The sequence below is a fragment of the Ranitomeya imitator genome, chromosome 6 (assembly GCF_032444005.1).
Source record: "Ranitomeya imitator isolate aRanImi1 chromosome 6, aRanImi1.pri, whole genome shotgun sequence".
Lineage (NCBI taxonomy): Eukaryota > Metazoa > Chordata > Amphibia > Anura > Dendrobatidae > Ranitomeya > Ranitomeya imitator.
In genome coordinates this window covers 471699422-471767299 of record NC_091287.1, presented here as the reverse complement: position 1 = coordinate 471767299, position 67878 = coordinate 471699422, and the positions used below count along the sequence as shown (strand labels likewise).

Sequence of the window (67878 nt, the reverse complement as noted above, 5' to 3'; positions counted from 1 at the left end):
ATCAGTCGCTTTGTCTGATCCTTGCTGTACAGAATGTACAGAGTACCTTACCCCGGAACTTCTCTCAGATCTCCAGTCATCTGCATCAGCAGCTGAAGTCAGATCTTAGGAGAAGGGCTGTTTCCCCACAGGCTTGTTTGTAGGACCAATTTTGCGCCATTCAGATGGGTGTCCAGTGCCTCCCAGGACTTTGTTTCCTCACCTGGTTGCTATGTCACATGGTATTACTCTTGTCTCAAAAGAAGATGATGGAATTGACAGAGCAGCTAAATACACTCCTAGAGGTACCTAAGTTACAGCTACCAAAAGTCAGCCTTGTTTAACGTGTCTGAAATTAAATGTTGAAAAACTTGTTTAAGATCCTCAGAAACATTTGCCAATAGTTTGCTTATAGGTTGATTTAAAACAATATCAATGTGCATGAGTTTGTATGTTAAAAAATGGACTCAAGTTTGGACCTTGGCACGAATATCTATCGAGCACACACTCCAGAAATCTGTCACCTTTTCAGCCCAGCGCGCATAGTATATTGCACAGCCCGCGTAGTATATTGCCCAGCGCGCATAGTATATTGCACAGCCCGCATAGTATATTGCCCAGCCCGTGTAGTATATTGCACAGCCCACGTATTATATAGCAATGTGGGCATCATATCCCTGTTAAAAAAAGAATTAAAATAAAAAATAGTTATATACTCACCCTCCGTTGGCCCCTGGATCCAGGAAGCGTTTACCGACGCTCCTCGCGCGCTCCGGTCTCAAGAGTGCATTGCGGTCTCGCGAGATGATGACGTAGCTACGTCTTCATCTCGCGAGATCGCAATGCATGGACCGGTCACCGGAGCGTCGCGAGGAGCGGGAAAGGCGCCGTAAGGTGAGTATATGATGATTTTTTATTTTTTTTATTATTTTTAACATTAGATCTTTTTACTATTGATGCTGCATAGACAGCATCAATAATGAAACAGTTGGTCCCACAGGGTTAATAGCAGTGTTACTGGAGTGCGTAACACCGCGGCATAACGCGGTCCATTAGTGCTGCCATTAACCCTGTGTGAGGGCTGACTGGAGGGGAGTACGGAGCGGGCACTGACTGCAGGGAGGAAGGAGCGGCCATGTTGCCGCCGGACTGCGCCCGTCGCTGATTGGTCGTGGCAATGGTCGTGGGCGTTTTGATACAAGCAATCAGCGACTTGGATTCCATGACAGACAGAGGTCGCGACCAATGAATATCCATGACAGAAAGACAGACAGACAGACAGACGGAAGTGACCCTTAAATAATTATATAGTAGATATATACATGTATGTGTGTGTATATATATATATACACTAGATGGTGGCCCGATTCTAACGCATCGGGTATTCTAGAATATGCATGTCCACGTAGTATATAGCACAGCCATGTAGTATATTGCCCAGCCACGTAGTATATTGCCCAGGTACGTAGTATATTGCCCAACTATGTAGTATATTGCCCAGCTATGTAGTATATTGCCCAGCCACGTAGTATATTTCACAGTCACGTACTATATTGCCCAGCCACGTAGTATATTGCCCAGCCACGTAGTATATTGCCCAGCCACGTAGTATATTGCCCAGCCACGTAGTATATTGCCCAGCCACGTAGTATATTGCCCAGCCATGTAGTATATTGCCCAGTCATGTAGTATATTGCCCAGCCACGTAATATATTGCCCAGCCACATAGTATATTGCCCAGTCACGTAGTATATTGCCCAGCCACGTAGTATATTGCACAGCGACGGAGTATACAGCATAGAGCCATGTAGTATACAGACTTAAAATAAAAAATAAACATATACTTACTGTACCCTCCGTTGAAGTCCTGGCCCTGTGTGCGGTGCACGCAGCAGCTTCCGATCCCAGGGTTGGCATGGGCGCAGGACCTGTGATGATGTTGCAGTCACGTTACCGTGACGTCATGGCAGGTCTTTCACGCAGGACCTGTGATGACATCGCGGTCACATGAATGTGACGTCATGGCAGGTCCTTGTCGCATACCATCCTTGCCACCGGAACCTGCCGCTTGCATGGAGCGGTCACCGGAGCGTCACGAGGAGCGGGAAAAGCGTCAGAATGTGAGTATATGATGATTTTTTTTTTTATTATTATTTTTAACATTAGATATATTTACTATTGATACTGCATAGGCAGCCTCAATAGTAAAAAGTTGGTCACACAGGGTTAATAGCAGCGTTAATGGAGTGCGTTACACCGCGGCATAACGCGGTCCATTAGCGCTGCCATTAACCCTGTGTGAGGGCTGACTGGAGGGGAGTACGGAGCGGGCACTGACTGCGGGGAAGAAGGAGCGGCCATGTTGCCGCAGGACTGCGCCCGTCGCTGATTGGTCGTGGCAATGGTCGTGGCAATGGTCGTGGGCGTTTTGCCAAGACCAATCAGCGACTTGGATTTCCATGACAGACAGAGGCCGCGACCAATGAATATCCATGACAGAAAGAAGGAAAGACAGACAGACAGACAGAAAGATGGAAGTGACCCTTAGACAATTATATAGTAGATATATACATAATAGCTTTGTCACCATAAAAGAAGAGGGTCCAGACACATTTCTTGCAAAGGGGCGTTAAGCTGTCAGTGTCCGCCCCTTTTAATGTTAATAGCTATGACCTTGTGTTATTGCATTTCAGGAAGGTAAAAGAGCTCCAAGGGTTTACACCTATAATGGGTAAATGGAACATGCTGGAGATGTGTTCCATAGTCTCGTTCCCCAAGCCAGTTACTGAACTTCTTGCTTTTATCTTAATTTTGCAAACAGTGCACTTCCAGCTTGTAAAAGCAGCTATTAATAATGATTGATTTGTGATTGATAAAATGTTTATGTATAAATAAAAGGAGGGAGCTGATAAATAAAATAATAAATATCGCTTTTCTCTGATCAACTGTGAAAATGTTTTGAAAACAATGATTTATGACAGGTTTTGAGTCTAAATTATGAGAACAAATGTTCATGTGGCTATCAATATAAGAACAGTACAAGAACATTATCTCTTATCTTAATCTATCCCTTTTCATTGAAACATTTAGGCCGGGCTCACACTAGCGTGTTTTACGGACGTAAGAGAGGTGCTGAAAATACGGATTGCATACGGTACAATGCTTCTCTATGCCCCTGCTCCTATCAGCTGTATTTTACTGATCTGTATTATACGGTCTTCTACGGCCGTAGAAAATCGCAGCATGCTGCGTTTGTCACCGTATTGCGCAAAAAATACGCCAATGAAAGTCTATGGGGGCCAGAAAAATACGGATTACACACGGACCAACAGTGTGACTTGCGAGAAATACGCAGCGGTGTTCTATAGAAAAGCCGGCAATTCAGTGCAGTGTACAGTAAAATCACACTGACAGGTTACAATAGAATAGCTAAGATAAATGTCTACACATAGTATAGGGGTGTATATATATATATATATATATATAAGTGAGACACATATATGTATATATATTAATATTTCATACAGCGCTAGATAGCTTAAAAGTCGGTAATTCAATTGCCGGCTTTTGCTATCTCCTTCCTAAACTAATGTTAGTAGTGTGTATGTGCAAAATTTGGGCGCTCTAGCTATTAATTTAAAGGGTTAAATCACGGAAAAAATTGGGATGGGCTCCCGCGCAATTTTCTCCGCCAGAATGGTAAAGCCAGTGACTGAGGGCAGATATTAATAGCCTGGAGAGGGTCCATGGTTATTGGCCCCCCCTGGCTAAAAACATCTGCCCCCAGCCACCCCAGAAAAGGCACATCTGTAAGATGCGCCTATTCTGGCACTTGGCCACTCTCTTCCCATTCCCTTGTAGCGGTGGGATATGGGGTAATGAAGGGTTAATGTCATCTTGCTATTGTAAGGTGACATTAAGCCAGATTAATAATGGTGAGGCGTCAATTATGACACCTATCCATTATTAATCCAATAGTATGAAATGGTTAAAAAACACACACACACATTATTACAAAGTCTTTTAATGAAATAAATACACAGGTTGTTGGAATAGTTTATTATATTGGTAATCCACCTGAAGACCCTCGCTCTGTTAAAAAGGTAAAATAAAAAAAAACAACAATATCCCATACCTTCCGATGATCAGTCTCGTCCCACGCTGTAAATCCATCTGAAGGGGTTAACTAATTTTACAAACAGGAGCTCTGCTAATGCAGCTGTGCTCATGCCAGTAAAACCCCAGCGAATGAATGGAATGTAGGTCAATGACCTATAGTTACCTTCAGTTGCGGTGATGCGCCCTCTGCTGGATGTCCTCATATGAACTCGAGCGTGGGAAAATATTCTGAAAAGTTCCCAGGCCATGTGCAAAATACGCTGACACACCCTGCCTACGGATGAGATACGGACCACTATTTTGGGGACTTTTCTGCATATTATGGCCATAAATTACGGACCGTATTGATCCCGGCAGCAGATGAGTGACGTGTCTACAGGCAGAAGAAGCCGGTCACATTAAAGGGGTTTTCCCATGAACGAAAGTTCATTTTAAAAATTTACTGTGTCTGACCGATCTTTGAACAAATTATTAAACAACATGTATGCAAGTACCTAAATAAGAATGAAGGGATTAACCAAAGTCAGCATGGGTTTGTAACTAATAAGTCATGTCAGACTAACTTAATTTCCTTCTATGACAGAATCACTGACTGGGTTGATCAGGAAAATGCTGTAGATATAGTATATCTTGACTTCAGCAAAGAATTTGACAAAGTATCTCACACCATTATTGTTGAAAAAAATGACTAAGTATGGAATGGACAAGGCAACTGTTAGGTGGATTCACAACTGGCTTAGTGATCGGACTCAAAGAGTGGTCGTAAATGGCTGCACATCCAGTTGGAAGAATGTCTCTAGTGGGGTACCACAGTGTTCTGTCCTGGGCCCTGTATTGATCAACATCTTTATCAATGAATTAATTAAGGGTACACTGATTAAATTTGCTAATGACACAAAGCTAGGAGGGATAGCTAATACTAGAGAAGAGAGAGAGAGGATTCAAAAAGGTATAAATAAACTGGGGCAATGGGCAGCAACTAACAGAATGGTTTTTAACAAGGAAAAAGGCAAAGTGCTACATCTGGGCAATAAAAATGAAAAAAGCATAAACAGAATGGGAGGAATAGGGCTAAGCAACAGCACATGTGAAAAAGACTTGGGTATACTGATAGATCATAAACTGAACATGAGTCAACATTGTGATGCAGCAGCAAAAAAGGCAAATGCAATTCTGGGATGTATTAACAGAAGCATACAGTCTAGATCATGGAAAGACATTATTGTCCTCTACTCCTCTTTGGTCAGACCTCATCTGGAATACTGTGCCCAGCTTTGGGCACCACATTTTAAAAAAGACATCAACAAACTGGAGCAAGTTCAGATAAGAGCGACCAGAATAGTGACTGGTCTGCAAACCATGCTCAATGAGGAACGGTTACAGGATTTTGTAATGTTTCGCTTGCAAAAAAGAAGATTGAGAGGAGACTTAATAGCTGTCTACAAATTTCTCATGGGCTGTCACATTGTAAAAGGATCATCTTTATTCTTTTTTGCACAAGGAAAGTCTACAAGCAATGGGATGAAACTGAATGGGAAGAGACACAGATTAGATATTAGAAAAAAACTTTTTGACAGTTAGGGTGATCAATGAGTGGAACAGGCTGCCATGAGAGGTGGTGAGTTCTCCTTCAAAGGAAGTATTCAAACAGAGGCTGGACACACATCTGTCTGGGATGATTTAGTGAATCCTGCTTTGAGCAGGGGGTTGGACCAGATGGCCCAGGAAGTTCCTTCCAACTCTACCATTTTATGATGCTATGACCATGTATGGAGCACACCACATCTCTTGGGCAGGGGAGGAAGCAAAAGATAATACTGACATTAAAGCAGAGGATCACAGTGGATTCATTTTGTGAGGTAAAATATTTTACTGACTGTTTTTAAAAAATATTTTACCTCACAAGATGTATCCTCTGCGAACTCCTGCTGTAATGTCAGTATTGTCTTTTGCTTCCTCTCTTGCCCAGGAGCTGTTGTATGTTCGGTACACGGTCAGACACAGACAATTTTTAAAATGAACTTTTGTTCGTGGGAAAACCCCTTTAAAAAGCAAATATCAATGCCAACATGGCTCCTCCTAAAAAGTACGCCAATGACAATGAAAGGAAAGCAGCAAAGGCACAACGTCGAAGACAACAAAGGGCAAATGAGACTCTTGAAGTGCAACAGCACCGCTGGGACAAAAACAATGCATATAAGCGTAGGTGCCAAGCACATGAGTCCCCTGATGAAAAAGTTATTAGATTATCACAGGATGCCATTAAGCAACAACAGCGCCACATGCCTGCCCCATCGTGACATTACCGCCCTCCTGATGCGTTAGCATTGGGCCTCCATCTAGTTTCACATAGGAATATATCTATCTGACTAAATGTGGAGTATGGAGATGCCGTTGGCGACAAGCCTTGTACTAGACACACAGTACCCGGCTGGCTTTCAAAATATGTTTTCTTTGAAACTCAGCAACATTTAATAGTGTAATACTGCAGCCAATGTCTGATTTATGCTGTGTGGTTTGACCATGGTGGTCACATGGTTGGAGAATGTATGGACTTGAGTGGTCTGTGTGCCAGGTCCTGGAAGGCCTCTGTCTTGGGAGGTCCTGGGAGTAGGACTGGATCCCTGAAGAGCACATGGGGAGGCCTTGGACCTGGGGGCCTGTGTGTTAGACGGTCCCAGGTGGGGACGGACGTCCTGAATAGCCCACATAGAGGCCGTGTGTGCAGAGTCTGTGATGGCACTGCGTTTGGGGGAGCTACAGCCTGTCTGAGGATCTGGACTGTCAGGTTGCCTGGTGAGCAAGGCACTGCCCGGGATGGTGATCCCAGTTCGGCAGCTTCCCTGAGAGAGAGAGTACTGACAGGAGTCAGCATGCGGTCTCCCATGGTAACTTGACGGAGTAAGGTCCATCATGTTTAAAGACTGCAACCTAATGTCGTGTGTTGGTACCTGTTGTGTTCCATGGACATTAATGAACTGTTCAGCGTGTGGTCACCCACGATAACTGGACAAGAGGTCTGACGTGTTTAGTGACAGCATTTCAAAGCCGCATATGATGAAGTGCTAAGGACTATGTGAGGTCTGTGATATGTAACATGGCCTACAGTGGTTTATGCTGAGAATATAATAAACCACATAGACTGTTATGTGAAAAACGGTGCCTGTCAAAGTTTAACCTGTTGCCAAGCAAGTATTCTCCAACCCGCTAGTGAGCGCTATCTCACAGCTGCTCGATGTTTGGGTCAAATCAATCAGATGACAAGATACTTTTAAGGGACAAGGTTAGATGATTAATCAATCAACTAACCTTGTATAATTAGGAAGATTCAAATCCGGTATGGCATGAGTGTTCTCGGCCTGCTAATTTCTACTCTGGGTGTAGTAGTCCCTTAGACCAAGACCAACTTAAGGTCACTGCAACAATCTGAGTTGAGGAACTAACCTAGGACAGTCTTCTTTCAGTGAAAATGGATGCCAGTGTGTGACAGTGGTGGGTATCGACCCACTGTATCATTGGAGGGGCGTGACTAGCTTTCACTAGAGCCTCTGATGATGAAGATAGGTTTGGCAGTTAGGGTAGCCCCAGGTGCCACTCCAGGGCAGTCTCTCGACCTGCAGCAGTTGATCGAATGAGTCAGAGGCAGAACACGATGTATAGAGGGCCAAAACAGAAATGTGGTCAGACAGTCTGGGGTAAGGGCAGGCAGTACAGGGTCAGAGTACAAAGCCCAGGTCAGAAGTGGATAGATCAGACAGGACGATTAAACAAACTGAGTCAGTAACAGGAGAGAGTAAACAGGAAAACACCTTGACAGGAAAATTAGAAGCAGACTGCAAACTAGAACCGAAGCTCAGGCAAGGAGTGGAGGGATTAGCTACCTAATATATGCCCTGCTGGCACGGGATAGGCAAGGGACATAGAACTCTGCCGGACACAACAGGATTTAATTCCTTCAGTCTGGCCAAGCATCGCTACGCTATATCCAGGTGCACACAACAGGTAGATGCAGCAGTGCCTTACGTGCTGCAAGAGGCAACTCAGTGAGATGACCTGACATGAGGAGAAGCAGAGAGATGACCACAGTGAGTAGAACGGCGCTGAGAAGGTGTGTGGGTTACCGGAGTGACGCAGGGAAAGCCCGAAAGTCTTCTAATTAGAGAAACTACATAGCGATATCCTTGGCACTTCTTCAGTTTACTTCTATATTACAAGGACACAAAGTATTCTATCAGATAATCTTCCTACTGTCTTTTATCTCAATAAGCAAGAGGGGGGAAGGGGGGCAAAGATTTGCCATTTTATGACTCAGTGCAAAGAAATTATGAAATGATCAGAAAAGAATCTTCTACAGCTTTTGGTGACTTGAAGAGCAATGAAGTGCCATGGCAGATTGGCTCAACAGAGATTTTATTTTTTAATCCAGAAGAATGAAGCCTGAATATGAACGCCTTTCATCAGATTGAAGGTAAGTATTACCCTCCATTTTACAGCTTGAAAACTGAGATGAGGATCTTGAATGAAAAAGGCTTATCAGACAGAGTGGAGGATATGCTTCCTTTTGCCTTTTAACCCTCATCCAAAAGCATGTGTAACTGGCTGGCTGGTGGAACCACTGTGCTATGGATTGAGGAAAGCCTAGAGGCACTGTACTAAGCAAACACTGACACTTTGCTAGAATCCCTGACAATGGGGTTAGACTTGGCTCCAGTGGAATGCCAGGTGATACTCCAGGACGTACCTCGAACTCATGGCAGCTGACCCTCAAAGGGCAGGAAGCTGTAACAGCAATTGCAGGCAGGTATGGCAGATACTGGCAGACACAGCTGGTATACAGGCAGGTACTGGTAGACACGGCTAATATGCAGACAGGCAGGTACTGGTAGGCACGGCTGATATGTGAAATGTTGCAGCATTGCAGTATAGCACAACCTCTACCAGGGGATGCTGGTGAGGGAAGAGAGGTTGCACACACAGCAAAACACCACTGAGAAGCGGCACAAGTGCCACCAAGTGGCAAAAAAGTGGTCAGACGAGCCAAGTCAGAAACCATCAGGACAAGAAGTACCAGAGGTTGCAGCAATACACGTGGTCAAATACAAGCCAAAAGTCAGAGCCAGACAGGAGCAGATAGAATCGAGATGAGAGACAGTAAAACAGGTCAGAAGACAAGCCGGGTCACATACCAAAAGGTCCAAGAACAGGGTGCGAACACTAAGACAAAGCGTGGTGGCAGGAAAGGGAAGTACACGGGCAGAGGACAAAACATGACATCAGGGGTCAGCTGCTCTAGCCTGGAACCATGGACTATCACTGACATTGGTCTGCAGGCCACAACAGACTGAAATAGCCACATAGAACCAAAAACAAGGCAGAGAAGGTTAACCCCTGCATGACCAGACCAGGGAAAAAATAATAAGAAACAAACACCGGCCTGGATCATGACAATATGCAGGAAGGCAGCTGATGTTGGGGACGACTAATATGCAGGCAGGCAGGTGCAGGTGCGCACTTCTGATGTACAGACAGGCAGGTGTTGGCAGACTACAGCTGATATGTAGGCAGGTGCTGGCGGGCACAGTTGATATGCAAACAGGCAGGTGCTGGCAGGCTATCTGGAATACAGGAAAACACGGCAAGAATAAGCAGGCAGGTACAGGACACGTAAACTGACTGGCAGGCACTGGGGACCTGAGAACTACCAAACGTGCTGACTATTGACATAACACATTGCTAATGCACCTCCCAAAAGGTGGAGGTACCTGAAATAATAAGTGTCTGCCAGTCATTGGCTGGGAACACTTTAGGACATCGCTTGCTGTTCCTTTAAGAAACTGGGAGCGCACGCCCTAAGCACAGTGCCCAGTGATCTGAGAGCATTGCGCAGACCCCATGCAGCAGACGAAAGAGGAGGAGCGGGACGGGCGTTGCAGAAGTGAGTGAGCCTACTTCCCTGCCGGGGGAGGGAGGAAGCATGTAGGGACTCTGACGCTACAGCGTCTATGGGACAATCTAGAATATTTCCATTGGCTGGTGTTCTCTATAATAATTCTCTAATCAGAAAGTTCTTCAGAGTTATTAAGATTGTGAGACCAATGATCCTACTTCTTTATGGGGCCTGTTTTTGGTCCTCAAACAGCTATGTGAACATTTTATTCAACCTTTGCCTGAATTCAATCTTACATTTCTCACATGGAAAGTTTTGATCCTGGTTGCTCTCTCCACTACAAACCATATTAGTGAGTCCAAGTCCTAGCATATAAATATCTAAGGATTAGATCAGGCTGCCTATTATGACTTTGGAATCAGATACAGAGAATCCAGAAGGCTATCCCTTACATTTTAAAAGGGCAGTTCACATGCAAATTTAATTATGTCAACATTTTAGAATTTTCACACGAAGTAGAAAAAGCTTCAAAATCCTAATTAAAGTTAATATGTCACCCCTGAAATGCAAAGTGAACTAATTAAACAATTAAATATGGGAAATAGTTTTATATAAATTATATTAGCAGTATGCATTTCATTTTAGTAATTAGTTTGAAAACTCTTTATACTTCATATGGAAATGATGGGACTTTGATGCACCCTTGTTGTGGCCAAGATCTTGGCACATCGCTATAACATCAATTTCATGCTCCTACTGCCTTCAGTGGATCACAGAGTAGGTGTGCACTGAAGACAGGAGGACCACGAAACTGATCTCCCCTTTGAAGCTGCTCACTACACTTCTGGATGTGAAAGCGGTGTTGCCATGATAGGAGTAAATGAAGAAAGGGGACCCGTATTGTGTGCATGCTGCTGACTCCTTCATCGTCAGTGTGCAGTGCACCAGGGTTAGGGTTCAGGCAGTGCAAGCTCCAGCTAATTGAGCGCTGTCAATCAGAGTCAGGTAACTGCCCAGTATGCCAACTGAGGGAGCCGTAAGGTTGCACCAAGCTCTTGGCCACTCCAATAGTGCACCAAAGCCCCCTTTATTTGTTAAATAAAGAGTATAATGTTATACAAAGAGTTTTCAAACTAATTACAAAAGTGAAATGTATACCATTAATAGGATTTTTATAGGGATAAAGTCACCTACATAATTGTCTAATTACTTCAGTTTGCATTTTGGGGAGTGACAGACTTTCTTTAAGGTACTGAAATAGGAATAGTAATTTCAAATTTTCTTACTTAATTTTCTTTTTTACCAGAGTTCAAAGTCAGCAAAGATTTGCCTCCCATTAAAATTTTATATTATTGCTGCATACTTCGCCCCTCATATTGTGTCATTATTGTATATTTATGAATGAGAGTGTGGCTAATTAGTTAATTTGTTTAAATGAGAGCTGACACTCTGCTGTTTTCCTATATACTAACTGGAAGGACAATGAACATGTTTTATGCACCCAAATTGTGTGTCTGTATCTTCATGGCATGGGGTGTCCATGGACAAGCCTTATATCACCAAGCACAATGACAATGCTTTGATGGATTGGTGTAAAGTACATCACCACTGGACTCTGGAGCAGTGTAAATGAGTTCTGTGCAGTGATGAATAACACTTATGTGGCAGTCTAAAGAATAAAACTGAGTTTGGCCAATGTCAGGAGAAAATTCCCTGTCTGACCGCATTGTGCTAACTGTAAAGTTTGTTGGAGAAGACCCATAATGCCGTGGTTGGGGAAGTTTGGTGTGGAAGAATTTGACTGGCTGCACAGTGCCCTGACCTCAATCCCAGAAAACCCATTGGGATGAACTAGAATAGATCGCAAGCTAGGCTTCTTATGTCCAACATCAATGTCTGACTTTCTGAATAATCCACTGGATCAATGGGTAAAAATTCCAATAAGCACTCTCCAAAATCTTGTCGAAAGCCCTCCCAAAGTAATGGAAGATGTTATATTAATGCCTGTGGATTTAGAATGGGATAACATACAAGCTCCTACATGTAATATGTATGTGTCCCAAAACGTTTTTCCACATAGTGAATGTAGTAATGTCAGGCTCACTAGGTTAGGTGGATCCTCGAAGCCCATGTCCGAGTGGGCATACGGACGTAGATGCAGCAGGCAGTTGAGGCACACATGAAAAAGGGAGCAGAGGTCAGGAGACAGCAGAGAGACAGGAGTCCCAAAACAGGCAGCAGAGGTTCAGGAAAACACTCCAGAGGAACTAGAAAGTCTTAATACCAAGACACGGTGTGTGTCTTGTAGGCCTTATATAGGTCCAGGCAGATGATCACATGGGATCACGCTGGGCCCTCTGCAAAGTCCAACAAGGAGCACAACAGAGTTCAGAGGAACGGAGTGAGAGGAGCAAAGCCAAGATAAATAATGTATCCTCTGATGGAAGATATTAAAATATTGGAAGTCATCAAGAAGTTCCTGACCTTATAAAAGCCTAATGCTCTAGAGGCCACAAAAATGAGGTAATAGATGACTAATATTATTTTATAATTTTTAATACGGGAAACATAATTCCTTATCATACATGTCTCAACAGATACAGAACCTGCTATTAGAAGATTCCTCTCCAACACTGAAAGGTTTTTTTTTTTTTTTTAAAAGATCATACATTGCATCATCTGCAATATTATACAATACTGTGTATTTATGAGATATTGGAAGATCATTTAAAGGTACAAACATTTCAAAAAATTTGTGAGTGGTCTGAAATAACAACAGACTTCATACCTCACATGTAAAGCGTCATGGAATAAATGGCGCTATAATAATATATCATAATACCTTCATCACCTTACTGATTCCTGCTGCTCTGCTTTCAGAGCTATGCGAGTTCCCACTGCCCTCTACTATCTGCTCCAGCAATGCCATCCCTAACTCCGCCATCTTACTTCTGCAGCCAATTACTGTTTACAGCAGCGAGCTTGCTACAGTCAGTGATTGACTGCAGTGGTCACATGTCTGGCATGTCAGGGATCCCATTGCTGCAGCAGGAAGCGTAAACAGGCAAGACCCCAGGATTCTTCATATCTGGGTGGGTACGGTGGGTATGGATTCTGTTGTTAAGTTAGACCACTTAGCATTTTTTTAAATAATTTCAGCAAGACGGATAACAACTTTAGGGCTGCAATAACTTTTTAAGATATTCCTATGGATTTTCTTTATCTAGGTTGAGTAAGTTACAACATATACATATTATTGTCCTCCTATAAAGGTGTAATTTACTAGAGCCACTCCCTCGTATTTCCTTTTAAAACACGTGTTTGCCTTTCCTAGTTTGTATCACCAGGAATGCCTTAATAGGTTTGATGTCTGCACACTTACTGATATTATACGCTGAATAGAAGAAAATGCTAGAGAACCTGAGAGATGATCTGGGTGGGGACCAAGAGTGAGACACACTAACCCCCATAGGACCGAACTTCCCCATCACGTCCATGTTTACACAAGTCTCCTCTTGAAGGATCGCAGTAAATTCCTCAAGGCTATAGACAAAAAAATGGTATTTCCTTGCAAGAATTTTCTGGTCTAAAGGGAAGGGGCCGTATCACCAACACGTCACTACTCGTTCAACCTGTTTCACTGCTCTTCTACAAAACCCAAGCCCCCTTCCTACAGTTTTGTTCACTTACTCACCGGAGTGTCTTCTAAGCATCGTGGCTGAAAGATGACGGCCTTCAAGGGAATATGGACAAGACAGTTTTGGACCTCCATGGCTGGAGAATTTCTCGCTGTTTTCCTTTTTTTGGTCATAAGCTTAGGCTCAACTGCAGGGTTGAATGAACCTGGACCTAGTGATACACATATCGCCTTCTGCTTTGGACTCAGCATTGCTATATTGATTCATTGCTTTGGACACATATGTGAAGCTTTCTTGAACCCTGCCGTGGCAGTGGCCATGATATGTACCAGAAAAATATCAGTGGCCAAAGGAATTCTTTACATCGTTGTCCAATGTGTGGCCGCTATTGCTGGTGCTGGAGTGATCGCTCTCATTACACCACAAGATAAATGGCCGGTTGGAATCACCAAGGTAATTGTGATCACCCTCGAATTCGCTGAACATAATTTGTAATTATTGAGGATGTTACCTAATTTTTCTTTTTGCCCATGTACAGGAGTGGTGCTGTTTACAGATTAGTAACAAACCTTTTGTTTTAATCCCATAATATTTTGATTTCTTACTCTCAGTTAAAAATGTGTTTTAGGTATTATATTTATAAGATCGTTCTTTGATCCCTTATGAATATATTTTTTTATTGTTGCTCAGCAAAATTGATTACAATTTACGTCGCCAGATCTCTCTGATCTTGAGGAAATCCAACATTGTTAATTGTATTTTTATTCCTATGGCTCACTAGTGCTGAAAGGAAGATGGTGATTGAGGCCAAGACTGAATTATGGATTTCTCCTGTAGAAATGCTAATGGTATAAGCCCTACATCTTTAAAGCCCCAATAGCAATCTTCTTCCAATGGATTAGTTGTGTCCGTTCCATTGTTTTCCGTAGACGCATATAGAATTTCTTGGAGAACCCCTTTGCCATTATGATCACAATTGTTGTATAAACTATTTATTGGTGTTAGGAATGGAGCTAATCATGCAAAATGGAAGTTCTTGGAAGATTAATCCTACTGGCAACGCTTATGTACCTCACAAGGGTGAGCGCTAATCCACACCATTCCATCTATGTAGGAGCACACAATCATAGCTTATTGCACTATGTGGACATGTCTCCTTTCACTAGTGGTCTAGATATCTGTGAATTCCAGTTATATAAAATCCCTAAACTAATATTAACATGCGTCCCTGTCCAATCTTTATAGACGTAGACTTGTCCATTATAGAACATGGAATTGTCCCATCAATAAGCAGATACAGATGTTTCAGTATCTTTTGGTCTAGCCTGATATCAAACCTAATAGAAACCATAGCTATGCTCATAATTCAATGTATATACCATGATTTTCCAATTACAGGACCATGCTACTATTTCCCATGGACAAGCCCTTCTGGTGGAAACAATCATAACATTCCAGTTGGTCTTCACAATTTTTGCGTCATGTGATAAGAAAAGAAGCGATATCAAAGTGCCCATTCCTCTCATCATTGGCTTATCTGTTACCGTCGGACATCTGTTTGCAGTAAGTGTACACCTCCAGTTATAATGGATTTATTGGGAAAAGTATAAGATTGGTCTATACTAAAGGCAGTGATACTCAATAGATGAATGTCAGCCGAACTCACTGACGTCAGTTGGCGTGATCAACCAAATAATGTGTATGGGGGTATCTAGACTTTCTCAGACATCTGAAGTGAAAAAGAAGGATCAGGCATGTTGGCTTTAACCATGCCCTTTCATTCTTCTTAAGGGGGAATTAACTTTTTCCACTGTCCCTGTTAATCACACATGCGTGCTTGACTGAGCTAAATTTCCATGTGTATGGGGAAAATAGCAATCGGTCAACAGCTGTCTATTATATAATCTACTATAATAGAAAATACAGGCTGGAAATATTATGCATCATAACACATAATTTACGAAATAAAAGGAATTGTTAATGAGGCTCTATTCACATTCGCATCATCATTTTTGGTAAAAATAGAAACCACAACTAGTGATGAACGAGTGTACTCGTTGCTCGGGTGGTCTCCGAGTATTTGTTAGTGTTCGAAGATTTAGTTTTCTTCGCCTCAGCTGAATGATTTCCGGCTGCTGGACAGCTTGAATACATGTGGGAATTCCCTAACAAACAGGCAACCCCCCACATGTACTCAGCCTGTCTAGCATCCGTCCATCATTCAGCTGCGGCAACGAAAACTAAATCTCCGAGCACTGAAAAATACTCGGAGACCACCGGAGCGTGCTCGGGAAAACCGAGTATACTCGCTCATCACTAACCACAACGTTACGCGTGATCCATGACATAAAGCATATCAGCGGCAACAAATACTATTACCGTAACTTATCAATGGGTCTCTTGTTTGTTGGGATGTCCGTCATTTTTGCACGTTTAGAAATGAAATTCCAGGACACACATGTACATCAAGGTGCATTACAGGGCTGTTTTACTACAATGATATTAATGACCTGTCCTTAGGATAGGTCATTAATATCAGATAGGTGGAGGTTGGCACAGGCACGCCACCAGATGTTTCCCAGATGCAATCAGTTGTGGACATGTACAGCTTGATCAAGTGGTCAGATGCAGTGGCCGGGTATTGCAGATCTGCTAAACACTTGATGGAGCTTTGCTGTTTAAGGAGGCTGCCCACTACTTTAACATTGATGACGCAGCTATAGGATAGATCATCAATGTGTGATTGGTGAGGGTGTGACACACGGCACCCCTGCCGATCAGCTGCTGTCGGTGCCGGCTGCGGTCAGAAGTGCTCAGTTAGGTAGCTGCTCAATATACTGCTAGTGGCCAGGTACTGCTCATCCATTTTGATTTGAATAGGGGGCAAATGTTCAGTACCCCGCCTCGGCCACTATCAGCAGGCAGAACAGCTTGAACACCAATAACAGATGATCAGCGGGGGTGTTGGACCTAAGGATAGGTCATAAATGTTAAAGTTGCAGACAACCTCTTTAACTCCACAACTGCTTACATCTGGCCGGCACTTAGAACAGCTGATCGTGAATGTGCCAGATATCATATCCCCAATGACCTGATATTGATGATTCATCTTATGGAAAGGTGTACAAAGACTCGGCACTCAGAGGTATGCAGGAAAGGAAAAGTTTATTCATACAGTCCAATATAATCAGAATAATTAACTTTTCAGCCCTGAATCTGTACCTTCATCAGAATAATGTGGATTACTATGGGGATTTTAGATACAGAACTGTGAAGTGCTTTAGTGCATGCGACAACCGCAATTTAAGATTCAGAGCTGCAATATTAATTTTTCTGATAATATTGGATTGCATGAATAAACATTCCCTTTTCTTCACTGCATACCTTTGAGTGCCGAGCTTTCATATACCTACAGTTAAAGATAGAACGCTACTCCAGCACCAAATCTACGGACGGACATGTACCATTACCTGCTATGTATCATCTTATGGATAGGTCATCGATATTAAAGTAGTGGAACAGCCCTTTAAGTAGTTAATGAGCAACACAAGTATTTAGTAAAACTGATATATATCAGGTGAGTGACAAGCCCTGTATTATTCCAGCAAATTCCTACACCGAGTCCCTGTGCACCTCAATGTGAGGGGAGCCGAATAAGATCACTAATAGACTTCTCAATATCAGTGCCTATATGACTTCTCATTTTAGTCTCTGGATGGTCCATGACCGAATTTAAGGACACCACCTGATGTGCCTATGCCAGTTTCACACTGCCATCAGCCGCAATCTGGGCATGGCTTGTGATGTATGGACCAGGTGAAGGTCTATCCTGGACCCGGCAGCCTCATGGCCATATGTCACACATCTGAACCCAGCCTGATGGTGGATAGTAGTAAACCCTGAACCATTTCATGTAATTTCTCCAAATTTATCAAGATACATGTATTTTGCACCATAAATTGAGTAGCCATGAGTGCAAGCAATGAGTTTTACAAGTATCGATACAAGTTCAGAAGAAACGTAGAAGCCAGACAAGTCACATATTACACGTCTTACTCATGTTGCCTGATCCAGTTACCTGACTGGTATGAATATGAACATGAATGGCTCGGCCCAGCCCGAGTGTAGGCAGGAGATACAATTTACACTGTTGTCTAAGCAGCCTTGTCTGATTTTAGACTTTTTATATACCTGTAGTCTAACAATAACCAGTTACACAAAGAGGACAGTACAGGAATGTGATTTTTACATTGACCTTATTTTCAGCTGATACATGGTATCTCTTCTTAAGCCAAGCAGGATTATCAGTGTAAAATAATAAGTGGTGGTCAGAAACCAAATGTCAATTTTATACTAAAGGTCCATTTATTTATTTTAATAATCTGATCACTTTTCAAATATATTTCAATTCACTGTTGGACACAGACAGCACGGGGCCCTGTACAAGAACAATATATGGGCCGTTTACAGTTCAATATGTCATAATAATGCACAATTTCTACCTCTATAGGGTTAGGGTTACGATGATTATGGTTAGGGTTCTTGAGCCCCAGGTTGCATCAATGGTATGTCACTGCCGCAGCTGCTTTTCCCCCACACTGAAAAAAAGCATCATCAGTGACGTTCATTTCAGATACTGGACTAGTTCCTGCTCTACTGAGCATGTGCTGATCATCAATTTCGACACATGCTCAGTATGCATTTACTTGACCTATACTCCTTCCTATGCTGACTGACATTGCACTCCCTCTTGAGCTCTAAAAATCAATGATTAGCTGGCAAGAGAGCTCACTGTCAGTGCACGTTTAAAAAGGATTGATCGCGAGAACAGAGACCAGCCCGTAAAAAAGACGGCATCACCCTGAAATGTGACATCTCCTTGCATACTGACAGTGTGCTCTCTTGCCGGCTCATCACTTATACTTAGAGCTGGCAAGGGAGCGCACTGTCAGTGAGCATTGAATATATCACAGGGATCAGGAGCTCATTCCGGGCATGTTTCAGATTTGACAATTGCAGCGTGCTCAACAGAGCAGGGACCAGTCTAGCTCATGAAACAGAAGTCACTGACAATGCTTCTTTTCAGGGTGAGGAAAGCAGGAGCAGCAGTGACCCTAGCCATTAACCATCTGATGACTTCCCATTTGAGATCTGGGAATTTCCTGGCCAAGCATTTCATATGCCAGTCTTAATTACACTAGCAGGCATATGGTAAACTGAATTCATTAAGAGGCACACACCACTTGAGATTGGCACATGTTCTCAGGGCGCCTAGCCACAAATGTTACTCCTGTCAAGCATTGGAGTAACACTTCTGGTGTAATGTACACCGCCACTTTTGATTAATTTATCAGATTGCCATCCTCAGTCTTGCCACGGGTCCTTCCCATCTCCGTCCACTTCGGCGTGGTTTTGCATGAAATTTCAAAATTTGCAATATTTGCTGTAACATTGAGTTGTGGAAAAAAATTGCAACTTTTCAAAGTGTTTTATGTTAGAATTCTGGTGTGAAGACTTTGATGAATAGGAGCCTATCTGACCACCCAATGGTTGTCATTCCAAGCAGCCCGTGGGGGAAAATGAGGAAGGTTACTAGTGCAGTGCAATATTTTATCAAATTATTTTCATGACAAATTGGTAATTTCTAAGCAAATTCTATAAAATATAAGGAAGATAACATCTGTATTCTACAGCACGTTTATACCTATATTTATATATAGTGGGATACATTGGAAGTTTTTCTTGATGAATGTGAAAGAAATGGGCAATAGCGAGATATGAACAGGATCTTACTCTGAATTCAGTTATATGGAAATGGGAATTAACAAATACTTTGTGATCATTCTGAATATAATTTTGCTGCACACAGCACTTGTGTCCACACTTTACTAGATCGTCTATCTGGAAAAAAGCCATGGTTTATGAGTTTTGGCGAGTGTTTGGTTGTAGCAAGAACATCAGTAATGTACACGCTGTTTCACTTGATAAATGATATTTTGCACAGATACATTACGTTCATCCTATTGTCTTCATCAGATTCCGTATACTGGAGCGAGTATGAACCCAGCCAGATCGCTCGCAACCAGTATTGTGTTTAGCAAGTGGGATAATCATTGGGTGAGTTGACATACTGTCTTTTCAGGTTTATCTCTGAACAGTCTTGGAAATGTAAACTTTTTTTAAATGGAATCTGTCAGCAGCATGAGGTAGGGCCAGAGATCCTGATTCCAGCGATGTGTCCCTTAGTTTACTTGATGCAGCAGTTATGATAGACTCACCATTTTCTCTGCTGCACATTTAGCAGAGCTCAGTTGTTGATCTGTGTTGCCTCCCACTCACCACCACAATAAATGATCGGACTAGGAGGCGCGAGGCCAGTTGTCCTGTAGTGATAATCTCTCGATGATAAAACACTGATTGAATTGAAACATCAAAACCCAGCCCAGTTAGTGAGACATCACTGTAATCAGGGTCTATGCTCCTATATTATGGTGCTTTCAGGCAGGGATGGATAGAGACTGAAATTCAGTCCTGGCATTTGAAAGCACACCTGCCCATACTATCCCTGCCCCTTCCTACGATTGAGGCCTTTATTACTAATGTTACCCTGTCTGGAGGAAATCAAGATTTACTACAAGACCAATATTACCAATAATGCCAGTATACAAGATTTATTATTGGAATATAACAGATAAATACCACCAGACCGTAACCAAATATTACCAGAATTTACAGTAGTTATAATACCGTCATACTGCTCATTAATCAGATCCACTGTAATAAGACTGACATTACCACCATACAGTGATCATAGAATGGTAATATCAGTTTTACACTAGCCTCGCACTCTACAGGCTGTATATGTGTATACTGTACAGATTATCACCAGAGACATGCTATGCTCACTGATTGTAGTCATTCATTTTCTCTTTTCTTTTTCTAATTAGCCCAGACCACCATGACACCTTCTTCTAAACATAACTCATCCTTGCAAAATGTAACACACAGACATCTTTTGATTCTGTTTTTGCAAGACCCTCCTGACATTTTCCCTCTCTACAAATACCTTATAGATAGTGCTCTAGACAAAATATTGCCCCATCGGTGCCATCTACAGTAATAGTACTCTCCTGCTGTACCTCGCACAATAACAGTGCCCCCTCTGTGCCCCTACACAGTAATAATCCTTCTTCTGTACTTCCTCGTAGTAGTAATGGTCCCCTGTGCTTCCGTAGTTATACTGTACCATAATAATGTCCCCCTGTGCTGCTTTATAATAATAATCTCCCCTGTCCCTCATTTCAATTAATAATAATAATAATATGGTTCTTCCTCTGTGCCTCATTTAATAAATACTCTCAAAATGCTTCCACACAGAAAGATGGCTCCACAGACCCCACACAAAGTATTGTTCTGCAGCCCCCACACAATAACTCACCACAACACCCCATACAATATGATCTTCCTCTACAGTCCCCCACATAGTATGATTGGTCCCCCACAGCTCACCACATATAGTATGATGGTCCCCCACAGACCCCCATACAGTATGATGGTTCACAACAGACCCCATACAGTATTATGGTCCACTAACAGACCTCCATATAGTATGATGGTCACCGAACAACCACTCATATAGCATGATGGTCCCCCACAGGCCTCCATATAGTATGATGCTCCATCTCAGCCCTCATACAGTATGATGGTACCCTACTGCCCCCAATAGGATATGATGGTCGCTTACAGCTTCCTATACAGTATGATGGTCCCCACACAGCCCCCACATAGTATAATGGCAACCACAGCCCCACAAAGATTATGATGGTCCCTCAATATCCCCCCATATAGCATGATAGTCCCTCGCAGCCCTCCATATACTATGATGGTAACCAACATCCCCCACATACCCTGATGGTCCTTCACAGCCCTCCATAAACTATGATGGTCCCCGACAGCCCCCAATATAGTATGATGGTTCTTCACAGTCCTGCATAGAGTATGATGTTCCTTCACAGCCCCCCATACAGTATGATGGTCTTCACACAGCCCCATACACTATGGTGGTTACCACAACCCACACATTTTTTTTAGAAAACCTGATACTCCCCTAATGCAGGCTCTCCGTCCAGTGCAGCCCCCAGCAGGCCAGAAGTAACCTGTGTCTTGCAGAGTGATGAAGCATGGAGACAATGATTGTCTTACGACACAGCTATTAACAGTACCAGTGTCCTTAGGATGCTGATACTCTTGACAGTATCACAATAAATACGGCACACAGTCACAGCCATGCCTGCCCATCTGGCATCTGCCAGACTCTCCGATGGCCTCTAAGGCCCTGCTTTCAGATTATAAAACCTGCTGACAGATTCCCTAGAATTGAAGACATTTAAAAGAGTTGTCCAGGACTTAGATATTGATGGGCTCTTTTTCATACAGGTAATTAATAATGGATTGGTGTGGATCTGATACTAAACACCCACATTAATCAGCCCTGCACACTGTTTACTTTTGGCTTCCGCAGGACCCTCAAACAGCTGATCAGTGCTGGTGCTGTGTGTCAGTTCAAGCTAATATTTATAACCTATGCTTTGACTAGGGCATTACTATTTAACTCTGTCCTGGACAACCCCTTTACCCTATGTGTCATGTAAATATAGTGTAGTTGGAGCAGGATTCAGGTACAATAACTCTATATTAATTGTTTCATATAACTGGTCAATGCTGAGTCTGCAGTCACTCTGTGTGAATCCTCACTGTGTACATGGCACTCGCTGTTACTTGCTAATTTGCATACTTCCTTCTATATACCAAGAGACCAAAAGGAGAGAACCCGAACTTAAGGTAAAAAAAGCAGAAAATGAGACAATAAATTTAAGGATAAAATACCTTTATTGATGAGGGTAATAGGCGGTAGCACTACATACAAAAGAGGTGCCCAAGTGCATAAGTAGCAGAAGTAACACGTGACGGGATGCAATACATAGCGTGTACAAAGTATGGCGAGACAAGTGAATATGGACAAGTAGTGTAAGATCAGTGAACGAGTAGTTGTGATTGTAATATATCAATAGGGAAAGCTAATACAAGGCGGAAATAAAAAGCCTGTTGGGGTGAAACAGATCCAGGGTGACATAGAATAGTGTGGGCCTGGGCGCAAAATGTCTTGTGCGGTTCCTGATCACTGGTGCGGCGCACACCCCGAAGAGCGTTTCAGAACGTGTCCTTCGTCATGGAAAACCAGGACATTATTCTATCTCACTGGATTTGTTTCACCCCAACAGGCTTTTTATTTCCAACCTGTATTAGCTTTCCCTATTGATACGATATTGATCGTATATTACAATCACAACTACTCCTTCACTGATCTTACACTACTTATCCTTATTCACTTGTCTCGCCATACTTTGTACACGCTATATATTGTATCCAGTCACGTGTTACTTCTGCAACTTATGCATTTACACCTTCGTGGCACTTATTATTTTTTACCTGTTTACTTTTATTATATATAGCCTGGCCATTTGTACCTCTGACATATATAGTGTCTGCATCCAGATGTTTGTATTACTATCCTAGTTATACCTTTATCGTGAGCTAATCTTAGTCACAATATCACTGTGCGGCATTTTACTTGTGGGCCTTTTAAATTGTTTCAATACCTCGCTATTTATGCTTATATATTTATATAATATATTTTTTCTATTCACTTCCTTGCGGTTCCATTTTACTACATAGAATTTTACTTCTATGTTTAATCATGTTTTCACATTCTAACTCGTGCGGGCACCTCTTTTGTACGTAGTGCTACCGCCTATCACCCTCACCAATAAAGGTATTTTATCCTTAAATTTATTGTCCCATTTTCTGCTTTTTTTTACCTTAAGTTCGGGTTCTCTCTTTTTGGTCTCCACAATTTCCAAATGGTCTTCCATTCTTCCGCATACAGCAGATATATATCACCTATCATGGGACTCATAGATATTTGATACAGGTCCTTCTCAAAAAATTAGCATATAGTGTTAAATTTCATTATTTACCATAATGTAATGATTACAATTAAACTTTCATATATTATAGATTCATTATCCACTAACTGAAATTTGTCAGGTCTTTTATTGTTTTAATACTGATGATTTTGGCATACAACTCCTGATAACCCAAAAAACCTGTCTCAATAAATTAGCATATTTCACCCATCCAATCAAATAAAAGTGCTTTTTAATAACAAACAAAAAAACCATCAAATAATAATGTTCAGTTATGCACTCAATACTTGGTCGGGAATCCTTTGGCAGAAATGACTGCTTCAATGCGGCGTGGCATGGAGGCAATCAGCCTGTGACACTGCTGAGATGTTATGGAGGCCCAGGATGCTTCAATAGCGGCCTTAAGCTCATCCAGAGTGTTGGGTCTTGCGTCTCTCAACTTTCTCTTCACAATATCCCACAGATTCTCTATGGGGTTCAGGTCAGGAGAGTTGGCAGGCCAATTGAGCACAGTAATACCATGGTCAGTAAACCATTTACCAGTGGTTTTGGCACTGTGAGCAGGTGCCAGGTCGTGCTGAAAAATGAAATCTTCATCTCCATAAAGCATTTCAGCCGATGGAAGCATGAAGTGCTCCAAAATCTCCTGATAGCTAGCTGCATTGACCCTGCCCTTGATGAAACAGAGTGGACCAACACCAGCAGCTGACATGGCACCCCACACCATCACTGACTGTGGGTACTTGACACTGGACTTCAGGCATTTTGGCATTTCCTTCTCCCCAGTCTTCCTCCAGACTCTGGCACCTTGATTTCCGAATGACATGCAAAATTTGCTTTCATCAGAAAAAAGTACTTGGGACCACTTAGCAACAGTCCAGTGCTGCTTCTCTGTAGCCCAGGTCAGGCGCCTCTGCCGCTGTTTATGGTTCAAAAGTGGCTTTACCTGGGGAATGCGGCACCTGTAGCCCATTTCCTGCACACGCCTGTGCACGGTGGCTCTGGATGTTTCCACACCAGACTCAGTCCACTGCTTCCTCAGGTTCCCCAAGGTCTGGAATTGGTCCTTCTCCACAATCTTCCTCAGGGTCCGGTCTCCTCTTCTCGTTGTACAGCGTTTTCTGCCACATTGTTTCCTTCCAACAGACTTACCATTGAGGTGCCTTGATACAGCACTCTGGGAACAGCCTATTTGTTGAGAAATTTCTTTCTGGGTCTTACCCTCTTGCTTGAGGGTGTCAATGATGGCCTTCTTGACATCTGTCAGGTCGCTAGTCTTACCCATGATGGGGGTTTTGAGTAATGAACCAGGCAGGGAGTTTATAAAAGCCTCAGGTATCTTTTGCATGTGTTTAGAGTTAATTAGTTGATTCAGAAGATTAGGGTAATAGGTTGTTTAGAGAACCTTTTCTTGATATGCTAATTTATTGAGACAGGTTTTTTGGGTTATCAGGAGTTGTATGCCAAAATCATCAGTATTAAAACAATAAAAGACCTGACAAATTTCAGTTGGTGGATAATGAATCTATAATATATGAAAGTTTAATTGTAATCATTACATTATGGTAAATAATGAAATTTAACACTATATGCTAATTTTTTGAGAAGGACCTGTATATTCTTTATTCTATTTTTTGTGATATATATCAGTTTGCTGTGTTCAGTACGTGTATGACTTGATGACTACATACCAACTAGATGCATTAGGCCTCGCTCAACTCACCTGCATTGAGCGAGGCCGCAGCCATCTTGTCAGCATGTGACCTCATGTATGCACATCACATACTTACAGTCACGCTCCTGCCGGCACCGGGCAATCCGCAGTGCAGGCGACATGAGGATTCACAAGTCTGCCATCACATAGAGTGTCCGCTGTGTTTTAGCCTGAGGCCGGACAACACCTTTAAGCCATGTTTTTCTCAGCAGAATTTGAGAGTTAGACCTCGTATATGTCTGAAATCGTACCGCCAGTGTCTCATACACGCTGCTTGTAGATCTGGCAACATAAAGGGCTTTTGCAGGACTATCATTTTGCTGGCCAATCTTAAAGTATCCATCTTTGGATCTCTGCTGATCAGCATAATTGGACTGCGGTGACCCCATAAGAGCTGCGTCCCCTACATTGTTTGCCTAGCCACATTGGTTCGTCCATACTGTGATTTTCGCTGTAGCACCAGGCAGGGCCGGACTGGCCATCTGGCAAATGCCAAAAGGGCCTGTCTGGTCATGGGCCGCCTTGTCTGCAACGTTGTTAACAGAATCGATGTTCTCAAGACACCCATACTGTTAACAGTTGTGACGGAGCACAAAGTTGCTGACTCCATCACTTACCCCAGTAGGCCACAGATATCATTAGAAATATTGGTCTTGTAGTAAATCTTCCTTTCCTCCATCCAGGGTAATATTAGTAATATATCCCATCTGGTTCATGGGGACGAGGACAACATGGGCCTGTGTGATTTCAAATGCCAGGGCTGAATTTCAGCCCCAGTCGGTACCTGGCACCAGGTAAAGCCGTCTGTATGGACAAGCCACCCCACATCCTGCAGTTCTGGAGGTCACTCCATTATGTGTCCGCTGGATTAGGAACTGAGCCGTGAAGTCTTTTTGTTAACAAGTGCGTTCATTTCCCCACAGATCTACTGGGTGGGTCCATTGATGGGCAGCATTCTTGCCAGTTTTGTCTATGAATACTTGTTCTGTCCTGACCCCGAACTTAAACTCCGGATGCAGGCGAGTTTCAGGAGAGCCACGAATGAAGACGAATCTGTGCAGCTGACAGTGAGACCAGGAGGAGAATATAACAAAATGGAGACGACGGCATAATATTACCCGACATGTACCGCTTGTGTGCATGTAGATTATAGAATGACAGAGGTCAGAAGTGGCCATGGAAGAAAGAATTCATGAGATGCCGCTGGTTATTTATTCTGGATATTCTGGTTAACACATACCGCACATGTTTATTACAGTTCTGCTGATTACTGAGAGGTTTCTATTGCATGCTACATTTTAACATTCATCAAAAATATGTAAATTGCAGAATGAGTTAAATGGGTATTCCCATCTCCCATACAATATGTAGTAGGCATAGTAATAATATTACCAAATGCCTCCAATTAGAAATGTAGTATAGTTCTCCTGATAAGATATGTCACTTACCCCATGTTCAGGGCATTGCAGTAGCTCAGACATCCATAGTTATGACCACTTATATAGTGACAGTTAGTTAGTTGTTAGTGGTTGTAACCATGGATACCTAAGACACTGCAATCCCTGCTCATGAGGTAAGCAAGATAGTAAATCAGAAGAACTATACTACATTTCTAATTGGAGGTATTTGCTAATTATTATTATTATTATTATTATTATTACATCTACTACATCTCGGGAGAGGATCTTGGATAACATATTAAACATAACATGAATGTATATTGATATGTCACAATAGTATATCCTATCACAATAGTATACCATATGCTGTGTTGTACCGTGTGACTATTCACAGGAATGCATCTATTGCTCAGTGCTGACTGCTAATCATAGGAGTTGTTTAAAAAAATCTCAAAACCTGATATAATTCTTTCAAAAATCTGATTAATATGGCAACATAAGGGACACAAAGAGCATAGCTCTAGCACTGCCAAGCCTGCTTGCTCCCTGATCCCTAATGTGAGAAACCTTGACCTTTTTTTATGTTTATCGTATAAACTGGGATTGTCAAACAGTCTAATTCTTATGGAGGAAGAGTTACAAAATATATGTCATCAGCAAAGAAGACCTGGGAATGTTGGAGGGGAACGTTCTGATACTTTGTCCTCTCTGACTCCCCTGTGCTTTGAAATATCCATGTTTATGGGTAAAAACAGGGTTCAAAAGAGATACCTGATGGCCAAATGTAGGGCAGTGTTCTCCTAGTAATTGTAAAAGACTCTGCTGTTCCCCTCTACGACAGGCGAAGGAGCGGTATTCAGACAAGGTCTTTCCCTCGTAGTCCACATTATTAATCACATTTTTTTCATGAATAAAATTCTAGACCTAAGAAGTATAACAATTATGTTGTTTTTTTATGAGTGTCAGGTAATGCTGGTTACTTTCTATAATCACAACCATTGTTGGGCAGTTGTTGACCCCTGACAGCGCTACTGAACTTTGGTGTCTCTGTAATACCCATTCACTTCTATGGGAGCTATGGAAACAGTGTAACCCAACAGTATAACTAGAAATGACCATGTAAAGAAGAATTTTCACTGATTCTTTAATTTAAACTGAGCATCTTTTCCAATTGGTGATCCTCCACTCATTCTCGGACAGATTTTTGCTTTCTTTTGTGTCCCTCTCTTCCAAAGTTGTGCCCTACTTTAATAAATGTTGTCTTCAACTAACTGGGCAACTACCATAGAGCTTCTCTGTAGGCAGGGCTGTATTTCTAGTACCCAGCATCACAGGAGAAAAATCAAACACCCCCAGAGAAGATTTGTGGTATCTGCCTAGTTGGTTTAAGAATTTGTATCTTTATTCTGGGGGTAGGGGGGACACAACTATGGAACCAAGGAATAAGTAAGAAAAAGCAAAACTCTTCCAGAATCAGTGGACTAGTGACACATGGAAGGAGGGAATAAGTTTAAGACCATGTTCACACGTTCAGTATTTGGTCAATATTTTACATAATTATTTGTAGGCCAAAACCAGGAGTGGGGGATAAATACAGAAGTGGGGCATATGTTTCTATTATACTTTTCCTCTGATTGTTCCACTCCTGATTTTGGCTTACAAATACTGATATAAAATACTGACCCAATACTGAATGTGTGAACGAGGTCTAAATTGAAGAACTTTAGTGAACGGTCCTCTTTAATATGCTAAAACTGTTTCTGTATGTCATATAACTTTCTAGTAAAGCCTATTTGCTGAGTATTATGATTCATTAGTATACTGGTGGCGCCCATCGTTCCCTTCCACATAGACATTGCCCATACTGCTCACCTGACTATAACTTACCATGCTATGCTCCCGGTTAAATCGGTTGACTGATGTATAATATGTCCATCACTAATGCAATAGGATAGGTTGTGATTAGTGATAAGGTGTTATCTGAGCATGTAAAAGGAACGAAAGGTATCCAGCTCTGGAGATAAAAATCAAAAGTCTATATTTGACAACTTTAAAATAAAGCTTCCGGTGTATGCCGGAGGAAGAAATGCCTTAAGCAACTGAACCCGTTTCGAACACGTGTAGTGTTCTTAGTCCTCAGTTTCCATCACTAGTTTGGATAACTTTTGCACAGAAGAAATGAAAGACTCAGCAGCTGCCATTACTGTAGACGTGTGTTTAAATTTCCCATATTACCTATTGCAGATATCTCTTCCTCGGTTGATGAAATGTTTGTCTGAGGCATCATTTAATACGTTTTGTGCCACTTTATGTTTACTACCTATTTATTACCATACTGTAGGCTTCGATTTCTAGATGCTATTAGAATTTTATCAAGTTACATGTTATTAATTATCATCGGTTTCTTTGTATTGTAGAACTAGTATGGAGGCTCAGCTTCAGTTTTATCGGAGCAGCATTGTGCACATTTGTAGGTTTGGGAGTGGATCTGCTGCTGACGATTCTTACCCCTGGATTATCTGTACGACCCGGCCTCCTGTGATGTCTTACCCCTTATGCACCGGCTGTAATCAGTAGTCACATAGGACAAAAAGTCATCACAGGAAGATTTATGTTACACTCGCTTATCCATGTCAAGTGTCGGTGTTTTGCCTAAATTTCTATCAGGCAGATTTATTGAGTAAGTCCTATTGTGATCCTCAAAATCAGAGTCTAACAGCTGTGACATTCAGATCTGTGATTTTCATGAATATGTGACTACGACCATTAAACTCTATGGGTCACTGATAAAATTTGGGCAGCACACGGTCATTTCACGTGGATCTATAAATGTAGAGACGTACAGAGACCAGCAGGGATCCAGACAAGGAAACCTTTTGATGCACCAGTCGAGGAATGTATACTGCTGCAGACTACTAGGTTTCGTTGTAAATTTCTAATTTCCCATTGAAAATAAAACCGAAATTTGGAGCAATTTTCCAACCGATCCACAGCGTAAATTGGTATTTTGCTGATTTAAAATCCAATTTTTGTGGTGATATTTTCTACAATGTGTAGAAGAACTTTACTGCACTGTAATACACTGTGGATCTTCTTAGCTTCCAAATCCGGACAGGAAATCTGCCCCATGAGCGCCTACGATGAAGAGGCTTTATTTCACGTTATTAATGACTGACGCAGGTCCAGCACCTGAAACTTCTGATGAAGTCATGTGAAGATGGCTATGCAAATGGGATAACCCTTCTAAAGAGCAGTATAGCTGCCTCATTTTAAAATACATAGAATCTTGATTACGTTTTCCTTTATTTTACACTTGGAATCTGTTTCAGCCATCAAAACAAACTTTGTCACCACATTTCAAAAAAATGAACCTGACTTTTGTTTCCAATGCAGGTGAATTACACAAATTTTCATATCTTACGATATTTCTGAAGTTTCGGGTGAAGTCTGCCTCTGTCTCTCGCTAGTTCCCCTTCAACCCCCTCTCTCCATAGATCAGCTGAAAAATCTGTATTCACTGAAGACAGATTTTAAAAGTGAATTGAATGGAAATATCCAGTCTAGGTGAAGGAAGAAGCAGAGTTTTCTGATAAGATATATTACAAAGTTTCTTATGTTGAGCTTGTACTACTGATTTATAAAAAAATAAAATGTCCGCTACTATTTAAACTATAAACCTCTCCTCCTACAAACCTTGTATAATGCATTTTTCTGTTTTTGTATGAAATAAAATGTAATGTAGTAATCAATTCTGGACTAAATTGTTTTGAAAAGCTGCAAAATTTTTGTGCAACTCAAATTTGTGCAAAATTTTAGCGACTTTTGCCATTTTCACGCTATTTTTTCCAGCTCTGGGGTAGCATGGGGGCGCGGTGGGTGACACCATAGAATATCTAATTCATGACGAACTGTTATTATGCAGCACCATGTTGACTACATAACGTGATATACTACTAATAACGATGATATTCCTGCATGTGTTAATGATCCAATAATGTATACACGGGCCAATAATTGGGAATGAGCTCTTTTACGAACATTCACTCACCAATTAACATCTCATGTAAATGGCCACTTGTACATCAAATGTTTGTTATTCTCCATGTTCAACACCATGAACTGTACAAAGAGTTCCTGTGTCAATAAATGTAATGCTTTGTATAATGGAAAGTTTAAAACGTATCAACCATCGAAAATCCACATGAACCCTACTGAAAACACATAAATCCTCAGGTGAGCAGAGTGTTCATGTGTATATATAGGAGTTCAAAGATATATTTATCAGACGAAAGACAGCATGGCAGGCATCAAAGTTGTGTGGGCAATGGGCATCACTCAGCTCAGCAGCCGTGTCAAGGTAGAGAGCGCAAAACCGCTGAGCCCAATGATTGACTGCAACAGCCACATTACTGGAGAAGAGGTGGGTGAGTTAAGCTTAGTTTGTCATTTTTCTGAACCGCTGAAAAAGTCACATCTTATTAATATGCCATGCTGAAGGCCACTGAGATCTTCAGTACAGCCCATTTACTCTTAATGGTGGTCAATGAAAATACATTTGTTGCATCATGGATCTTTTAATGCATGATTGAGAACACGAATCAGAAGTGGTGTCCTGTTGTGAATTCTGTGGACAAGCTCCCTCCTGTGGTCGTGAGTGGTACTTCGGCTGGTTCTGTCTATGAGCTTCCTTTGGTGGATGAGAGTGGTACTGTGGCTTCTGAGTTTCCTTCCTCAGGTGATGAGGTTAAGTCGTTAGGTGCTGCTCTATTTAACTCCACCTGGTGCTTTGATCCTGGCCTCCAGTCAATGTTCTAGTATTGGTCTTGCTTCCTCCTGGATCGTTCCTGTGGCCTCTCTATCCTGCATAAGCTAAGTTCTGCTTGTGTTACTTTTGTCTGCTATATTTTCTGTCCAGCTTGCTATATTGGTTTTTCTTGCTTGCTGGAAGCTCTGAGACGCAGAGGGAGCACCTCCGTACCGTTAGTCGGTGCGGAGGGTCTTTTTGCCCCTCTGCGTGGTTGTTTGTAGGTTTTTGTGTTGACCGCAAAGCTATCTTTCCTATCCTCGGTCTATTCAGTAAGTCGGGCCTCACTTTGCTAAATCTATTTCATCTCTTCTCTATGTTTGTATTTTCATCTTTGCTCACAGTCATTATATGTGGGGGGCTGCCTTTTCCTTTGGGGAATTTCTCTGAGGCAAGGTAGGCTTATTTTTCTATCTTCAGGGCTAAATAGTTTCTCAGGCTGTGCCGAGTTGCATAGGGAGCGTTAGGCGCAATCCACGGCTACCTCTAGTGTGGTGTGATAGGATTAGGGATTGCGGTCAGCAGAGTTCCCACGTCTCACAGCTCGTCCTATGTTTTTGGTAATTGTCAGGTCACTTGGTGTGCTCTGAACTTCAAGGTCCATTGTGGTTCTGAATTACCTGTTCATAACAGTGTCCATATGTGTTGGCCCATACAGTATATATTGATAGATGATCGTAGATGATTCTCCTGACTTCAAACACTAGAGTCAATAAATGTTAATATCTGGGTATAAGTCTATGCTCAAAGCTCATACTAGATCTCATATTTCAAGACTGAAAATGACTAGTGATGAGCGAATATACCGTTACTCGAGATTTCTCGAGCATGCTCGGGGTCCTCCGAGTATTTTTTAGTGATCGGAGATTTAGTTTTTCTTGCCGCAGCTGAATGATTTACATCTGTTAACCAGCATAAGTACATGTGGGGATTCCGTAGCAACCAGGCAACCCCCACATGTACTTATGCTGGCTAACAGATGTAAATCATTCAGCTGCGGCAAGAAAAACTAAATCTCCGATCACTAAAAAATACTCGGAGGACCCCCGAGCATGCTCGAGAAATCTCGAGTAACGGTATATTCGCTCATCACTAAAAATGACCACAACAACTAACCAGTATTATTTATTGCCTAAAATGCTGGACAGAAATTGACTTGTTCATAGCAGGTGTAAATATGTGCTACAACTACAATAAGTGCCAATTAAATTAATAATTTGCCAAACCAATGGTGTCTTAGCCCCTAATCGACAGCTTTAGGCTTTCCACTTTGGCAGAAGGAGTAAAAAATCACACGTTCTAAGGTCACCACACACTTTAATAAAATGTCAGCTAAACCCTGCTGATTTCAGGTGGACAGCACAACCAGCTAAACTTTATGAGGGCGATGATTTTTAACGCACAATGCTTCTGTTCTCTCCTGAAATATCTAAAGATGTATAAGCATCTTTAAAGCTGATAGCAACAAACCAGAGTTCAAATTTTTCTGGAAGCTAATTAGCACCCTAATAGGGTGCTATGGACAAGGATATACGGTATGTAGTTTTCAGGCTGCGGCTCAGTTCTTCGCTCTATACCATCTATATAAACTTGCATTAAGTAATTAAAAAGAGAATACAATAGGATAATATAGGCTGATCATTAAGTCATTAGATAATAAGTTCAAGAAAAAAAAAGGTCCAACTTCCAGATCCTTTGGGGAATTTATCTGAGGCAAGGTAGGCTTATTTTTCTATCTTCAGGGCTAATTAGTTTCTCAGGCTGTGCCGAGTTGCATAGGGAGCGTTAGGCGCAATCCACGGCTACCTCTAGTGTGGTGTGATAGGATTAGAGATTGCGGTCAGCAGAGTTCCCACGTCTCAGAGCTCATCCTATGTTTTTGGTAATTGTCAGGTCACTTGGTGTGCTCTGAACTTCAAGGTCCATTGTGGTTCTGAATTACCTGTTCATAACAGTACTGGAGGCCCAAAGTACTAATGCTTCTCAATAGAGGGAAAAGAGAAGTTCTGAGACCATTTTTTTTTCTTTGCACTGTGTTCTGTCTTTCTTTTCCCCTTTACATCAGGGTGGTTCAGAACACAGGTGTGGACATGGACATTCAGGGTCTGTCCTCTTTGATGGATAATCTCACTATAAGTGTACAGAACATTCAAGATTTAGTGGTTCAGAATCCTATGTTAGAACCTAAAATTCCTATTCCTGAGTTATTTTCTGGAGATAGAGCTAAGTTTTTGAATTTTAAAAATAATTGTAAACTATTTCTGGCTTTGAAACCCCGCTCCTCTGGTGACCCAGTTCAACAAGTTAAGATCATTATTTCTTTATTACGTGGCGACCCTCAAGACTGGGCATTTTCCCTTGCGCCAGGAGATCCTGCATTATGTAATATTGATGCGTTTTTTCTGGCGCTCGGATTGCTGTACGACGAACCTAATTCAGTGGATCAGGCAGAGAAAAACTTGCTGGCTCTGTGTCAGGGTCAGGATGAGATAGAGATTTATTGTCAGAAGTTTAGAAAGTGGTCCGTGCTCACTCAATGGAATGAATGTGCGCTGGCAGCTATATTCAGAAAGGGTCTCTCTGAAGCCCTTAAGGATGTCATGGTGGGATTTCCTATGCCTGCTGGTCTGAATGAGTCTATGTCTTTGGCCATTCAGATCGGTCGACGCTTGCGTGAGCGTAAATCTGTGCACCATTTGGCGGTATTATCTGAGCATAAACCTGAGCCTATGCAGTGCGATAGGACTTTGACCAGAGCTGAAAGGCAAGAACACAGACGTCAGAATGGGCTGTGTTTCTACTGTGGTGATTCCACTCATGCTATCTCCGATTGTCCTAAGCGCACTAAGCGGTTCACTAGGTCTGCCACCATTGGTACGGTACAGTCGAAATTTCTTTTGTCCGTTACTTTGATCTGCTCTTTGTCTTCCTATTCTGTCATGGCATTTCTGGATTCAGGCGCTGCCCTGAATTTGATGGACTTGGAGTATGCTAGGCGCTGTGGGTTTGTCTTGGAGCCCTTGCAGTGTCCTATTCCATTGAGAGGAATTGATGCTACACCTTTGGCCAGGAATAAGCCTCAGTATTGGACCCAGCTGACCATGTGCATGGCTCCTGCGCACCAGGAGGATATTCGCTTTCTGGTGTTGCATAATCTGCATGATGTGGTCGTGTTGGGGTTGCCATGGCTACAAGTCCATAACCCAGTATTAGATTGGAAATCAATGTCTGTGTCCAGCTGGGGTTGTCAGGGGGTACATGGTGATGTTCCATTTCTGTCTATCTCATCATCCACCCCTTCTGAGGTCCCAGAGTTCTTGTCTGATTACCGGGATGTATTCGATGAGCCCAAGTCCAATGCCCTACCTCCGCATAGGGATTGTGATTGTGCTATCGATTTGATTCCTGGTAGTAAGTTTCCTAAGGGTCGACTGTTTAATTTATCTGTACCTGAACACGCCGCTATGCGGAGTTACGTGAAGGAGTCTTTGGAGAAGGGTCATATTCGCCCGTCATCGTCGCCATTGGGAGCGGGGTTCTTTTTTGTGGCCAAGAAGGATGGTTCGCTGAGACCTTGTATTGATTACCGCCTTCTAAATAAAATTACGGTCAAATTTCAGTACCCCTTGCCGCTGCTGTCTGATTTGTTTGCTCGGATTAAGGGGGCTAGTTGGTTCACCAAGATAGATCTTCGTGGTGCGTATAATCTTGTGCGTATTAAACGGGGCGATGAATGGAAAACAGCATTTAATACGCCCGAAGGCCATTTTGAGTACCTGGTTATGCCATTCGGGCTTTCTAATGCTCCATCAGTGTTTCAGTCCTTTATGCATGACATCTTCCAAGAGTACCTGGATAAATTCCTGATTGTATACTTGGATGATATTTTGGTCTTCTCGGATGATTGGGAGTCTCATGTGAAGCAGGTCAGAATGGTGTTCCAGGTCCTGCGTGCTAATTCTTTGTTTGTGAAGGGGTCAAAGTATCTCTTTGGTGTTCAGAAGGTTTCATTTTTGGGGTTCATTTTTTCTCCTTCTACTATCGAGATGGACCCTGTTAAAGTTCAGGCCATTTATGATTGGACTCAGCCAACATCTCTGAAGAGTCTGCAGAAGTTCCTGGGCTTTGCTAATTTTTATCGTCGCTTCATCAATAATTTTTCTAGTATTGCTAAACCGTTGACTGATTTAACCAAGAAGGGTGCTGATGTGGTCAATTGGTCTTCTGCTGCTGTGGAAGCTTTTCAGGAGTTGAAGCGTCGTTTTTCTTCTGCCCCTGTGTTGTGCCAACCAGATGTTTCGGTTCCGTTTCAGGTCGAGGTTGATGCTTCTGAAATTGGAGCAGGGGCTGTTTTGTCGCAGAGAAGTTCTGATTGCTCGGTGATGAAACCATGCGCCTTCTTTTCCAGGAAATTTTCGCCTGCTGAGCGAAATTATGATGTTGGCAATCGAGAGTTGCTAGCCATGAAGTGGGCATTCGAGGAGTGGCGTCATTGGCTTGAAGGAGCTAAGCATCGCGTGGTGGTCTTGACTGATCACAAAAACTTGACTTATCTCGAGTCTGCCAAACGGTTGAATCCTAGACAGGCTCGTTGGTCGCTGTTTTTCTCCCGTTTTGACTTTGTGGTTTCATACCTTCTGGGCTCTAAAAATGTGAAGGCGGATGCCCTGTCTAGGAGTTTTGTGCCCGATTCTCCGGGTTTGCCTGAGCCGGCGGGTATTCTCAAAGAGGGAGTAATTTTGTCTGCCATCTCCCCTGATTTGCGGCGGGTGCTGCAAAAATTTCAGGCTAATAGACCTGACCGTTGCCCAGCGGAGAAACTGTTTGTCCCTGGTAGGTGGACGAATAAAGTTATCTCTGAGGTTCATTGTTCGGTGTTGGCTGGTCATCCTGGAATCTTTGGTACCAGAGATTTGGTGGCTAGATCCTTTTGGTGGCCGTCTCTGTAGCGGGATGTGCGTTCTTTTGTGCAGTCCTGTGGGATTTATGCTCGGGCTAAGCCCTGCTGTTCTCGTGCCAGTGGGTTGATTTTGCCCTTGCCGGTCCCGAAGAGGCCTTGGACACATATCTCTATGGATTTTATTTCGGATCTCCCCGTCTCTCAAAGAATGTCGGTCATTTGGGTGGTTTGTGATCGCTTCTCTAAGATGGTCCATTTGGTGCCCTTGTCTAAATTGCCTTCCTCCTCTGATTTGGTGCCATTGTTTTTCCAGAATGTGGTTCGTTTACATGGCATTCCAGAGAACATCGTTTCTGACAGAGGTTCCCAGTTTGTTTCGAGGTTTTGGCGAGCCTTTTGTGCTAGGATGGGCATTGATTTGTCTTTTTCCTCGGCTTTCCATCCTCAGACAAATGGCCAGACTGAACGAACCAATCAGACCTTGGAAACATATCTGAGATGTTTTGTTTCTGCTGATCAGGATGATTGGGTGTCCTTTTTGCCTTTGGCTGAGTTCGCCCTTAATAATCGGGCCAGCTCGGCTACTTTGGTTTCGCCGTTTTTCTGCAATTCTGGGTTCCACCCTCGTTTCTCTTCAGGGCAGGTTGAGTCTTCGGACTGTCCTGGTGTGGATACTGTGGTGGATAGGTTGCAGCAGATTTGGACTCATGTAGTGGACAATTTGACTTTGTCCCAGGAGAAGGCTCAACGTTTCGCTAACCGCAGGCGCTGTGTGGGTCCCCGACTTCGTGTTGGGGATTTGGTTTGGTTGTCATCTCTTTATCTTCCTATGAAGGTTTCCTCTCCTAAATTTAAGCCTCATTTCATTGGTCCATATAGGATTTCTGAGGTTCTTAATCCTGTGTCTTTTCGTTTGACTCTTCCAGCTTCTTTTTCCATCCATAACGTGTTCCATAGGTCATTGTTGCGGAGATACGTGGCACCTGTGGTTCCATCTATTGATCCTCCTGCTCCGGTTTTGGTTGAAGGGGAATTGGAGTATATAGTGGAGAAGATTTTGGATTCTCGTGTTTCGAGACGGAAACTCCAGTATCTGGTTAAGTGGAAAGGTTATGGTCAGGAAGATAATTCCTGGGTCTTTGCCTCTGATGTCCATGCTGCCGATCTGGTTCGTGCCTTTCATGTGGCTCATCCTGGTCGGCCTGGGGGCTCTGGTGAGGGTTCGGTGACCCCTCCTCAAGGGGGGGTACTGTTGTGAATTCTGTGGACAAGCTCCCTCCTGTGGTCGTGTGTGGTACTTCGGCTGGTTCTGTCTATGAGCTTCCTTTGGTGGATGAGAGTGGTACTGCGGCTTCTGAGTTTCCTTCCTCAGGTGATGAGGTTAAGTCGTTAGGTGCTGCTCTATTTAACTCCACCTGGTGCTTTGATCCTGGCCTCCAGTCAATGTTCTAGTATTGGTCTTGCTTCCTCCTGGATCGTTCCTGTGGCCTCTCTATCCTGCATAAGCTAAGTTCTGCTTGTGTTACTTTTGTCTGCTATATTTTCTGTCCAGCTTGCTATATTGGTTTTTCTTGCTTGCTGGAAGCTCTGAGACGCAGAGGGAGCACCTCCGTACCGTTAGTCGGTGCGGAGGGTCTTTTTGCCCCTCTGCGTGGTTGTTTGTAGGTTTTTGTGTTGACCGCAAAGCTATCTTTCCTATCCTCGATCTATTCAGTAAGTCGGGCCTCACTTTGCTAAATCTATTTCATCTCTGTGTTTGTATTTTCATCTTTGCTCACAGTCATTATATGTGGGGGGCTGCCTTTTCCTTTGGGGAATTTCTCTGAGGCAAGGTAGGCTTATTTTTCTATCTTCAGGGCTAATTAGTTTCTCAGGCTGTGCAGAGTTGCATAGGGAGCGTTAGGCGCAATCCACGGCTACCTCTAGTGTGGTGTGATAGGATTAGGGATTGCGGTCAGCAGAGTTCCCACGTCTCAGAGCTCGTCCTATGTTTTTGGTAATTGTCAGGTCACTTGGTGTGCTCTGAACTTCAAGGTCCATTGTGGTTCTGAATTACCTGTTCATAACAGTGTCCATATGCGTTGGCCCATACAGTATATATTGATAGATGATCGTAGATGATTCTCCTGACTTCAAACACTAGAGTCAATAAATGTTAATATCTGGGTATAAGTCTATGCTCAAAGCTCATACTAGATCTCATATTTCAAGACTGAAAATGACTAGTGATGAGCGAATATACCGTTACTTGAGATTTCTCGAGCATGCTCGGGGTCCTCCGAGTATTTTTTAGTGATCGGAGATTTAGTTTTTCTTGCCGCAGCTGAATGATTTACATCTGTTAACCAGCATAAGTACATGTGGGGATTCCGTAGCAACCAGGCAACCCCCACATGTACTTATGCTGGCTAACAGATATAAATCATTCAGCTGCGTCAAGAAAAACTAAATCTCCGATCACTAAAAAATACTCGGAGGACCCCCGAGCATGCTCGAGAAATCTCGAGTAACGGTATATTCGCTCATCACTAAAAATGACCACAACAACTAACCAGTATTATTTATTGCCTAAAATGCTGGACAGAAATTGACTTGTTCATAGCAGGTGTAAATATGTGCTACAACTACAATAAGTGCCAATTAAATTAATAATTTGCCAAACCAATGGTGTCTTAGCCCCTAATCGACAGCTTTAGGCTTTCCACTTTGGCAGAAGGAGTAAAAAATCACACGTTTCTAAGGTCACCACACACTTTAATAAAATGTCAGCTTATCCCTGCTGATTTCAGGTGGACAGCACAACCAGCTAAACTTTATGAGGGCGATGATTTTTAACGCAAAATGCTTCTGTTCTCTCCTGAAATATCTAAAGATGTATAAGCATCTTTAAAGCTGATAGCAACAAACCAGAGTTCAAATTTTTCTGGAAGCTAATTAGCACCCTAATAGGGTGCTATGGACAAGGATATACGGTATGTAGTTTTCAGGCTGCGGTTCAGTTCTTCGCTCTATACCATCTATATAAACTTGCATTAAGTAATTAAAAAGAGAATACAATAGGATAATATAGGCTGATCATTAAGTCATTACATAATAAGTTCAAGAAAAAAAAAGGTCCAACTTCCAGATCCAACTGGAGATAAAATCATGCTTCATTAAAAAGATTAAACACATTGCAAAATAAAATAAATGATTTAGAGACCATCGTGAATCCTACGTGTTTCAAACGCTAAATGTTCTTAATCCTTGTACCAGATTTTCATGGTGGTCTCTCCTTCGTTTATTTATTTATTTTTTTGTAATGTGTATTTCTTTTTAATGGGTCATGATTTTATCTCCACTTGGCTCTGGAAGCTGGACCTGTTTTCCCTTGAACTTGCATCTACAAACACTGGGCAGTGGCGTGGCCTCGTGCTTCCCTATTATTCGGAACAGAAAGGGTGAGCTGGTGCTTTTCTTTTATATTTTGAACATACATAATAAGACAACCATAACTAATGCATTTCTCATATCTGTGAGTCTTGTGACTACAATGATGCTGTTACAACTTCCAGTAAATTTCACATTGAATTTCATGAAAACGGCATATTTATCACATGAATAAGGAAAAGGCAAGACAGAAAAGTCTCTTACTTGGGGCGAAAACAGAAATCATGTTCAGCACTTTCTTTACTATGAACTGTTAGTTATGCAATTTTAATAAAATTTACGTTATAAAGTGTTAACTTGACTTCAAAAATCTAAAGTCCACTAAACAAAAATATCAAATGGTTCGAGTAATTTCTGATTCGAACAACTCCTAAAACTTCAAAGCAATGGCAACACTTCAGGTAATGCCAGACGTCGCATTTGTCAAGTTCATTGCTACAAGGTAAATCCCCCGTGAAAATCTCTAATATTCCTGCAATAGAAAGAGAAAAAGCATGATTTGATAACTCTCAGCATGTTCTGAAATCCTCACAGATTTTATATATATATACACACACAGTTGTGTGAAAAAGTGTTTGCTTCCTTCCTGATTTCCTATTTCGCGGCGGCCATTTTCCCAAAGCCGAGTTTGCATCTCGGCTTCAGGAAAATGGCCGCCGCGATCTCCATCTGCGCACGCGCGGCATCCCGCGGCCATTTTCCTGAAGCCCCGTGCAGCAGAGCACTCCATCTGCACACGCGCGGCCCCAGGAAGATGGCTGCCCCCACCGATGACAGGGGTAATAGCGCAGATCGCGCGCTGTTTCTTCACGTGCGCGCAGTGGATTCGTAACTTGGACATGCGCACACCACTACGCCACCAACGGAAAGCTGGGGAAGAAAAGAGCGAAGTCACCACGCCCACCTGACCTGACCAGCCTGATTGACAGGCGAAAACGGCGACTTTGGTAATGTATTTCGCAGCATTGGTGGGGAATCAGGGTACACTACATACACTATTGTAACGTACAGCGCAGGCCCTATTTAACAGTATTTTTATCTCAATCTGAAAAAACGGGGTCACAGGTTCCCTTTAAATGTTTCATATCACCAAACAAATGTAAATATTAGATAAATTTCACACAAGTAAACACGCAATGCAGTTTATAAATGAAGGTCTTTATTATTAAGGGAAAAAAAAATCCAAACCTACAGGCCCTGTGTGAAAAAGTGATTGCCCACTAAACATAATAAATGGTTGAGACACCCTTAGCAGCAAAAATTGCAAACAAGCATTTGCGAAAGCTGGCAGTAAGTCTTTTACTTCGCTCTGGAGGCATTTTGGCTGACTCATCTTTGCAGAATTGTTGTAATTCAGCCACATTGGAGGGTTTCCAAGCATGAACCGCCTCTTTAAAGGGACACTGTCACCTGAATTTGGAGGGAACAATCTTCAGCCATGGAGGCGGGGTTTTTGGGTTTTTGATTCACCCTTTCCTTACCCGCTGGCTGCTTGCTGGCTGCAATATTGGATTGAAGTTCATTCTCTGTCCTCCGTAGTACATGCCTGCACAAGGCAATCTTGCCTTGCGCAGGCGTGTACTATGGAGGACATAGAATGAACTTCAATCCAATATTGCAGCCAGCATGCAGCCAGCGGGTAAGAAAAGGGTGAATCAAACACCCAAAAACCCCGCCTCCATGGCTGAGGATTGTTCCCTCCAAATTCAGGTGACAGTGTCCCTTTAAGGTCATGCACATCATCTCAATAGGAATAATGTCAGGACTTTGACTAGGCCTCTTTGAAGTCTTAATTTTGTTTTTCTAAAGCCATTCAGAGGTGGACTTGCTGGTGTGTTTTGGATCATTGTCCTGCTGCATAACCCAAGTGCGCTTCAGCTTGAGGTCACGAACAGATGGTTGGACATTTTCCATCAGGATTTTTTGGTAGACTACAGAATTCATGGTTCCATTTACCACAGCAAGTCTTCCAGGTCCTGAAGCAGCAAAACAGCCCAAGACCATTACACTTCCACCACCATATTTTAGTGTTGGTATGATGTTCCTTTTCTGAAATGCTGTCATACATCTACGCCAGATGCAAAGGGACATACACCTTCCAAAAAGTTCAACTATTGTCTCCTCAGTCCACAGAGTTTTTTCCCCAAAGCCTTGGGGATCATCAAGATGTTTCTGGCAAAACTAAGATGAGTCTCTATGTTCTTATTGCTCAGCTGTGGTTTTCGTCTTGGAACTCTGCCATGCAGGTCATTTTTGACCAGTCTCTTTCCTATGGTGGAGTCATGAACACTGACCTTAACTAACAGAGACCAGCGAGGACTGAAGCTCTTTGGATGTTGTTCTGGGTTCTTTTGTGACCTCTTGGATGAGTCATCGCCGCGCTCTTGAAGTAATTTTCGTCCACAAGACTCCTGGGAAGGTGCACCACTGCTCCATGTTTTTGCCATTTGAGGATAAAGGCTCGCATTTCGGTTTGCTGTAGTCACAAAACTTTTGAAATGGCTTCATAACCTTTTTCCAGACTGATAGACGTACTTTATAGCACGTGGCCCTGTAGGTTTGGATTTCTTTTTCCCTTAATAATAAAGTCCTTCACTGAAAAACTGCATTTTGTGTTTAAACACTGAACAATAAAATACACTGGCGCTAAAACTATATGTGTAGGCTCCACAAGTGCCGCTGGTATCCCTATCGGATAATGTGCCCAATCCGACAGAAAGAACCAAAAAGAACCAATATACAACAATGGGAATACCGCGCTACAAGTGGCTAAAGCTGATGAACGTGCAGGATACTGTTATATCATATAGGAACTGCTAAAGTTCCTGCGCGGCAGTTGCTATTAACTAAACAGGTGACTACTTAGGCTCTATACTTGTATGTATTAGATCGCACCCATTAATAGCAACTGCTAATGATCAATGCCTTACTTGGTGTAGCTGTGTAGATGTCGATGCACTGGTGAGCTGTTGGCTTCAGACCCAGATGCCGAACCTGCGCTCCTAAAAGTCCGCTGCACCGGAGAGAAGTCACGTTCTTGTAGAAGGTGGATGCGCAGGTGTCAGCTGCAGCCGTTGGTGGTGGCTGCGAGTATAGCAGGCGAGGACTGCTTGGGTAGCGTGTAGAGCCAGAGACGTCCCGGCCGGAGGCGTCCCTGGATACACGCGGAAGATGGCCGACACCGCCGAGGAGTGAGTGACGTCACTTGGCCTACGGGGGCTCAGTAGGGTCAATCCTAACCTACGCGTTTCGAAGTGTCACGCACTTCTTCATCAGGGTTACCGCCCACTGTCTCCAAACCCCTTTATAGACGTCCTGCCCGTACCCCGCTGTGTGCTAACACCTACATGCAATTGTGTGTTCCTGAACGTTCGTAGTCCCTCCCCCCCCCCCTCACCCACATTACCGGCAGTTCCAAATGTGCACACCTTACATGCGAGCAGGCATACTTTTGCCCCATGTGTGTAGTATATAATTAAATGTTTATTTTGACCATACATTATGTATGACTAGACACAATGAGTGCCGAGAGATAGAATAAAAAGTCCAACTGGTAATATATTCGGTGCATGATATAAGTAGGTAATGTAGTTTGAAAAGAACGCCTAACATGACCGTAAATTAAAACGTCACTTTTATTAAGAACATAAATATAAAAACCCCGGTAAATATATAAAAGACATAAATAGATAAAAACGAAGGGTTAATTATAAAGACAATCAAAACAAAATTTAAAAATAATTGTATTTATGTTTGTAAAAATATATATGTGTATATAGTACAAATAATAGCAAAAATGCCCTATAGCAGTTTGGGGCATGCGTTAGTGATAAATAGCAGCTGAAGTCCCGACGCGACCGCGGGAGCATGAGTCTATTCCCCCCGTGGCAGACTGACTGTTCATACTTAGGTCCCCCCAAAAAAAACGTGGCAATCAGCAAGTAAGGAAGGGGTTATAATAATAGCTACATATACTGAATAGTAAAAGTCAGAAAGCATATAATTCTATCTCGCAGTTGAGGCCCTTCGGTTTTAAACTATCCAGGGTGAAGATCCACTGCGATTCTATTCTAGACATTTTTTTAATAAAATCACCCCCCCTCTTATTTGGGCGTACAGCCTGAATACCATAAAAGACTGCTCCTTTCAGGGATTGCCCGTGTTTTTCCTTAAAATGGCGTGATGGGGGGTGTTCCAGGAACCCTTTCTGGATGTTCTTAAAGTGTTCCCTGATGCGTATTTTCAATTGCCTTTTGGTTCGCCCTACATATAGCTTATTGCATGGGCATTGAATTACATAAATCACCCCCACGGAATAGCAGGATATATTGTCTTTTATGGAGAATATTTTCATGCCATCAGCATCCTGAAAAGTTGATATCCTGGTCTTCCTGAAGGTAGTCTGGGTACAACCATAGCATCCACCACATGGTAGAAACCCCCCTTTTGATATATTGATACTGGAATTTGCTCTTGGGCCGTCCGTGAGGGTCATTTTCGTAGTTGGAGCTATTAGATGGCCCAAAGACTGGGCTTTTCTATAAATGAATCTCGGATTATTAGGGAGTAGCTCACCCACCACTTTATCAGTTTGCAAAACTGACCAATGTTTGCGGATAATGTTAACAAATCTACGATGCCCATTGTGGAATTGTGTTACAAAAGACAAGTTCCGGATTTGTTCTTCAATGGGGCCATCTCCTGTCCTAGCCGGTTTACTATGCTTTTCCAGTATGGATTCTCTGGACACTTCAGTTATTTCATTTTGGGCTTTCTTCAGTACCGATTCGGGATATCCTTTCTCCAGAAATTGATCAGTTAGGTACTTGGCTTCCTCATTGAAATCCGCCAGATTAGAACAATTGCGACGTATTCTGGTGAACTGGCTTTTTGGGATGTTCGCCAACCATACTGGTAGATGGCAACTGTTTATATTAATAAAACTATTTGAGTCGACCTCTTTATGGTAGCACTTGGTGTATAGGTTGTCCTGTTCTACGAAGATGTTCAAATCTAGAAAGTTGACATTATTGGTACTGATGTTAGCGGTGAATTCTAAGCCATAATTATTGATATTAAGCTCTGTGATGAATTTATTGAGATCTTCGTGGGACCCTTCCCAAATGAAAAATACGTCGTCTATAAAGCGACGCCAGACGACTAGGCCTGGATAGAGTAGTCCGTCTTTGTGGATATGGAGGGTTTCCCACCTGCCAACATAGGGCGCGAATCTTGTACCCATCGCGGTACCCCACGTTTGAATATAATATCTATCCTCATACAGGAAGTAGTTATGGTTGAGGATGAATTGAATACTTTCTATAATGAACTGAATCTGTGCTTCCATGTATATCCCCAGGCCTTGGAGAAAGTACTCCGCCGCTTGGCACCCCTTCTCATGATTAATGACTGTATACAATGATTTGATGTCTAATGTACCCATTATATAGTTCTTCTTCCACTTGACCTCCCTTAGGCATTCCAAAGTGTGTCCCGTGTCTTTTAAATATGCCGGTATTAAACTCATGCACTTTTGCAGGTGTATGTCGACATATCTGGATAGATTGGCTGTTAGGCTATTAATACCAGATATGATGGGACGGCCTGGGGGATCAGTGGTGTTCTTGTGTAGCTTTGGTATGTGATAAAAAATGGCTCTGCTTGGATTTTTATTCATAATGTATGCGCATTCTTTTTTATTTAGAATGCCTCTAGATTTACCTTTTTGGGTCAGGATGTTAAGTTTGCTAATAAAACGATTAGTGGGGTCATGGCTTAATTCTTTGTAGGTGACCCGGTCCCCCAGTAAACGCATAGATTCCTGATGGTACATTGTGTGACTAAAGGCCCCTTCACATTAAGCGACGCTGCAGCGATACCGACAACGATCCGAATCGCTGCAGCGTCGCTGTTTGGTCGCTGGAGAGCTGTCACACAGACCGCTCTCCAGCGACCAACGATGCCGGTAACCAGGGTAAACATCGGGTAACTAAGCGCAGGGCCGCGCTTAGTAACCCGATGTTTACCCTGGTTACCATGCTAAAAGTAAAAAAAAACAAACACTACATACTTACCTACAGCCGTCTGTCCTCCAGCGCTGCGCTCTGCTTCTCTGCTCTCCTCCTGTACTGTCTGGGAGCCGGAAAGCAGAGTGGTGACGTCACCGCTCTGCTTTCCGGCTCACAGCCAGTACAGGAGGAGTGCAGAGCGCAGCGCTGGAGGACAGACAGCTGTAGGTAAGTATGTACTGTTTTTTTTTTTTTACTTTTAGCATGGTAACCAGGGTAAACATCGGGTAACTAAGCGCGGCCCTGCGCTTAGTTACCCGATGTTTACCCTGGTTACCAGTGAAGACATCGCTGGATCGGTGTCACACACGCCGATCCAGCGATGTCTCCAGGGAGTCCAGCGACGAAATAAAGTTCTGGACTTTATTCAGCGACCAACGATCTCCCAGCAGGGGCCTGATCGTTGGTCGCTGTCACACATAACGATTTCATTAACGATATCGTTGCTACGTCACAAATAGCAACGATATCGTTAACAATATCGTTATGTGTGAAGGTACCTTTAGTATTACAATCCCTCCGCCTTTGTCTGCAGGTCGCACAACAATGCTATTGTTGGATTGTAGATCCTTAATCGCTTTTCGTTCCTGTTGGTTTAAGTTTTGTGGCATATACTTATACTTGTTCTGATCTAATCTCCTGGCGCCAGTGTATTTTATTGTTCAGTGTTTATTTTCCTTTAGTGCCCGTACACGCAGGCAGCTTAGACATGGCCCTTAATGCATTACGCGATGATAGGGACCAAAGGTATTCATTTATCCAAAAACGGTTTACATCCACAACACTCCCTTTATATGGTTTATGCCCCACAAAAGAATTACTAAAATCTCTGGAAAAACTATTGAATATAGAGATGAGAGATATGTGGGAGGTGGCCTCCCTTGAAAAATATGCACAAGCCAATATGGTCCCTAAAGGTCTAGTCATTTATAAAAACTTGGCAGGGGATTTTGGCAACTCACAAATTCAGGAGGAATGGGACACCATGTTCCACAACTTCTCAATGAGAGTCTTACGATTCATTATTCAAAAACGAACGTCCAATCTAGCCAATACCAGCTTACAAATTGAGAAAGCTTTTGAAGAGCTAAAACTACATAGACTATCACAAGACAATATAACTTTGGTTGACAATATTCTACAAAGAATTAAAGAGAAAGAAAAGGATATTATTGAAAAGAAACTGAGGAAATTCAACCGCGATAACGTACCACAGGGGACATTCCTAGACCCAGAGAACATAGGGAACCCAAGCGGGACGCCATCAGATACTACCCATAATAATGACAAACAATTTATAACAATAGACGAATATAATGTAACACCTAGTGTAGAGGAAGTTTCACTTGAATTCTCCATCTACGCAAATTCAAATTCCACACAATATACCCCAGTATCGACCTATAGAAGGGAAACTATGATCAATGACTATTCTCCGAACCGAATTTTAGACATCTCAATGGAAGCCACTAATACGGGGATTACAATTAATGAACCTATGCATCCACCCAGTAACCAGATTAATGATAATGCTAATCAGATAAGTACCAGCAATAGGTTTACTCCTTTAGAATCCAATTTGGAGGATTCTGGAATTCCAACCCCAAGCCAGGCTAATGTAGAACCACATGTGGTCAAGAACCTGGACTTTAATTTAAGGCCATCGACCTCTGCTAAAGGAGCTATCCCTAAAACAGGTCTAGGCACAAGTACTAATAATACAGGTGGGAGGAGTAGACAAGGGACTAACAATAGGAGTAGTTATAGCAGAATTAGGAACCCAATATTGAGCAAGGGTAAAAGCGTAGCCATACAACAACGTAGCACTCGGGATTTTTTTCAGGTAAGACCCGCCAACAAACAAAAACAAAAACTAAACCAGGGATTCAAGCTTCAGGAGGCTAATTTGCATATTCCAGGTGCCTTCTGGGAGAAGCGAAGTCTCCCTAAGCTAGAAGATCGTTGGGTACAGCCGGGACCAGCTGCTTCGAAAGCATCACCAAACCAGGGATTCAAGCTTCAGGAGGCTAATTTGCATATTCCAGGTGCCTTCTGGGAGAAGCGAAGTCTCCCTAAGCTAGAAGATCGTTGGGTACAGCCGGGACCAGCTGCTTCGAAAGCATCACCAAACCAGGGATTCAAGCTTCAGGAGGCTAATTTGCATATTCCAGGTGCCTTCTGGGAGAAGCGAAGTCTCCCTAAGCTAGAAGATCGTTGGGTACAGCCGGGACCAGCTGCTTCGAAAGCATCACCAAACCAGGGATTCAAGCTTCAGGAGGCTAATTTGCATATTCCAGGTGCCTTCTGGGAGAAGCGAAGTCTCCCTAAGCTAGAAGATCGTTGGGTACAGCCGGGACCAGCTGCTTCGAAAGCATCACCAAACCAGGGATTCAAGCTTCAGGAGGCTAATTTGCATATTCCAGGTGCCTTCTGGGAGAAGCGAAGTCTCCCTAAGCTAGAAGATCGTTGGGTACAGCCGGGACCAGCTGCTTCGAAAGCATCACCAAACCAGGGATTCAAGCTTCAGGAGGCTAATTTGCATATTCCAGGTGCCTTCTGGGAGAAGCGAAGTCTCCCTAAGCTAGAAGATCGTTGGGTACAGCCGGGACCAGCTGCTTCGAAAGCATCAGAATTTTTGCCTGTAGGACATTATTGCAAGAGAGCTTGGCTGAGTAGATTACACAAGAAGGAAAACACACAGCAAGTCAGCAGGATCTAGGAGCAACATGGCAGATGTGACAACCTACATGGTGAGCTGCAGCATGTGCTACATGTTCACAGATCGACCAGAAGAAGAATCCAATTTCACCTGTCAGAAGTGTAGACTAGTGGCCCTTTTAGAAGAAAAGGTGCGGGGTCTGGAAGAAAGAATAGCAACTTTGAAACTCATCAAAGAGAATGAAGACTTTCTAGACAGAACAGAAGCATCTCTACTGGTCACAGAAGGTGCAAAAAGTGTCAGAGAACCTCCAAAAGCAGATGAGTGGAAGCATGTGACCAAAAGAAGCAAGAAGACCATGGAGAAATCACCAACCACACAACTGAAGAACCGATATCAAATCTTTGTAGAGGATGAAGATGGCACACCTAAGAATGAAGCAATACCAGCAAGCAAAAAAGAAAAGGGCACACAGCAAAAAGTACAGCCAAGAAGCAACGAAGAGTGGTGGTGGTGGGAGACTCACTACTGAGAGGCACCGAAGCAGCCATCTGCAGACCGGACATAACTGCAAGAGAAGTATGCTGCCTTCCAGGTGCGATGATCAAGGATGTGACCGATAGGATACCAAAGCTCTTCAGCTCCAAGGACGTCCACCCATTTCTTCTGATACATGTTGGCACCAATGACACGGCAAGGAAGGACCTACCGACAATCTGCAAGGACTTTGAAGAGTTGGGGAAGAAAGTAAAGGAACTGGATGCACAGGTAGTTTTTTCTTCTATCCTTCCAGTAGACGGGCATGGCACCAGGAGATGGAACAGGATCCTTGATGCAAACAACTGGCTAAGACGATGGTGCAGACAACAAGGATTTGGATTCCTGGACCACGGTGTGAATTACTGGTATGATGGACTCCTCGCCAGAGACGGACTACACCTCAACAAACCTGGGAAACACACATTCGCCAGAAGACTCGCTACATTCATCAGGAGGGCGTTAAACTAGAAGAAGAGGGGACGGGAAGAAAAACATTAGACTCGAACAAAGACGACCCAGGAAAACATACTCAGAAGGGAGGTAAGAACATTTCTAAAACAATCCACAGTGAGGAGATTGGAACAAAACAAAATCCTCTAAACTGCATGCTCGCAAACGCCAGAAGCCTGACAAACAAGATGGAAGAACTAGAAGCAGAAATATCTACAGGTAACTTTGACATAGTGGGAATAACCGAGACATGGTTAGATGAAAGCTATGACTGGGCAGTTAACTTACAGGGTTACAGTCTGTTTAGAAAGGATCGTAAAAATCGGAGAGGAGGAGGGGTTTGTCTCTATGTAAAGTCTTGTCTAAAGTCCACTTTAAGGGAGGATATTAGCGAAGGGAATGAGGATGTCGAGTCCATATGGGTTGAAATTCATGGAGGGAAAAATGGTAACAAAATTCTCATTGGGGTCTGTTACAAACCCCCAAATATAACAGAAAGCATGGAAAGTCTACTTCTAAAGCAGATAGATGAAGCTGCAACCCATAATGAGGTCCTGGTTATGGGGGACTTTAACTACCCGGATATTAACTGGGAAACAGAAACCTGTGAAACCCATAAAGGCAACAGGTTTCTGCTAATAACCAAGAAAAATTATCTTTCACAATTGGTGCAGAATCCAACCAGAGGAGCAGCACTTTTAGACCTAATACTATCTAATAGACCTGACAGAATAACAAATCTGCAGGTGGTTGGGCATTTAGGAAATAGCGACCACAATATTGTGCAGTTTCACCTGTCTTTCACTAGGGGGACTTGTCAGGGAGTCACAAAAACATTGAACTTTGGGAAGGCAAAGTTTGAACAGCTTAGAGATGCCCTTAATCTGGTAGACTGGGACAATATCCTCAGAAATGAGAATACAGATAATAAATGGGAAATGTTTAAGAACATCCTAAATAGGCAGTGTAAGCGGTTTATACCTTGTGGGAATAAAAGGACTAGAAATAGGAAAAACCCAATGTGGCTAAACAAAGAAGTAAGACAGGCAATTAACAGTAAAAAGAAAGCATTTGCACTACTAAAGCAGGATGGCACCATTGAAGCTCTAAAAAACTATAGGGAGAAAAATACTTTATCTAAAAAACTAATTAAAGCTGCCAAAAAGGAAACAGAGAAGCACATTGCTAAGGAGAGTAAAACTAATCCCAAACTGTTCTTCAACTATATCAATAGTAAAAGAATAAAAACTGAAAATGTAGGCCCCTTAAAAAATAGTGAGGAAAGAATGGTTGTAGATGACGAGGAAAAAGCTAACATATTAAACACCTTCTTCTCCACGGTATTCACGGTGGAAAATGAAATGCTAGGTGAAATCCCAAGAAACAATGAAAACCCTATATTAAGGGTCACCAATCTAACCCAAGAAGAGGTGCGAAACCGGCTAAATAAGATTAAAATAGATAAATCTCCGGGTCCGGATGGCATACACCCACGAGTACTAAGAGAACTAAGTAATGTAATAGATAAACCATTATTTCTTATTTTTAGTGACTCTATAGCGACAGGGTCTGTTCCGCAGGACTGGCGCATAGCAAATGTGGTGCCAATATTCAAAAAGGGCTCTAAAAGTGAACCTGGAAATTATAGGCCAGTAAGTCTAACCTCTATTGTTGGTAAAATATTTGAAGGGTTTCTGAGGGATGTTATTCTGGATTATCTCAATGAGAATAACTGTTTAACTCCATATCAGCATGGGTTTATGAGAAATCGCTCCTGTCAAACCAATCTAATCAGTTTTTATGAAGAGGTAAGCTATAGACTGGACCACGGTGAGTCATTGGACGTGGTATATCTCGATTTTTCCAAAGCGTTTGATACCGTGCCGCACAAGAGGTTGGTACACAAAATGAGAATGCTTGGTCTGGGGGAAAATGTGTGTAAATGGGTTAGTAACTGGCTTAGTGATAGAAAGCAGAGGGTGGTTATAAATGGTATAGTCTCTAACTGGGTCGCTGTGACCAGTGGGGTACCGCAGGGGTCAGTATTGGGACCTGTTCTCTTCAACATATTCATTAATGATCTGGTAGAAGGTTTACACAGTAAAATATCGATATTTGCAGATGATACAAAACTATGTAAAGCAGTTAATACAAGAGAAGATAGTATTCTGCTACAGATGGATCTGGATAAGTTGGAAACTTGGGCTGAAAGGTGGCAGATGAGGTTTAACAATGATAAATGTAAGGTTATACACATGGGAAGAGGGAATCAATATCACCATTACACACTGAACGGGAAACCACTGGGTAAATCTGACAGGGAGAAGGACTTGGGGATCCTAGTTAATGATAAACTTACCTGGAGCAGCCAGTGCCAGGCAGCAGCTGCCAAGGCAAACAGGATCATGGGGTGCATTAAAAGAGGTCTGGATACACATGATGAGAGCATTATACTGCCTCTGTACAAATCCCTAGTTAGACCGCACATGGAGTACTGTGTCCAGTTTTGGGCACCGGTGCTCAGGAAGGATATAATGGAACTAGAGAGAGTACAAAGGAGGGCAACAAAATTAATAAAGGGGATGGGAGAACTACAATACCCAGATAGATTAGCGAAATTAGGATTATTTAGTCTAGAAAAAAGACGACTGAGGGGCGATCTAATAACCATGTATAAGTATATAAGGGGACAATACAAATATCTCGCTGAGGATCTGTTTATACCAAGGAAGGTGACGGGCACAAGGGGGCATTCTTTGCGTCTGGAGGAGAGAAGGTTTTTCCACCAACATAGAAGAGGATTCTTTACTGTTAGGGCAGTGAGAATCTGGAATTGCTTGCCTGAGGAGGTGGTGATGGCGAACTCAGTCGAGGGGTTCAAGAGAGGCCTGGATGTCTTCCTGGAGCAGAACAATATTGTATCATACAATTATTAGGTTCTGTAGAAGGACGTAGATCTGGGGATTTATTATGATGGAATATAGGCTGAACTGGATGGACAAATGTCTTTTTTCGGCCTTACTAACTATGTTACTATGTTACCCGGGGAGGCAAACACTCCAAAAAGAAGATAACCAACTTGGGTGAATTTCCACAACGTATATATAACCTCAGCTCCCATGTACTTTCGTCTGATGAAATCTCTCTATTACAAAAAGGATTGAAATTCGCCCCAACACAATATGCGAAACCGTTTAACTTATATATAAGTATGAAGAAGTTTCTGAGGAATTTAGCCCTTAAAAAATACTTTATAAAAAAAGGACCAGCAGCAACCAACTGCAATCCAAATAATGTATCACCAACTGTTCACACTTCCTTGGTTAATCCTTCGGCATTTAATCCAATCCAAGAATACTCTAATGCTTTCTATACGTTTGACTCACTAGTCTCACGTGATATTAGGAGAAACACCAAATGATATCCCTAACAAAACCATGAAGGCATAAACCAAATAAAATACCAAAAAACAAACCTTCACAAAAGAAATCGAGAATAAAATATAACAAAAAATATAAACTTTATTAAATATAAGAAATGACAATAAAAACAAGGCAGTGGCCACCAGTGCAGCAGCAAAGGTGGGGCTGACACAGGGGCACCCTCAATAACACAGCATATATGGCAGTAATAGATAACAAGCAGATAGCACTGTCTAGGTAATTACAACAGTGACCACATAAGTAAATAAATCAGAAGCAAGTGGGTACATATAAGACAAAAGACAGAGGTAATACAATAATGTGTACAGTACCAAGTATGCAAGTGAAAAGACTAATAAACTATGTCCCCTAGCATAGACAAGAAGCTATCTAAGATAAATAAATAAGCCATATATATAGACTCTGTATAAATAATAATAATAATATAATAATCTTTATTTTTATATAGCGCTAACATATTCCGCAGCGCTTTACAGTTTTTGCACACATTATCATCACTGTCCCTGATGGGGCTCACAATCTAGAATCCCTATCAGTATGTCTTTGGAATGTGGGAGGAAACCGGAGAACCCGGAGGAAACCCACGCAAACACGGAGAGAACATACAAACTCTTTGCAGATGTTGTCCTGGGTGGGATTAGAACCCAGGACCCCAGCGCTGCAAGGCTGCAGTGCTAACCACTGCGCCACCGTGCTGCCCATAAATGAACGGTATAGTTACCATGAGGAGGCACCCGGAGACCCACCACACCCGACGCGCCAGGGGACAAAGCATTTCCTTGCGAAACGCGCGTCGGGTGTGGTGGGTCTCCGGGTGCCTCCTCGTGGTAACTATACCGTTCATTTATACAGAGTCTATATATATGGCTTATTTATTTATCTTAGATAGCTTCTTGTCTATGCTAGGGGACATAGTTTATTAGTCTTTTCACTTGCATACTTGGTACTGTACACATTATTGTATTACCTCTGTCTTTTGTCTTATATGTACCCACTTGCTTCTGATTTATTTACTTATGTGGTCACTGTTGTAATTACCTAGACAGTGCTATCTGCTTGTTATCTATTACTGCCATATATGCTGTGTTATTGAGGGTGCCCCTGTGTGAGCCCCACCTTTGCTGCTGCACTGGTGGCCACTGCCTTGTTTTTATTGTCATTTCTTATATTTAATAAAGTTTATATTTTTTGTGATATTAGGAGATTAGATCAGAACAAGTATAAGTATATGCCACAAAACTTAAACCAACAGGAACGAAAAGCGATTAAGGATCTACAATCCAACAATAGCATTGTTGTGCGACCTGCAGACAAAGGCGGAGGGATTGTAATACTTAGTCACACAATGTACCATCAGGAATCTATGCGTTTACTGGGGGACCGGGTCACCTACAAAGAATTAAGCCATGACCCCACTAATCGTTTTATTAGCAAACTTAACATCCTGACCCAAAAAGGTAAATCTAGAGGCATTCTAAATAAAAAAGAATGCGCATACATTATGAATAAAAATCCAAGCAGAGCCATTTTTTATCACATACCAAAGCTACACAAGAACACCACTGATCCCCCAGGCCGTCCCATCATATCTGGTATTAATAGCCTAACAGCCAATCTATCCAGATATGTCGACATACACCTGCAAAAGTGCATGAGTTTAATACCGGCATATTTAAAAGACACGGGACACACTTTGGAATGCCTAAGGGAGGTCAAGTGGAAGAAGAACTATATAATGGGTACATTAGACATCAAATCATTGTATACAGTCATTAATCATGAGAAGGGGTGCCAAGCGGCGGAGTACTTTCTCCAAGGCCTGGGGATATACATGGAAGCACAGATTCAGTTCATTATAGAAAGTATTCAATTCATCCTCAACCATAACTACTTCCTGTATGAGGATAGATATTATATTCAAACGTGGGGTACCGCGATGGGTACAAGATTCGCACCCAGTTACGCAAACACCTATGTTGGCAGGTGGGAAACCCTCCATATCCACAAAGACGGACTACTCTATCCAGGCCTAGTCGTCTGGCGTCGCTTTATAGACGACGTATTTTTCATTTGGGAAGGGTCCCACGAAGATCTCAATAAATTCATCACAGAGCTTAATATCAATAATTATGGCTTAGAATTCACCGCTAACATCAGTACCAATAATGTCAACTTTCTAGATTTGAACATCTTCGTAGAACAGGACAACCTATACACCAAGTGCTACCATAAAGAGGTCGACTCAAATAGTTTTATTAATATAAACAGTTGCCATCTACCAGTATGGTTGGCGAACATCCCAAAAAGCCAGTTCACCAGAATACGTCGCAATTGTTCTAATCTGGCGGATTTCAATGAGGAAGCCAAGTACCTAACTGATCAATTTCTGGAGAAAGGATATCCCGAATCGGTACTGAAGAAAGCCCAAAATGAAATAACTGAAGTGTCCAGAGAATCCATACTGGAAAAGCATAGTAAACCGGCTAGGACAGGAGATGGCCCCATTGAAGAACAAATCCGGAACTTGTCTTTTGTAACACAATTCCACAATGGGCATCGTAGATTTGTTAACATTATCCGCAAACATTGGTCAGTTTTGCAAACTGATAAAGTGGTGGGTGAGCTACTCCCTAATAATCCGAGATTCATTTATAGAAAAGCCCAGTCTTTGGGCCATCTAATAGCTCCCACTACGAAAATGACCCTCACGGACGGCCCAAGAGCAAATTCCAGTATCAATATATCAAAAGGGGGGTTTCTACCATGTGGTGGATGCTATGGTTGTACCCAGACTACCTTCAGGAAGACCAGGATATCAACTTTTCAGGATGCTGATGGCATGAAAATATTCTCCATAAAAGACAATATATCCTGCTATTCCGTGGGGGTGATTTATATAATTCAATGCCCATGCAATAAGCTATATGTAGGGCGAACCAAAAGGCAATTGAAAATACGCATCAGGGAACACTTTAAGAACATCCAGAAAGGGTTCCTGGAACACCCCCCATCACGCCATTTTAAGGAAAAACACGGGCAATCCCTGAAAGGAGCAGTCTTTTATGGTATTCAGGCTGTACGCCCAAATAAGAGGGGGGGTGATTTTATTAAAAAAATGTCTAGAATAGAATCGCAGTGGATCTTCACCCTGGATAGTTTAAAACCGAAGGGCCTCAACTGCGAGATAGCATTATATGCTTTCTGACTCTTACTATTCAGTATATGTAGCTATTACTATAACCCCTTCCCTACTTGCTGATTGCCACGGTTTTTTTGGGGGGACCTAAGTATGAACAGTCAGTCTGCCACGGGGGGAATAGACTCATGCTCCCGCGGTCGCATCGGGACTTCAGCTGCTATTTATCACTAACGCATGCCCCAAACTGCTATAGGGCATTTGTACTATTATTTGTACTATATACACATATATATTTTTACAAACATAAATACAATTATTTTTAAATTTTGTTTTGATTGTCTTTATAATTAACCCTTCGTTTTTATCTATTTATGTCTTTTATATATTTACCGGGGTTTTTATATTTATGTTCTTAATAAAAGTGACGTTTTAATTTACGGTCATGTTAGGCGTTCTTTTCAAACTACATTACCTACTTATATCATGCACCGAATATATTACCAGTTGGACTTTTTATTCTATCTCTCGGCACTCATTGTGTCTAGTCATACATAATGTATGGTCAAAATAAACATTTAATTATATACTACACACATGGGGCAAAAGTATGCCTGCTCGCATGTAAGGTGTGCACATTTGGAACTGCCGGTAATGTGAGTGAGGGGGGGGGAGAGGGACTACGAACGTTCAGGAACACACAATTGCATGTAGGTGTTAGCACACAGCGGGGTACGGGCAGGACGTCTATAAAGGGGTTTGGAGACAGTGGGCGGTAACCCTGATGAAGAAGTGCGTGACACTTCGAAACGCGTAGGTTAGGATTGACCCTACTGAGCCCCCGTAGGCCAAGTGACGTCACTCACTGCTCGGCGGTGTCGGCCATCTTCCGCGTGTATCCAGGGACGCCTCCGGCCGGGACGTCTCTGGCTCTACACGCTACCCAAGCAGTCCTCGCCTGCTATACCCGCAGCCACCACCAACGGCTGCTGCTGACACCTGTGCATCCACCTTCTACAAGAACGTGACTTCTCTCCGGTGCAGCGGACTTTTAGGAGCGCAGGTTCGGCATCTGGGTCTGAAGCCAACAGCTCACCAGTGCATCGACATCTACACAGCTACACCAAGTAAGGTATTGATCATTAGCAGTTGCTATTAATGGGTGCGATCTAATACATACAAGTATAGAGCCTAAGTAGTCACCTGTTTAGTTAATAGCAACTGCCGCGCAGGAACTTTAGCAGTTCCTATATGATATAACAGTATCCTGCACGTTCATCAGCTTTAGCCACTTGTAGTGCGATATTCCCATTGTTGTATATTGCATTTTGTGTTTACTTGTGTTATCTTTGTCTTGAAATTGCAACACCAAGAGGAAGAAGGTGTCGAAACAACAGGATGGATGGCTGGACATTTTAATGATCTGCAAGTGATGAAAGATAGAAACAACATTTTCAAAACGTCTTGATTTTTTGTCATCATCAAGTATGGGCTCCACTGCAGACATCCTGACACACTCCTTGGCTGCTATCAATAAGTTTATTAATGGTAGTCTGAGGGATATCAAGCCATAATGAATGTACATGAGTACCAAATCAATAAGATCTGCTGCTGTCAGCTCCCTTTGCAAATACTTATGTAAGGAGGTTGCTTTCCCTGCTCCTTACTTGGAAACACTTAGTCAGACAGCTGGTTTGTTGGGGGAAGACTTTCTGCCCTGGACAGAAGGGACCATGTGACTGCTGGGGGCAGAGAGGAAGTGTGGTCAGAAAATAGCGGGAGAGCAGAGCGCGCAGGTCAGAGGGGATAGCGTGCCAGAGAGAGAGCAGGCTGCAGTGCCGCGCTCCCCGAAAGAGAGTGCTCCCCATGAGGGCACAGAGGCTGAGATACCAGCCGTAGTGAAGACTGGATGTGAGAGTGTGGACTTGGAAGCCTCCGTAATCAGAGAAGATGTATCCCCTTACAGTGACCTGAGCGCGCAGCCACGGTGATCGCAGTGACAAGCCAGGACCCCTGAGTGTGACAAGTAAACTGCTCAGTGTGTGTGTAGCATTGCTGCTGCAGAGAGAGAGACTGCCAGCCTAATATACAGAGACTCGCAGCAGAGTGGCTGTGTTACTTCCTGCTTCCAGCTTCACTGGTAGAAAAGACTGCAAAGACTCCCAAGAAGACAGTTCTCAGGAGACAGAGGAGAGACTTCAGGATCTCAAGCGCTGCTGGTAACTGTACCCACATTGGAATAAGGACCTTCCAGTCAGGACCTCCCTGGACTGATAAGTTACAAGAACACTCGTTAACCCTTTCGATTCTGCTTAACTGATTACTGTTTGCTTTATCTCTATTAACCCTGTTTACTCCCTGCGAGGAGAATCTTACTCCTGTTAATAAATTCCCCTCAACAGTTGGTTTGTCTGTCAACCCTGCACTCTATTACACTTACACCATTGACGATCAAGTTGTGCTTGAATGTAGATTAGTCCAGAATCGATGCAGCTAATGGTATCATGTTTAGGTCTTGCAGGCTGCTCACAGTAGCACGAGCAACATGTGATATAGCGTTGTCGCACTGAAAAAATGGCTTTTGGGACACATAGGAGAAATGGCCTCCTCACTGGTTCCATGACCAAATGAACGTAAGGCCAGGCTGTTGGTGTACCTGGAATGAATACTAATGGGGTCCGACTACCATACATTAAGCCACCTTACTCCTTAATCTCAGGAGTAGGACTGGTGAGGGTTCCCTTGTAAAGCCTCTTCATGGTGTTGCCCAAGTGGTCTCCAGACCAATATCTGGCTAGCACTGCAAGCAAGACAAAATCAAGATTCAACATTGACGAGGATAAACTTCTATTCTGGCCTCCATTGCCGCCTTGTGCTGCACCATTATAGTCTTTGAAAGCGATGACATGAGGTCAATGGAACACCTGAAGCTGGATGCCTGACTTGTAGCTCAGTGTCATGCGAATGCCGTCTTATAATTTGCATAGAAATTGTTTGATGCCTTAGACTTGGTATATTGTGTACAATCGCAGTTGCTGCACAGGATGGATCAATTTCGGAACCACTTCTCATTTGCACAACTCTAACATGCCTATCAATCCTGCGATTTCTAGAATTCCACAACTTTTCTTCTTGTTGTTGTAATTTCAGTGTTGAAGAGTCTGTGTGAATATATAGATACAGTATATATATATATATATATATATATATATATATATACACTACTCACAAAAAGTCAGGGATATTTATCTTTAGCGCAAACGTTTATGGGAAATGAAAAGTTACTGCTACACTGATATTTTATCATGAAAGTAGGGCATTTAACCCCTTTCTGTCATTGGACGTACTATTCTGTCCATGTGGGGTGGGCCTTAATTCCCACGGACGGAATAGTACGTCCAGAGCGATCGGCCGCGCTCACGGGGGGAGCGCGGCCGATCGTGGCCGGTTGTCAGCTGCCTATCGCAGCTGACATCCGGCACTATGTGCCAGGAGCAGTCACGGACCGCCCCCGACACATTAACCCCCGGCACACCGCGATCAAACATGATCGCGGTGTGCCGGCAGTATAGGGAAGCATCGCGCAGGGAGGGGGCTCCCTGTGGGCTTCCCTGAGACCCCTGCAGCAACGCGATGTGATCGCATTGCTGCGAGGGTCTCCTTACCTCCCTCCCTGCAGCAGGCCCGGATCCAAGATGGCCGCGGCATTAGGGTCGTGCAGGGAGGGAAGTGGCTTACCAAGTGCCTGCTCAGAGCAGGAGCTTGGTAACCCTGCAGCGCTGCAAGTCAGATCGCTGATCTGACAGAGTGCTGTGCAAACTGTCAGATCAGCGATCTGTGATGTCCCTCCCTGGGACAAAGTAAAAAAGTAAAAAAAAAATTTCCACATGTGTAAAAAAAAAAAAAATAATTCCTAAATAAAGAGAAAAAAATATTATTCCCATAAATACATTTCTTTATCTAAATAAAAAAAAACAATAAAAGTACACATATTTAGTATCGCCGCGTCCGTAACAACCCAACCTATAAAACTGGTCCACTAGGTAACCCCTTCAGTAAACACCGTAAGAAAAAAAAAAAAAAACGAGGCAAAAAGCAACGCTTTATTATCATACCGCCGAACAAAAAGTGGAATAACACGTGATCAAAAAGACAGATATAAATAACCCTGGTACCGCTCAAAACGTCATCTTGTCCCACAAAAAACGAGCTGCCATGCAGCATCATCAGCAAAAAAATAAAGTTATATTCCTCGGAATAAAGCGATGCAAAAATAATTATTTTTTCTATAAAATAGTTTTTATCGTATAAAAGTGCCAAAACATAAAAAAATTATATAAATGAGGTATCGCTGTAATCGTTCTGACCCGAAGAATAAAACTGCTTTAACAATTTTACCAAACGCGGAATGGTATAAACGCCTCCCCCAAACGAAATTCATGAATAGCTGGTTTTTGGTCATTCTGCCTCACAAGAATCGGAATAAAAAACGATCAAAAAATGTCACATGCCCGAAAATGTTACCAATGAAAATGTCAACTCGTCCCACAAAAAAACAAGACCTCACATGACTCTGTGGACTCAAATATGGAAAAATTATAGCTCTCAAAATGTGGTAATGCAAAAAATATTTTTTGCAATAAAAAGCGTCTTTCAGTGTGTGACGGCTGCCAATCATAAAAATCTGCTAAAAAACTCGCTATAAAAGTAAATCAAACCCCCCTTCATCACCCCCTTAGTTAGGGAAAAATTAAAAAATTAAAAAAAATGTATTTATTTCCATTTTCCCATTAGGGTTAGGGCTAGGGTTAGGGCTAGGGTTAGCGCTAGGGTTAGATATAAAGAACCCGGCACTCAACTTGAATTAAACTTGAGGTTTTTTATTCCGTAGTACGAAAAAACGTTTTGGCCTAGTGTGGCCTTCGTCAGTTACGTACTGAAGGATGACTGAGAAAAACCTCAGTATGTGTGATAGATCCGTGGGTTATCACTTAATGGTGGTCCGCTTAAATAGATATAGCGCAGCTGTGAGCTGAGAGTGGCCGGGTCCTGACGCGGTGTCCACCGCTGTCGGCGTGAAAGCCCGGGTCTTTCACGCCGACAGCGGTGGACACCATTAAGTGATAACCCACGGATCTATCACACATACTGAGGTTTTTCTCAGTCATCCTTCAGTATGTAACTGACGAAGGCCACACTAGGCCGAAACGTTTTTTCGTACTACGGAATAAAAAACCTCAAGTTTAATTCAAGTTGAGTGCCGGGTTCTTTATATCTATATGCATATGGTTTGGGAACCTACCCCTGCACCCTAGTAGCTGTGCTCACGTCTTTTGACTCATAGGGTTAGGGTTAGGGCTAGGGTTAGGGTTATGGCTATGGTTAGGGTTAGGGCTAGGGTTAGGGCTAGGGTTGGGGCTAGGGTTAAGGCTACAGTTAGGGTTGGGGCTAAAGTTAGGGTTAGGGTTTGGATTACATTTACAGTTGGGAATAGGGTTGGGATTAGGGTTAGGGGTGTGTCTGGGTTAGAGGTGTGGTTAGGGTTACCATTAGGATTAAGGTTAGGGTGTGTTTGGATTAGGGTTTCAGTTATAATTGGGGGGTTTCCACTGTTTAGGCACATCAGGGGCTCTCCAAACGGGAATGGCGTCCGATCTCAATGCCAGCCAATTCTGCGTTGAAAAAGTAAAACAGTGCTCCTTCCATTCCGAGCTCTCCTGTGTGCCCAAACAGGGGTTTACCCCAACATATGGGGTATCAGCGTCCTCAGGACAAATTGGACAACAACTTTTGGGGTCCAATTTCTCCAGTTACCCTTGGGAAAATACAAAACTGGGGGCTAAAAAATAATTTTTGTGGGGAAAAAAAGGATTTTTTATTTTCACGGCTCTGCGTTATAAACTGTAGTGAAACACTTGGGGGCTCAAAGTTCTCACAACACATCTAGATAAGTTCCTTGGGGAGTCTAGTTTCCAATATGGGGTCACTTGTGGGAGGTTTCTACTGTTTAGGTACATTAGGGGCTCTGCAAACGCAATGTGACGCCTGCAGACAATTCCATCTAAGTCTGCATTCCAAATGGCGCTCCTTCCCTTCCGAGCCCTTCCATGCGCCCAAACAGTGGTTCCCCCCACATATGGGGTATCAGCGCACTCAGGACAAATTGGACAACAAATTTTGAGGTCCAATTTCTCCTGTTACCCTCGGGAAAATACAAAACTTGGGGCTAAAAAATAATTTTTGTGGGAAAAAATGTTTGTTTTATTTTTACGGCTCTGCATTATAAACTTCTGTGAAGCCCTTGGTGGGTCAAAGTGCTCACCACTCATCTAGATAAGTTCCTTAGGGGGTCTACTTTCCAAAATGGTGTCACATGTGGGGGGTTTCAATGTTTAGGCACATCAGTGGCTCTCCAAACGCAACATGGCGTCCCATCTCAATTCCTGTAAATTTTGCCTTGAAAAGTCAAACGGCACTCCTTCCCTTCCGAGCTCTCCCATGCGCCCAAACAGTGGTTTACCCCCACATATGGGGTATCAGCGTACTCAGGACAAATTGTACAAAAACTTTTGGGGTCCAATTTCTTCTCTTACCCTTGGGAAAATAAAAAATTGGGGGCGAAAAGATAATTTGTGAAAAAATATGATTTTTTATTTTTACGGTTCTGCATTATAAACTTCTGTGAAGCACTTGGTGGGTCAAAGTGCTCACCACAACTGTAGATAAGTTCCTTAGGGCGTCTACTTTCCAAAATGGTGTCACTTGTGGGGGGTTTCAATGTTTAGGCACATCAGTGGCTCTCCAAACGTAACATGGTGTCCCATCTGAATTCCAGTCAATTTTGCATTGAAAAGTCAAATGGCGCTCCTTCGCTTCCGAGCTCTGTCATGCGCCCAAACAGTGGTTTACCCCCACATATAGGGTATCAGCGTACTCAGGACAAATTGTACAACAACTTTTGCGGTCCATTTTCTCCTGTTACCCTTGGTAAAATAAAACAAATTGGAGCTGAAGTAAAATTTTTGTGAAAAAAAGTTAAATGTTCATTTTTATTTAAACATTCCAAAAATTCCTGTGAAACACCTGAAGGGTTAATAAACTTCTTGAATGTGTTTTGAGCACCTTGAGGGATGCAGTTTTTAGAATAGTGTCACACTTGGGTATTTTCTATCATATAGACCCCTCAAAATGACTTCACATGAGATGTGGTCCCTAAAAAAAAATGGTGTTGTAAAAATGAGAAATTGCTGGTCAACTTTTAACCCTTATAACTCCATAAAAAAAAAATTTGGTTCCAAAATTGTGCTTTTGTAAAGTAGACATGTGGGAAATGTTATTTTTTAAGTATTTTGTGCGACATATCTCTGTGATTTAATTGCATAAAAATTCAAATTTGGAAAATTGCAAAATTTTCTAAATTTTTGCCAAATTTCCATTTTTTTCACAAATAAACGCAGGTATTATCAAAGAAATTTTACCACTATCATGAAGTACAATATGTCATGAGAAAACAGTGTCAGAATCACCAGGATCCGTTGAAGCGTTCCAGAGTTATAACTTCATAAATGGACAGTGGTCAGAATTGTAAAAATTGGCCTGGTCATTAACGTGCAAACCACCCTTGAGGGTAAAGGGGTAAAGTACAAGCATGCAATGGTGATTTCCTCATCTCAAACAATTTATTGAAACAAGGGCATTGGCACAATGACTGGATTTATTAAAATAAGAGCCAACAATAGTGGTGGTTATACACCCCCAAAAATGTCAATGTCTGAATAACTTGTCGCAAGAAATTGAGTTATTTTCTGCTGACGCATGGCGTCCCACTCTTCTGGAAGGGTGTCCCTCAAGTCATTGAGGTTCTGGGGTGCAGAGTTACGAGCCTCTACATATCAAATCAGCTGATCCCATAGGTTCCCTATGGAATTCAGGTCTGGAGAAAGTGCAGGCCACTCCATTTGAGGTACCCCAATCTCCATCAGTCGTTCCCTAGTGTTGCGACCTCAATGAGCTACAGCAGTGTCATCCATGAAGATGAAATTAGGCTAGGTTGTTCATGCAGAGGCACAATGGCTGGAATAATGATGTTATTCAAGTAGTAGGGGCTTTTCACTGTACCATTCACAAAGTGTAGGGCAGTTCTGTATTGACTAGACACACCTTCCCACACAGTAACACCACCACCAGCAAATGCTCATCTGATGACAACAGTGGCTGATGCATTGCGCTCTACCTGACCTCTCCATCATCAGTTGTGGCCATCATTTCTGCTCAGTCTGGATTAACTTTTTTCAGTGAACAACACTGAGGCCCACTGGTACCTTGTCCAGCCTAGATGCTCCCTGGCCCATGTGCCTGTGGCTGGTGGTGTGGTCAGGTATTCTTGCAAGTTGTCTAGCACGCAGACCACGCTGATGTAAACAGTTTCGAATGGTCTGACGTGACACTTGGGTGCCTCGCACTTACCTTAAAGGTACTAGGAGTTGTGTGCCATTCATCATCCAGTTCTGAAGGGAATTGGAAATTTCATAATGATCTGTTTGCCTATCCAGACTTGTAATTCTCCCAATTCCACCATACAAATGCTGTCGAGTACTCATGTGTTTCCAATGGGGGAGAGGAGAAAGCCGCTGCCAGAAAACTCTGGCAACAGTTTTCTCCCTTGGTAACTAAAGGAACGGGTGTTAAACTTCCATCTCCCCAATCCATCGGCACCATCTGTGAAAGGAATGTTACATCAGATACCTTTAGCAATTTATATGATCAGTCTGTGATTTGAGTCGTCAGTTCCCACCGACATCGCTGGTTTGGGCACAATTGCCTGGAGCCTTTAGCATTATTATTACTAGATTTGAACATTACAGCTATTCTATCTATCATATATCTAATACGGTATCTATCTATCTATCTATCTATCTATCTATCTATCTATCTATCTATCTATCTATCATCTATCTATCATCTGTCTAGCATCTATATATTAGCTATCTATCTATCTATCTATCTATCTATCTATCTATCTATCTATCTATCTATCTATCTATCTATCTATGTTATCGATCAATCTATTATCTATCATCTATCTATCATCTATCTATTATCTATCTCCTATCTATCTATTATTATCTATCTATCTATCTATCTATCATCTATCAATCTCTTGTTATCTATCTATCTATCTATCTTATATATCTAATATATCTACATATCTACATTATAAGAGTCGTTAAACAAACTAATGATATTCAATAAAACCAGGATAGCATGCTCTTATCTGCATTCAGCATGAGAGTTTTAATATTTTCAAGCACCCATGGGATAAAGTTTTCAGACATACCCAATTCTTCCTGTGTATAGGTGACGGGCGGAACTGGTGACTGAAGATGACATCAGCAGTGACCGGTGTTCTTACAGGTCGAGTCACATTCTCATGACACACAATGAATCAGTGATTTTGTTTTCTACTTTTGTGTACCGTATATGACTTCTTTATAAAGCACTGAAAGGTTATGCAATAATGAGATCTGAGTCCGCTTAAAGGAGGCATTGCTTTTTTTTTTTTTGAATCCCTATGCATGGCTCAAACTAATCCTGCGCATGCAATCTCCAATATCTATAAGCTTCTATTGGATAGTGATCCGGATATGCTTCCCCCTTATTGTAAGGCGTGGGAAATGGAGCTCCATCAAACCTTTACAAGAGAACAGTGGTATAAATGTTTCCATCTCTCTCATAAATCTAATATAGACCGCTAAAGCTCAGGAACCTAGTTATAAAATAGTATCTAGATGGTATTGTGTTCCTTTGGTCTTACATAAATGGTTCCCAGAAGTATCCAACTTGGGCTGGCGATCTGGGGCCCATGGGGGTTCAATGTCGCATATATGGTGGGCATGCCCGGCCTTGGAGGCCTTCTGGTAGGGTGTTCCTAAAGCAATTAAAGAAATGACGGGGGGTGTCAATCCCTAAAAGCCCGGAAGCAATTCTACTATTTATGTTTCTCATGCCTAAGAATGCTTTCAAGAAATCATTATTGAGGCACCTTCTTCAGGCCACTAAGGTGGTAATTCCATGACACTGGAAATCTTTAGACCAGCCGTCGCTAGAGGAATGGTTTGGGGAGGTGGCTAGAGATTACCGGATGGAATCCCTGATAGCCCATACACAAGAGGCAGCTAGCAAAGTGGCTGCAAAATGGTTTCATTGGGAATCCTTCTTATCCTCATCGATGTACCAAAATATGCTAAGATAATTACTACCTTATCCTTTTACAATATTTGATACGCCGGTAGCATAGTATATACTCTGTCTGCCTTAGTGATTTGTCCTCATGGTCCCTATAAACATTTCTTCTCTTTTCTCTTCTTCTTGTTATTTAGTTTATCAGGTTGGCAATTGTCTTCTGCAAAATATTGTTGATACCGTATGGAGTTGTTTGCTTTCGTGTAACTAAACAATTCTCTATTTCAGTAGTTACTATGCCATATGGTGTGTTCATTTGAACCTGTTGATCTGTTTGTTTTAGTTGTGTATTGTATTATAAAACAATAAAAATTTTGAATAAGAAAAAAAAATTGCAAATTTAGTCCTTTGGTTCCTGGAGTGATTTTATGTACATCAAAAATGTTTGCATCATTTTACAATACATGCGACTTTGTTTTAGTTGAAAAGTCGTAAAAACAGTTATAGACAGAAAAAAAGAAAATTTTTGACTTTTCACAAAATTTATGAACCAGGTGCACAATTTTGATGAATTTGGCACAAAAAATGTCAATGAATATCACAAGACAAAAAAAGAAAAGTGACTTAAAAAAATTACCAATGATGAATCCCGGCATCTGCTGTACCTTGGGGGGTCTTCTGAACGAGATGCTCTTTTGGAGAGGTTTTCTCGCTTTCTTTTTTAAAGCTGTAAACATTTCAGCTATAAGAATATTAGTATTCAAATATTGATGTTATGCAGTGTCAGAGTATGATTCATTGTGTTATTATGGTGATTTTCCACCATCTAGTCCAGTGGTCTCCAACCTGTGGCTCCCCAACTGTCATGCTGGGACTTGGGGTTTTACAACAGTTGCAGAGCCACCGGTAGAAGACCTCTACTGAAGCCTATTAGAGATTATGTATGCTTAGTAAGTTATACTGATATCTTAAAGGGAAACTGACAAGTCCCAAAATGCTATTAAGCTGCAGATATTGGGGTAATATGCACATTAACAGTGTTCTAAAGCAGTGTGACCGCCACACTGACAGTCCGGCTGCTGGGAGGAAATGGACTCTACCCATCTTTCGAGCCTCCAGCTTTTGTAGAAACGCTGACTGACAGCCAACACCGCACCAGGGCGTCCATAGTGATAGGATGCGGAACCGCTGAGCAGGTAGAGACATCTGCTGATGAGTACTGTGGCGACAAGATAGACTGTGATAAAGTAGAGCAAAATAGTGTGCTACACCGGCCCTGGAGCATATTACAGTGGAAGGATACTGGGGGTGAAGATGTGTTACACTGTGAAAAAAACATTCAGAAGACTGTGTACCTGCTACCACCTGTAAATAATCCTTACCAAGTTCAGTAAAGACCCCATGTTTGCATGGAAGTTTACTTTATTAATCTGTGGAACTTGTGATCCTGGACAGCTAATACCATAGGCTACCAATGGCCCAGGCAAAAGGTCCTCACAACACTAAGACCTTGCCATGACCCACAAGTTTCTGTTAAGTGCCAG

The 67878-nt window shown here is 42.4% G+C and overlaps 1 protein-coding gene across 1 annotated transcript; it reads left to right on the top strand.

Moving 5' to 3' along the window:
- Positions 1 to 13639: 13639 nt before the first annotated feature.
- LOC138642920 (aquaporin-4-like) lies at positions 13640 to 30472 on the top strand. The gene is made up of 4 exons (XM_069731531.1): positions 13640 to 14076; positions 15022 to 15186; positions 19660 to 19740; positions 26247 to 30472. The coding sequence occupies exons 1-4, from the start codon at positions 13711 to 13713 to the stop codon at positions 26433 to 26435; spliced, it is 801 nt and encodes a 266-aa protein (XP_069587632.1). The 5' UTR covers positions 13640 to 13710; the 3' UTR covers positions 26436 to 30472.
- The last annotated feature ends 37406 nt before the right edge of the window (positions 30473 to 67878 follow it).

What these genes read in the sequence shown, in the direction of transcription:
- LOC138642920 (XM_069731531.1), top strand. Translation starts at nt 13,711, where the DNA reads ATGACGGCCTTCAAGGGAATATGGACAAGACAGTTTTGGACCTCCATG. An exon ending in GGCCGGTTGGAATCACCAAG is followed by an intron (nt 14,077 to 15,021) that starts GTAATTGTGATC and finishes TTCCAATTACAG; the next exon opens with GACCATGCTACTATTTCCCA. An exon ending in GCAAGTGGGATAATCATTGG is followed by an intron (nt 19,741 to 26,246) that starts GTGAGTTGACAT and finishes ATTTCCCCACAG; the next exon opens with ATCTACTGGGTGGGTCCATT.